This window comes from Hemiscyllium ocellatum, chromosome 26, assembly GCF_020745735.1.
Source record: "Hemiscyllium ocellatum isolate sHemOce1 chromosome 26, sHemOce1.pat.X.cur, whole genome shotgun sequence".
NCBI lineage: Eukaryota > Metazoa > Chordata > Chondrichthyes > Orectolobiformes > Hemiscylliidae > Hemiscyllium > Hemiscyllium ocellatum.
In genome coordinates this window covers 12,321,772-12,393,860 of record NC_083426.1, presented here as the reverse complement: position 1 = coordinate 12,393,860, position 72,089 = coordinate 12,321,772, and the positions used below count along the sequence as shown (strand labels likewise).

The window sequence follows — 72,089 nt, the reverse complement described above, 5'->3', positions numbered from 1 at the left end:
TGGGCCTGGAGGTAATGAGGGGAGGGTTTCAATCAAGCTAGAATTGGCCAGATCCTGTCCATTCTTTCTACTCCTCCCACATTTTCCGTCTATTCCAATTATGATGTGATTTTGATTCACATTCCAGAACACCACATGACACAACACCGTGCAGGGTGTGGAACTGTACATGACACAACACTGTGCAGGGACTCGAATTGTACATGACACAACAGAGTGCAGGGTGTGGGACTGTACATGATCCAACACTGTGCAGGGTGTGGGACTGTACATGATCCAACACTCTGCAGGGACTGGAACTGTACATGATCCAACACTGTGCAGGGTGTGGAACTGTACATAACACAACACCGTGCAGGGTATGGAACTGTACATAACACAACACTGTGCAGGGACTGGAACTGTACATGACACAACACCGTGCAGGGTGTGGAACTGGACATAACACAACATTGTGCAGGGTGTGGAACTGGACATAACACAACATTGTGCAGGGTGTGGAACTGTACATGACACAACACCGGGCAGGGACTGGAAATGTACATGACACAACACTGTGCAGGGTCTCGAATTGTACATGATACAACACTGTGCAGAGTGTGGAACTGTACATGACACAACAACGTGGAGGGTCTGGTACTATGTGCATGCACCTTCCTGAGTGAGTGTGCACTCACATTGTCCTGCATTCCCACTGTTAGCAGACACTGCCTTGATTTGTTCATAATTTATTTTTTCAGCAGTATTATTCACTTATGTTTTCAAGAATTGACAGGATATAAAACACCGCAGGGTGACCATCACATTGCATGATGTCAGTAACTACTTCTGCAAACCATGCAACACCCTCCTGGTAGCAATGATCTCCAAGGAAACACACAGGCAGATAGCAAGCTGTGCTTTCTGTTGCAAGAATATCTGCAGCTAACAAGGAGAATGGGGAGTCTAATTCTATTCATTTATTCACTGCCCAGTGAGTGACAGCCAGAACTGGAGTGTTGGATTGTCAGTGTAGAGACACATCTCGTTTATGTCTTGTTCAGCAGTGATGGTTCAATACTCAGAGACACATATAGGCATAGAATACTCCGGAGAAATTTTTGGATGAAGTCTTATACCTACTTTGTGTATCCTATTCAATCTCAAAAATACTTACCAAAATATACTAATGCACATTATTCATGTTGAACATCAAATGTAGGCTCCTGCTTCATTTTTTACAAGAGTTGTGAGCAACATAAAAGAAATGCAGGAATAACATATTTAATCTGTTAAAATTTGGAGAAAGGCCAATTTTGATGGTATTAAGCAAGAACTTTCAAAAGCTGATTGGGGGCAGATGTTCGCAGGTAAAAGGACGACTAGAAAATTGGAGGCCTTCAGAAATGAGATAATGAGAATCCAGAGAAAGTATATTCCTGTTCGGGTGAAAGTAAAGGCTGGTAGGTACAGGGAATGATGGATGGCTAGAGACACTGAGGGTTTGGTTAAGAAAAAGAAGAAAGCATATGTAAGGTGTAGACAGGATAGATCGAGTGGATCCTGAGAAGAGTATAAAAGAGGTAGGAGTATACTTAAGAGGGAAATCAGGAGGGCAAAAAGGGGACATGAGATAGCTTTGTCAAGTAGAATTATGGAGAATCCAAAGGGTTTTTACAAATATATTAAGGACAAAAGGGTAACTCGGGAGAGAATAGAGCTCCTCAAAACTCAGCAAGGTGGCCTTTGTGTGGAGCTGCAGAAAATGGGGGAGATACTAAATGAATATTTTGCAGCAGGAATACGGAAGATATAGTCTGCAGGGAAATAGATGGTGACATCTTGCAAAATGTCCAGATTACAGAGGAGGAGGTGCTGGATGTCTTGAAATGGGTAAAGGTGGATAAATCCCCAGGACCTGATCAGGTGTACCTGAGAACTCTGTGGGTAGCTAGAGAAGTGATTACTGGGCCTTTTGCTGAGATATTTATATCATCGAGAGTCACAGGTGAAGTGCTGGAACACTGGAGGTTGGCGAACATGATGCCTCTGTTTAAGAAGTGTGGTGAGGACAAGCCTGGGAAATATAGACCATTGAGCCTGACTTCGGTGGTGGGCAAGTTGTTGGAGGGAATCCTGAGGGACAGGATGTACATGTATTTGGAAAGGGAAGGACTGATTTGGGATAATCAACATGGCTTTGTGCATGGGAAATCATGTCTCACAAACTTGATTCAGTTTTTTTGAAGAAGTAACAAAGAGGATTGATGAGGGCAGAGTGGTAGATATGATCTATATGAACTTCAGTAAGGCGCTTGACAAGGTTCCCTTTGGGAGACTGATTAGCAAGGTTAGATCTCATGGAATACAGGGATAACTAGCTATTTAGATACAGAACTGGCTGAAAGGTAGAAGGTGGTGGTGGAGGGTCATTTTTCAGAGTGGAGGCCTGTGACCAGTGGAGTGCCACAAGGATCAGTGCTGGGTCCTCTACTTTTTATCATTTACATAAATGGTTTGGATGCGAGAATAACAGGTACAGTTAGTAAGTTTGAAGATGACACCAAAATTGGAGGTGTAATGGACAGCGAAGAGGGTTACCTCAGATTATAACAGGATCTAGACCAGATGGGCCAATGAGCTGAGAAGTGGCAGATGGAGTTTAATTCAGATAAATGCGAGGTGCTGCATTTTGGGAAAGCAAATCTTAGCAGGTCTTATACACATAATGGTAAGGTCCTAGGGATTGTTGCTGAACAAAGAGACTTTGGAGTACAGGTCGTAGCTTCTTGAAAATGGAGTCACAGGTAGATAGGATAGTGAAGAAGGCGTTTGGTATGCTTTCCTTTATTGGTCAGAGTATTGAGTACAGGAGTTGGGAGATCGTGTTGCGGCTGTACAGGACATTGGTTAGGCTACTGTTGGAATATTACGTGCAATTCTTGCCTCCTTCCTATCAGAAAGATGTTGTGAAATTTGAAAGGGTTCAGAAAAGATTTGTAAGGATGTTGCCAGGGTTGGAGCATTTGAGCTATAGGGAGAGTCTGAACAGGCTGGAGTTGTTTTCCCTGTAACATTGGTGGCTAGAGATGATCTTATGGAGGTTTGCAAAATTATGAGGGTCATGGATAGGGTAAATAGGCAAAGTCTTTTCCCTGGGCTCAGGGAGTCCAGAACTAGAGGGCATAGGTTAAGGGTAAGAGAGGAAACATATAAAAGAGACTTATAGGGCAACCTTTTTTCACACAGAGGGTGGTATGTGTATGAATGAGCTGCCAGAGGATGTGGTAGATGCTGGTACAATTGCAACATTTGTGTGGAAAAGTTCCTTCTTAGTTCCTTTTTAAATTTCTCCCCCTCTCAGTTTAAACTTATGCTCTGCAGTTCTGGAATCCACCGCCCCAGGGAAATGACCATATTTACCCTATCCATGCCCCTCATGATTTTATAAACCTTTATAAGGTCACCCCTCAGCCTCTGCCACTTGACGGAAAACATCCCTCATCCCATTGACCCATCCGAGCAAGATTCCATTGTTCTCGGAGGTAACCTTTGCTGTCCACTAAACTACAACAAAAAGCAACTGTGTGGACCTGAAAGCTGATCGAGCTGAAGGGAACTGGAGATAGGTCAGTACGGAAGCAGCTGCAGACAGTCAAAGTGATATTCCAGAATACTCAGAACACATGCATTCCTCCTGGAAAGGAAAATTTTAAGGGGATAGCCCTGAAGGAGTTTATTAAATGTTAATCCCAAAACACACAAACAATTCACAAAATCCATCGCCAAGACAGATACTTTTGCAGAAAAGCCATTGGCGGAAAACATTGGCAAAGAGACCCCAATTGTTCTGATCAAAAATCCAAGTCACAACTCTGGGGTTCAGTGATTTCCCTCAAATATTTTGTTTTCTGGCAATCCTGTTAATTTAGTTAAATGTGGTGATCCTTAAATTTGGAGCCGGCCAATGTATTTTGTTGTTGCATCTTTCTTGATTACACGAAAGAACAAAAAAGATAAAAATAAAGTAAGTTTAGCTACCTGCTGTGAAACAGCACTCTGAATAGACCACCCAAAGTTATACACCTCAAATACTGTAAGTTTGCTGTATTGTCGCTGCTGTGTTATGGTCTGATTTCTTAGTGTGTGTGTTTACATTGATTATATAGACCTCATGATCACCTGGAAAATTTGGTCAGCCAGTATACTCTGCTCTGATAGGTACTAGATAAAACAAAGTTTGATGTAATTCAGGCCTGGAAATTTTTCAAATTAAGCCTTGAGATTGAGGGAATTGTACTTTGCAATTTAGTTGAGAAAATATATTTGCCTTTGACACCATTACAGTCCCCTTCAAATCCTGCCCCAAAAGATTTGACTGACTGCATTTTTCTGAGCTAAAGTAAATCAATAATTATTTGAATCAAAAGCAAGCAAGAGCCTTTCAATATTTATCCACCCTGTCGTAAACTCCACAGCGTCAACAATAATCAATTAAGACTCCAGAAGGTATGCAGACTCCTCTCTGCTCTTTGACATGTGTGGATTGGATCATTATTCTGGAAAGATCACTCTGACGTTGTCTTTTATAACCCTGTCAATAACTATGTCACAAGAGTGAACAACACCCAAATGCCAACCATTTGAAATCCAATCACTAAAAATGATTCGTATACATTATGTTTACACACATATATGTACAGATGCCTTTCATCGGCACGGTGGCACAGTGGTTAGCGCTGCTGCCTCACAGCACCAGAGACCCGGGTTCAATTCCCGCCTCAAGCGACTCTCTGTGTGGAGTTTGCACATTCTCTCCATGTCTGCGTGGGTTTCCTCCGGGTGCTCCGGTTTCCTCCCACAATCCAAAAATGTGCAGGTTAGGTGAATTGGCCATGCTAAATTGCCCATAATGTTGGGTGTCGGGGAATGGGTCTGGGTGGGTTGCACTTCAGCGGGTCAGTGTGAACTTGTTGGGCCGAGAGGCCTGTTTCCACACGGTAAGTAATCTAATCATAGTTCCCCACAAAGAAGATTGAAAATATATCATTCAGAGCCATTACCATTTTGCATCAAAAATTACTTTGAAAGTCGTTATGTTTGCATTTTGTTTATGGTAATAATGTAATGACATTAAAACATACAATGAGTTTAATGACAACCCGTTTTTTAAAATATAATTCCACTTGCATTACAGAAATTGTGTTTTTTGTATGTGTTTTGATAAACTATCCACTATAATAATGTTTATGCAGACATATAAATAATTTTTAAATTGCATGACCATAAAATTAAACGCCACAGAAATAACCATAATTTTTTGTCCAAATCTTTTGTCCCAATCCAAGTAATCAAAAGGTTTAGGGTCCATATAGTTGCAGGGTTCAAATGCAATCAGGGATGAATGGGAAAGTGAAATTCAGAACACAGCCAGATCAGCCATGACCTTCTCAATGGGCTGAAGATCCCACTTCTGCCTTATCATTCCAGATTGTACTCCCCAACACAGAACATCGAACATTCCAGCCCAGTACAGGCCCTTCAACCCTCGATGTTGTGCCAACTGAATATCTAACATATATGGTCATATATTTGTCACAGATATAGTGCAGTTTCCCCTCTTTACAGGGGCACAACATACTGAGTTATATTTATTTATATTAAGAATTTCATTCTTGTTCAATTTCTGAAACATTATTTCCCCAGTTTCATCATTTCTGTGGACAAACACGAAAGTAACAGGAATTGTGGGAAGATCAATCACAATAAATTGTCGATACAACTCACGGTTCAAGCCCAACATGAAATTCTGGTGTCATGGTTGGACTAGACATTGCTCATATTTAGTGAGAACAACTGATCCAGGCGGACAGCGAGGAAGAATATCAATCAAGGATTACAAGGCACAAAGAGTATTTGTTGTGACCATGGAGGATCTTCGCAGGGAAGATGCAGGATGGTACAGCTGTGGTATTGATAAACAAGATAGTGATGAATTACGTACTGTAAAGCTTGAAGTATCTGATGGTACATTTCTCATTGATTTCCTTGATTAATCTCTACTGAAATGTCTGATCAATGTTTTATCTGGGAGGAACCATGAACGCTCCAATATCCCAAGGTGCCCCAGCAATGTTGATACTTGTTGGTAGGAACATAGGAACAGGAGGATGCCAACAGTCTATTGAGCCTGCCTCACACTTTACTTTGATTATGGCTGATTGAACACTTCAATACATTCAGCCACACTTAACTCCTCCTCCTATTAATGATCAAAAATGTATCACCATCTATTTTATGTATACAACAAAAGATTTGGTGAACCTATGATGCACTCCTTCTATGGCAGTTTTATCTTTTCTGAGATTGAGTGATCAAAAGTGCAAAAAATACTTCAGGTGTGGTCTAACCAAGATCCTACACAACATCTGAAGCATCAATTCTCAATTCTTGCCCTCAAATCCTCTTGTATTAAATGTTGATAGTCTATTAGCCTTCCAAATAACTTGCTGCACTAGCATGTTAACCTTCAATTTCTGATAGACAAGAGCATCCAAGTGTCTTTGCACAGCCGTACTTTCCAACATCTCACCATTTGAAGAAGACACTGCACATCAGTTCTTGCGACCACAGTGGATAACTTCTCATTTCTCCAAGCTGGGCATTGATTAAGTCCTGCCCAATCGTTAAGTGTATCCAAATCCTCCTCAAGATGTTTTATATCTTTCTCACAACCCATAATCCTGCCTTTGAATATACTTCTGTAATCCAGCGCAGACTCGAAACGTGTGGTGCTGGAAAAGCACAGCCAGTCAGGCAGCATTCAAGAAGCAAGAGAATCGATGTTTCAGGCCTAAGCCTTTCATCAGGATTAATGCCTGAAACGTCAATCCTCCTGCTCCGTGGATGCTGCCTGACTGGCTGTGCTTTTCCAGCACCACACTCTTCCACTCTGATCTCCAATATCTACATTCCTCACTTTTTTCTAATCCAACTCAGCCAATTTGTGTCTCTCTCTTTCATAATTTTCCTAATTTTACCTTGTTTCGGCTTGAAATACCTCACTTCCTGACATAACATATAATTCTCTCATATTCTGATCATTTATCCCAAAAGTTCTTTTACATCAAGGGCTTTAATTAGTTCTTTCTCATGGCTTTGATGTACATCCAAAATAACCCACCCTCTAGTCATCCTGCTCCAAAAAACTAAAGTTGGTCATGGTCGGTTGCAGTATCACAAAGTTTGGGAGCAATACAGCAGTTCTCAGAATTTCTGGAAGCCAGCCAATCCTGTCAATATCCATTTTAGAGACATAGAGTACAACAGCACGCTGAGAGAACCTCTGTCCCATCATGTCCGTGCTGGTTAACAAGCATCTATCTACCGTGATCCCATGCTCCAGTACTTTGCCTATAGCCTTGTATGGTCTTACACTTCAAGTGATCACTTAAATATATCCTAAAGTGTTCTGGAGGATCAATTACAGTCTGTTAATTTCTCAATTAATGCAATATTAAGTTGATATCGGCATGGCTCTGTGGAGAATCCAACATGAAAATACTTGGATGAAAAGATAGAAATGTTGAAATTTACAGATTATTTGATTTTTGGATCCTCAGTGAGTATCTGATCATTTGTTTCTTTCCCACAGAACCTGTGTCTGTCCCTGTAATTCGATTTTTAACACCAAATATCTGGTGTTTTGAGAATCTAGTTTCTGTCTCCTGTGAGTCTGTCCAGGGATCCTTTCCCATTCGGTACACATGGTACGAAAAGACCCAGTCTGTAGGTTCAAAGATTTCTGAGAACAATACACTGGATCTACATTGTCAATTATTCAAACAGCAAGATCATCAATATTACTGCATAGCCTCAAACACTCAGGGAGAAAAATCCAGTGAAATGGTTAAAGTGACAATCGTCCACAGATCAGAGAGGAACTGCATTTTCCTGGCACAGATTGGGAACCGAGGTAAATAATACTTTCTGTTCAAGAATTGCAGTTTGTTTGTTTTGATTTCATCTGTGCATTAATAGAATACAATGTATTCTCTATTTTGTGGTTACCTTTCTCCCAAACCATATGTGTTTATGTTCTAAGAGGACTCAATTAACTGGGCTTTCTTGAGTTAACAGTGAGTGAGTTTGTTATTTACTTAACAAACGAAGTATTAATAATATAACATACATATACAGATTTTGAGAGTATGAAGTGAGTCTAAAGAAAATAATGAAAGTTATTTAAAGAGGTTGAGACTCTGAGTTGTTTATAAAGAGTGGATAATAGAACATTACAGCCATGAGAGTGGATGTTACTTGGAGCACTGAGCAGTTGATTGAGATTCTTGGCGTTGAGCAGGTTAATTGAAATTCATTTGTTTGACAAACACTGGCCTGCAGCACTCGGAATAAGAAAAGGTGTAACCTGATTCTTTTCCCAATCTGCAGGGATATTTAATGGCTGTTCACCAAACTGTGACCTTCACACCACGCTGTCTACAGATCACCTGGGGCCTAGGGTTCAAGTCACACAGCAGATGACCCCACTGCACGAAACTCTCGCTTTCTCTCTCAAACACACACACACACACACACACACACAAACACACACACACACACACGCACACACACACAAACTGACATGCGCACCTCCTCACAGATAACCATAATATTCACACATACACTGAGCCAAGCTTACTCACACACATATATACACACACACACACACACTCTGTCATGTGGGTTCACATCCACACTCACACATGCAACTCAATCTGTCTCCCCTCCATATGCACATACATCAGCATCTGGGGTGAATTTGTTTTTCCAGAATTACATTATATTTTGCTGCATGAATCCATGTAAAACTCTGTAAAGCTATACAGAGGGATTGTCAGTTTGACATAGCATTGGGACACAGACTTCACGGCTATTGTTTAAAAAGCAGTGCTATCTTGAGAATGTGATTTCAAATAAATTCTGGGATTTACCTAACAAAGAACAGAAACCAGCACATTCCATTATCAAAGATGAAAATGCTAATCTAAGCTTGTTGACTATATCACATCTCCATGATACTGGGCTCCTTTGGCTATAAATTCTATGAGCATGATCTTAACCTCCACAATCACCTGATGAAGGGGCAGTGCTTTGAAAGCTAGTGCTTCCAGATAAACCTGTTGGATTATAACCTGGTGTTGTGTGATTTTTGACTCTGTCCACAGATAAATTAATTTTACCATTACATACATTCAATGAATACAGGGAAAAGGTTTATGTCACCACTTACAGTGACATCTTAAGTACAAAGGTAGCTAGGTGCAGTTTATTTAGTTACAAAATGTTAGAAAATAAAGAAGTAAAATGTCCAGCCTTGCTGAAATAAAAGTCCAGAACAATGGTCTTCCAACCCATCCCGTGCTGGGTGAATACATTTTTTTTTCTGTATATTTCTCCATTTAAGTCAATCCTTTTGAAGTTTCCGTGACACACTGTTTTGTACAAATTTCCAAGGTCTCCCTCCACATCTCCACTGAATTCACATCTGAACTCACTTTGGCTTGATCAGTTCTCTTTAAAACCAAATATCGAAAGTAAAGTTCTATATATAAGCGATTAAATGAAATATAGTTACACTTGAAAATACTTGAAACATAAGATGTCAGAGGCACGGTTGCTCAGTGGTTAGCACTGCTGCCTCACAGCACCAGGGAGCTGGGTTCAATTCGAGACACGGGTGACTGTCTGTGTGGAGTTTGCACATTCTCCCTGTGTCTTTGTGGGTTTCCTCTGGGTGCTCTGCTTTCTTCCTATAATCCAATGATATGCAGGTTAGGTGAATTGACTATGTTAAATCATCCGTAGTGTGTCGGGTAGGTGCATTAGTCTGGGGGAATGTGAAGTGGTAGGGTGGATATAGATTTTTTGGGCCAAATGGGCCCATTTCCACACTGCAGGATTTTATGATTCATTCTATGATATCCATAGGTGACATGAGGTGATGATCCATGATCATGGCACCCTGCCACCCGAGCTTACTGTCTTATCACAGAACTAGCAAATTCCCCTTGGAGAGTATTGGTCTTGATCCTGCTGGTTCATGACCTGTCCAACTTGGACACATCCCATCTTCTCCAGAATTGGACCCAAGGCCTCAAGAGTCTAAATCCCTCTCTCCCCAGAATCAGGCAGCTGAACCACTCCTGGTACCATGGATGTGACTTTCGCTGCATTCACCTGAGAACACATTTCCCCCAGTTGCATTCAAAAGGGAAAATCTACGAGAAAGGAAGACAGCCTCAGTGTATTCCTGCACTCCCTGCCTCATGTTTTCACTCTGTCTGGGTGGTCTCCCATTCCCTTTCTGACAGTTACCCCCTCTACCTGCGGTGTGGTGACACCACTGCATGTGTTACCCTCAAAGATCTCAGCCTAATGGGTCCTTCAGAGTTACTCCAGATCACTGATGGCCATATCCAACACAGCCTAGCCATATACAACTGCCTTTGAGCTTCACTCATAGTCCCCTCTGTAGAAGCCAAGCAATTCTGTTGCCTTATCCACAAGACTACATTATTAGGAACAATGCTTTGAAGAAGTCTCCTCTCTGCCTTTTCCAAAATTCAGTGACCTTCAGTCGCTGTCTGTAATTTTTTGAACTCCTCTTAGTGACCCTGAAACTGTGCTGAGTGACCAACTGAAATCCTTCAAAATACCCCATTTTGAGGCTATTTGATACAAACCCTGTTGCTGGGCAGAATTGAATGTTGCTGTATAAAGCTTTGCAAATGAGTGCACACTGGTTGTTACATTTCTCAGACAATGCTGGTCTCCCTAACACAATTATATGGATTTCACCACAAACTGCCTGAGTAATGCAGTGGTACCTCTGTACTTAGTGGTAACTCATATTAAAAGTATCTGAATGTGTTGAGAAGCTATTTTCTGTTTGATGAATTCATTGTCTTTTCAGGTTCAGGTGTAGTGCCGGTGAAAAGGAAAGTAACAGGAGTTTTGGGAAGAGCGATCACAATAGACTGTCACTATGACCAATGGTCACGATGGTCTGTGAAACTTTGGATGCGCCAGTGCTCTGTTTTAGTAAAATCAAGTGACCATCATGGACAGCGAGGAAGGATGTCGATCACAGATAACATGACACAAAATAAATTTTCTGTTACTATGGAGGATCTTCGTTTTGAAGATGCAGGATGGTACAGCTGTGGTATTGACCAATCTAGCCTCATTTCAGTGTCTGCTGTAGAGCTGCAAATATCTGATGGTACATCTTTCAGTGATATCATTGATTATTCCCCATTAAGATGTAAGATCAATGTTTTATCTGTGAGAGAACATGACAGTTCCAGTATCCTGATGCCCCGTGACAGTGAAAGGGTTTTGCATTTGGGGGGCAGGTAGCTCAATACTTTGTAAAAAGAATTAGAACTTTGAGGCCAAGACGACTGATCGAAAAACATCAAATTTTATGAAATGGAGTGCTGTTGTTCTTATCCTCCTTGGTCCCCCACCAGCTAAAACATTGTAAGAGTTTACATCTACATTCCCAATGGCCGCCTGCACTGAGTACAGAGGGAAGTGAATGGGGATGTGACCTTTGGTCCCTCAGCAGCAGTGGGCACCACTTGGACCTGAGCAAGTTCCCTGAAGGGGAAGAGCCAGGTTCCAGTCTGGGACATGCTGTCAGTGCAGAGAGAGGGATGGGGCTCTGGGATGTGCTGTAATAGGTCATTCAGAGACATTTTATGGAGCTTTTCTGCTACCAACCACTTTGCTGATATTGTTCAAGCCCATTGATATCACTCGGGAAGAATAGCCTCATACTGTCTTAAGGAGAATATCAGTTTGATTCAATCAAACAGCAGATTGGGTTATTGCACATCAAGGAATAGCTCGTTGTGTTGTATCTAAGATACACAATTGCGTCTTGTGAGTCCATCAGGATCAACCTAGATTAAGTATGCATTACTGCTTCAGCTAACATGAAGGACAATCACTGAAACACTACACACTCTCTGGTGAACACATGCAGAACTTGTAGCCAAAAGGAGAATCCAGTGAGTTCCTCTCAGGAATTGTCCTAAGGATGTGTCTGGTCACCAGTGTGTCTCGATACTCTCTTGATGCAGAGATAAAGGGGAAAATGTTACTCCACACCCATTACTCCAAATTGGCTGATGAATGTTGGATCGGATTCTAGTCAGTGTAAACATTAAATTCACCCAAATTATATCTTAAAGACATTGGTTCTGGGGACACTGAACTAGACAGTAAATCTGGCACAACGTCCATTTACCCAGCATTTCTGGATTTCAGAATCCCTGAAACACAAATTGCCACCTCCCCCTGGATGTTTGAGTTAAAATATCCTTTTCAGTCACAGTGAAGTCGGACAAAGCATATTTAAACTCTGTGTTTAAGGCCAGAAAGCTTGCAACAAATATCAGCCAATTTATTGTCTTATTTTATTCCATTTTTATGTAAATTTCTGTCCGACAGCTTTCCATTTGTGAATCAAACACTGAACCAGTTACAGTCTTTGATCTGCTACTGAGAGAAAATATTGGCTCTGATTTCCATGTTGGCTCATGATCATCATCATTGCATTTGTCCTGATTTAGAGTTCTCCTAAGTTCTGATATACAGTTAGTTCTGGGATAACGTACTCTTCGGCTGCGCGATTTGACTAGAACGTTGTTGAAGAATTAGGGAATGGTATTTTCAAGAACGTCTACCTCCTTTGTTACTTGCACATTTCCAGCAGGGATGGGTTTGCATGTTTCGTTCTGCACATACAGCGATGTCCGCGCCAAAGTCTCCGCACTGTCCTGCACATGTGCTGATATCAGCTGCTGACAGAGCAGCTTTCTGTGAGAGGGACTGCACAGAGAGCAGCTTTCAGACATTTTTAAATGCACTGTGTTAAATTTACCTTTGTCTCATTAATAAATATGATTTCCACCTTCATTCAGGCTGTGCTATACTTCGCGTTAGACTTTTGGGTGATATTTGAGCACTCTTGAGTGATATTTTTTGCCTGTCTGCCCTAACCCCACTTTTCCCGTAGGCCCCATTATTTATATTCAGCGAGGTTTCACTGGAACACAACTATAGCATTATAGGAGAACCACCTGTAATAGTAGACATGGGAAATCACTTTACTTGGAGTCCGGAGTGGTATGGAGAGGGAGGTGTGTTGAGGATATTCCAACATATAAGCCCTGTATGAGATGTAGAAGTGTAGAAATGTTCGCAAAAAGAATGTATTTGAATGCTGTTCATGTGGTATCTGAATATCTGCTTCTTTTCCCCAGATCCTGTGTCTCTTCCTGAACTTAGATTTTTATCATCTCCATCAAATGCCTCATGTTTTGGGAGCTCAGTGTCAATCTTCTGTGAACGTGTCCAGGGATCCCTCCCCATTCACTACACATGGTATGAAAGGACCCCATCTCAAGATTCAAAGATCTCTAACACCAGTAAACTGGATCTACATTGTCAATCCTTCACACAGCAACATCATCAATATTACTGCACAGCCTCAAATACTCAGGGAACAAAACCCAGTGAAATGGTTAATGTGTCAGTCACACACAGACCAGGGGAGAACTGCAGTTATGTGGCACAAATCAGCACCAGTGGTAAGTTACACTGTAAACAAACAATGTAATTGTCAAAATATAAATGTCTCACAAATTAGTTGCTGATTATATTCGTGCAGTCAGTCTGAAAAATTGGAACTGGCCAAATTTACTTCATCTGGTTTTTCAATAGATCGGAACAAGACAATTTAGTTGAATAAGGATAAGATTATAAAATCAACATTGCAAATGTGAGGACTGCAGATGCTGGAAATCAGTGTCTAGATTAGAGTGGTGCTGGAAAAGCACAGCAGATCAGGCACCATCCAAGGAGCAGGAAAAGTGACATTTTGGGCAAAAGTCCTTCATTCCTGATGAAGACTAAGATTATAAAATATCTTAAAAACATGGATAAATTTTGCAGAAATTCCAGTAAATTGATGAGTCTTCAACAGCTAAAATAGCTATTGTGACTTCCAGCTCCTGCATTCTCATTTCGGATGGATGTCAGGAGAGAATGTTAAAGAGTTTATCTAAAATGGAAGTGACTGAGCACAATCTCTGAACATCTAAAGCATTTACAGCCATTGCTTGTTGAAGTCTCCTCACTCCTGCAATACAGGAAGTGCAGCAATCAATCTGTCCAGAGACAACTATCACAAATGACAATGTGAAAATCACGAGATGACATCTTTAATTGGGGGATAAATTTTATCCAGATACTGGAGTAACTGCACTAGTCTTCTTCAAGATAGTGCCCTGGATCATTGGCATTGATCAGAGTTGGCAGATGGAGTTTCAGTTTAACATCTTACCGAAAAGGTAGCACTGCCAACCCTGCAGCATTCCTTCACCAACACACTGGAGTGAGAGCATTCAATTTTATACTCAAACCCTGGCCCAGATGTAAATATCCTTTGCAACATGGATTGCAGGCTGGAATATGTGTTAGAAACCGAGTTAATAATAATGTTTAAAAGGGAAGTGAAAGGATATTAATAAAATCAAAGAACTGTAGATTCTGAAAATCTGAAACAAAAACTGAAATTGCTGGAGAAACTCAGCAGTTCTGGCAGCTTCTGTGGAGAGAAAGTAGATTTAAACTTTCAGATCCAGTCACCCTTCTTCTGTTATAAACTTCCTTCTTCTTTGCTGTAACATTGCATCATCTCAAATTACAAATAGAAATCTCAGATTTACATTGACCAGAAACTGACTGTATCAGAATCAAAATGGGGCAAAGACTTGGTTCTGAGTTAAGGGTGCCTTTACCATCTTTGAATGTAACAGTTTAAACAGCAGGAACTGTTTCATCAATGTTGCTTTCAGTGAGAAACATTAGAATAGTCAGCTGGTATAATTCAAGGAAGAACAGGAAAATTCACTCAGTATTTCATCAACTTCACCCCTCAGTTCAGATGATGGAGAGCAGATTATCTGGTGATAACATTTGTGGGAATTTCTCATGTATGCAAATTAGCTTCTGTTTCCCCATGTCATAACCAGGATTACAATAAAGGGAAGAGCTTTGTGGGTTGTGTAGTATTTAAAGATGTGCTGAGGTTGTGAAAGATGCAGGATCAGCACAATTTATTGTGAGATTTTGAATTAAATGAATGATCTGAATCACATCTGAGGCACTTACCTGCAGGTTTAATGGATGTGGGGAGCCTTGGAGACAAGCAATAAGATCTGATCAGGGGAATATCGAATGAATATTGGTTATTTGTTCACTGACACTGAAGGCAGTAATTCCTGCTCTAATATTTCCCTCCACATACAGTGTGCAGCTGAAGCTCCTTTTCCATCATGGCCAGAATCAAAGTTATTAGGTCTCCAGAAAAACATTTTCTGGTGAATATTTTATTCATTCACTGAATGTAGGTGTCACTGACTAAGCCAACATTTATTTCCCAGTCTGAATTGTTCAGAGTCAGCCACATTGCTGTAGGTCTGGAGTCACATGTAGGTTAGATCAGGTAAGGATGGCTGTTCCTTTCCCTCAAGGACATCAGAACCCGATGGTTGTTTCCTGACAATCGACAACAGATTTGTGATCTCTATCAGACTTTTAATTCCAGTTTCTTTTGTTTGGTGACACTGGAATTCCACTATCTGCATGGCAGGGTTTAAAACCAGCTCCCCAGAGCATTGCTGGGTCTCTGAATTAATAGTCAAGATTAGAGTGGTGTACTGGAAAAGTACAGCAGGTCAGGCAGCATCTGAGGAGCAGGAAAATTGATGTTTTGAGCAAAAGCCTACCATCAAGGATGCTGCCTAACGTCCTGTGCTTTTCCAGCACCACTCTAATCCTGACTCTCATCTCCAGCATCTGCACTACTCACTTTCGCCTCTCTGGATTAATAGTCTAGCAATAACACCGCTTGGTCATCATCTCCTCGAGTGATGAGGAGTGACAGTTCTCTGGCTGGAATTATGCGTTTGCAGAGGACACAAAGGGGATGTTGGGATTGGATTCCTTTAACAGGCTCAGTAGGTAATGCTGTGCTCCCATCTGTGAGACATGGGAAACAATTAGAAGCGATCGTGAAAGATGGGTCACTGACAGGTCACAGTGGGAACACCCGGCTGGTGAGGGGGTGGACATTACACTGAGATTATACTTTCCAAATCCATTGTATCAGACAGGCGTTTCTTCCAATCTTACAATGTTGCTCTTTTGGTTAACTATAGTAAAAAAAGGTTAATCTGAATGTTATTCTTTGTTTCAATAGGAGCTGATGACTGTTATAAAATTTCAACAGTATCATCGACAACTACAAATTCAAACATCACATCTCAACTTGATATAAGGTACGACTATCTCAACGTTAGTGTTTGATGACTTCCATGTGATAGATTAAATCCTCTAGAAAACTGTTTTGTTATTCGGGATCGAAATCATTTACTATTTCACGACATAACTCTCAGAATGGAAATGGGGCTGGATTGACATCAGGCTGTGGCATTAGCTTCTCAACAAATTGTGATATTTGTGTTGGAAACAAGAACAAGAGGAAAACAGCTACAGGTAGCTGGCCCTCAGATCCATTATTCATCACAATTACTTCACTACTACCTTGATTGGATTTCATGAAATGGGTGGCACAGTGGTTAGCACTGCTGTCTCACAGCGCCTGAGACCCGGGTTCAATTCCCGACTCAGGCGACTGACTGTGTGGAGTTTGCACATTCTCCCCGTATCTGCGTGGGTTTCCTCCGGGTGCTCCGGTTTCTTCCCACAGTCCAAAGATGTGCAGACTAGGTGAATTGGCCATGCTAAATTGCCCGTAGTGTTAGGTAAGGGGTAACTGTAGGGGTATGGGTGGGTTGCGCTTCGGCGGGTCGGTGTGGACTTGTTGTGCCGAAGGGCCTGTTTCCACACTGTAAGTAATCTAATCTAATGAAGACTGTGAATGTCACATTGACCTTGCCCTTTTCCACCTCGGTGTGGTACTGAGGGAAATGTTGTTTCACTGTGTGTTAATAAATCTGCTCAACCTTGGTGTCACTTGGGAGGAACACCTGGTCAACTTTGGTCAAATTTGCAGTGAGAAGGCCTTCTTCTTGGTGGTATTCTCAAAATGGTGTAGGAAATATACCATGTACCTTACAGTGCAGAGTCATAGATAAAGTCATAGACTCATACAGCTCACAGACAGATCCTTTAGTCCAACTCGTCTGTGCTGATCAGACATCCCAATCTGATCTAGTCCTATTTACCAGCATTGGTCCCATCTCCCTCTAAACCCTTCCTATTCATATACTCATCAGATGCCTTTCAATGTCGCAATTGTACACAGTTTCATCAAAGAAGCAAAAATATATAATCAAGGCAGAATGGAAGATTGTTTTGAGGAGGTCTGTTCACATGATGGTATTTGATGTATCCTTTTGGCTGGTACAAGACATTAGGTGATTGTGAGTAATGGTGACAAGATATTTGAAATAGATCCTCCGGATGTTGACGTTGTCATCGTATGTTTACAGGAAGGATTTGTTAAACTTGAGAGAATGCAGAAAAGACTCACCAGGATGTTGCTGATGTTGGAGGGTTTGAGTTAGAGGGGGAGTTGAAAACGCTGGGGCTTTCTTCCTTGAAGCTTTGGAGGCTGAGGGATGATATTACAGAGGATTATAAAGTCATGAGGGGCATGAGTACATGAATAGCCACAGACTATTTCCAAGGGTGGGGGAGTCCAAAACTGGAGGACGTAGGTTTATGGTGAAAGAGGAAACATTTAACAAGGATCTAAGGGGCAACATTTTCATGCAGAGACAGTGCAGGTACAGAACATTCTGTCAGAGGAAGTAGTGGAGGTGAGTACAATGATCACTTTAAAAGACATCTGGATGGATATATGAATAGGAAGGGTTTAGAGCGATATGGGACAAATGCTGGCAAATGCAACTCGGGATGTCTGGTCAGTGTGCATGAGTTGGACTGAAGGTCTGTTTCCATGCTTTATGATTCTATGGCTCTATCTATGACTCTGTCAAAGATGAACACAGAACAAAGAAAATTACAGTACAAGAACAGGCCCTTCGGCCCTACAGGCCTGTGTTGATCTAGCTCCTTTATCTACACCTGCCACCTATTTTCTAAGGCTCTGTCTCCCTCTGCTCCCTGCCCATTCATGTATCTGTCTAGGTACATCTTAAATGACACTATCATGCCCACCTCTACCACCTCTGCTGGCAATGCTTTCCAGCACGCACCACCCTCTGCGTGAAGGACTTTCCATGCATATATCTCCCTTAAACTTTCCCCCTCTCACGTTGAACTCATGTCCCCCTCGTAATTGAGTCCCCCACACTGGGAAAAACCTTCTTGCTATCCACCCAGTCTATACCTCTCATGATTTTATAGACCTCAATCAGGTCCCCCAGCAACCTCCATCTTTCTAATGAAAATAATCTTCATCTACTTAACTTCCCTTCATAGGTTGCACCCTTCATTCCAGGCAAAATCCTGGTAAACCTCCTCTGCACCCTCTCCAAAGCATTGACATCCTTTTGGGAATGTGTCAACCACAACCAAATGCAATATTCCAAATGTGGTTGAACCAAAGTCTTATACAACTGTAACATGACCTGCCAACTCTTGTACTCAACACCCCATCCAATGAAGGAAAGCATGCTGTATGCCTTCTTGCCCACTCTATTGACCTGCGCTGTCATCTTCAGAGTACAATGGACTTGAGCATCCAGATCTCTCTGTACATCAATTTTCCCCAGGACTTTTCCATTTATCGTATAGTTCGCTCTTGAATTGGATCTTCAAAAACGCATCACCTCACATTTGCCCAGATTGAACTTCATCTGGCATTTCCCTGCCCAACTTTCCAATCTATCTATATTCTGCTGTATTCACTGGCAGTCCCCTTCACTATCTGCTACTCCATCAATCTTAGTGTCATCTGCAAGCTTGCTAATCAGACCACCAATACCTTCCTCCAGATCATTTATGTATATCACAAACAACAGTGGTCCCAGCACGGATCCCTGTGGAACACCACTGGTTACAGGTCTCCACTTTGAGAAATTCCCTTCCACTACTACTCTCAGTCACCTGTTGCCGAGCAAGTTCTTTATCCATGTAGCTAGTACTCCCTGGACCCCACGCGACTTCACTTACTCCATCAGCCTACCATGTGGAACTTTATCAAATGTCTTACTGAAGTCCGTGAAGATGGTGAGTCCTATTTTCACAGTAAGCCAATGGTGGAACAACTGGATGTTCATCTGGTGGCAGCTGGACCTTGTGTCATGTTAAGTCAATGCTTGATGGAGATCTTTCCATTTTCATTTGTGATGTACATATTCATTCTGCAGAATTCACTTCACATTTACAAAATTATTTGCCCAAGCTGCTGACAGTAAGTATCAGAAATGTTGTCTGTTATAAACACTGAGGAATTGAGTGTTTGAATTTACGATGGTGGTAACAGAGTAAAAAGAAACAAAATATTAAACACACTGGAAATGAGAAGTGAAATATCAGACAGAAGAGACATGATTGAATATGCACAAAGCCATGTTTACGATCCCTGATCAATCCTTGCCTTTCCAAATACTTGTACATTCTGTCCTTCAGGATTTCCTCCAACAACTTGCCCACTACCAATGTCAGGCTCTCTGGTCTGTAGTTCCCTGGCTTGTCCTTTACCACTTTTCTTAAACAGTGGCACCACATTCGCCAACCTCCAGTCTGCCAGCACTTCACCTGTGATCGTTGATGATACAAGTATCTCAGCAAGTCCACCAGTTTCCTCATTTCCCCTCCCCCCACCTTACCCCAGTTCCAACCCTCCAGCTCAGCACCATCTGCAATACGTGCCCCACCTGCCAACCTCCCTTCCCACCTGTCCGCTCCACCCTCTTCTCTGACCTATCACCTCCATCCCCATCCCCATTCACCTATTGTAATATTTGCTACCTTCTCCCCAGTCCCACCCCCCCCCATTTATCTTTCCACCCTGGAGGAATCCTGCCTCTATTCCTGATGAAGGGCTTTTGCCTGAACGTCGATTTTCCTGCTCCTCGGATGCTGCCTGACCAGCTGTGCTTTTCCTGCACTACTCTAACCAAAATTACAGATCTGAGTCTGACATCAGTGGTGGGTAAGTTGTTGAAGGCGATTTTGAGAGATCTGATTTACAGGCATTTAGAGAGGCAAGAACTGATTCGGGATAGCATGTGGGAAATTGTGCGTTCTAAACTTGATTGAGGGTTTTGAGAATGGAGCCAAAAATGTTGCGAGAGTAGAGCAGTAGATGTTGTCCATATGGACTTTAGGAACAAGGTTCCACATGGGAGACTGAGTCATAAAGTTAGATCACATGGGATTCAGGGTGAGCTTGCCAACTAAATCAAAATTAGCTTGATGGCAGGAGACAGAGGGTGGTGGAGGGTCATTTGTTTGGATTGGAGGCCTGTGATCAGTGGTGTTCTGCAGGGATCAGTGTAATTTATACAAATAATTTGAATGAGAAATTAGAAGACATGGTTAGTAAGTTCGTGGATGGCACCAAAATTGGTGGTATTGTTGTCAGTGACAAAAGTTATCTATGATTGCAAAGGGATCTTGATCAATTGATCCTATGGACTGGGGATTGGCAGATGGATTTTAATTTGGATCAATGTGAGGTATAGCCTTTTGGTAAAACAAACAAGGACAGGACTAATACAATTAAAAGTAGGGCCTGGGTAATGCTATCGAACAGAGAGACCCAGGGGATCTTTAAAAATTTGCACCAGAGATAGACAGGGTGGTTCAGAAGGTACTGAGCATGTTTACAATCATTTCTCAGACCACTGAGTGTCGGAGTTGGAACCTCACGCTGCACCTGTACAGAATGATGGTGAGGCCACTTTTGGATTACTGTGCACAGTTTGAATCAACCTGCTTCAGGAAGATTATTATTAAATTGAAGATTTACTAAGATTCACCGAAGATTTCCTAAGATGTTGCTGTGACTGGAGGGTTTGAGTGATAGGGATAGGCTGGGACGTTTTCCCCTGGAGCGGAGGAGGTTGGGAGGTGACTTTATCGGGGATTATAAAATCATGAGAGATCTAGATAAGGTGTTTAGCAAAGGTTGTTTTCACGAAGCTGGGAGAGTTCAAGGTGAGGGGTCATGTTTTCATGGTGAGAGGAGAAAAATGTGAAATGAACCTGAGAGGCAACATTCTCACTGAGAGAGTGGCTCATATGTGGAATGAGCTGCCAGAGGACATGGGAGATGAAGGGGCAGTTGCAAGATTAAAAAGACATTTGGATCAGTACATAAATAGGAAAGACTTGGAGGGAACGCGCCAAATGCAAACAAGTGGGACTGGTTTTTTTGAGAAACTTGTTCATCGCGGATGTATTAAACTGCAGGGACTATTTCTGTGTCATATGAGTCTATGACAGTGAATGGGATAATGAAGGGAAAAGTGTTAGTGGTTTCTGGCTTTTCCAATATAGTCAGTTTTCTAATAAATGTTTATTTCCCAAAAAGGAAAGTTTCCTGAACTTCAATTTTAATCACAACCAAATGTCTCATGCTCTGGGGGTTTAGTCACAATCTCCTGTGAGTCTGCCCGAGGATTCCTCCTCATTCACATCACATGGTCTGAGAAGACCCCAACACAAGATTCAATGATCTCTGACACCAACAAACTGGAGCTACATTGTCAATCCTTCACACAACAACATCATCAATATTACTGCACAGCCTCAAATACTCAGGGAACAAAACCCAGTGAAATGGTTCATGCCTCAGTTCCCAGTTATCTGTTGTTCAAGTCAGTAATAAATTAAACTGAAATTTAATTTTCCCACATAACTCACTGAGCTGTGCTGCTTTACTTTGCTACAATATACCAATGTCCTGTACAACCGCAACATGACATCTCAACTCCTCTACACAATACTCTGACCAATAAAGGAAAGCATACCAAATGCCTTCTTCACTATCCTATCTACCTGTGACTCCACTTTCAAGGGGCTTTGAACCTGCACTCCAAGGTCTCTTCGTTCAGCAACATTCCCAAGGACCTTACCATTAAGTGGATAAGTCCTGCTAAGATTTGCTTTCCCAAAATGCAGCACCTCACATTTATCTGAATTAAACTCCATCTGCCACTTCTCAGCCCATTGGCCCATCTGGTCTAGATCCTGTTGTAATTTCTGGAAGCCTCTTCACTGTCCTCCACACCTCCAATTCCACTGTCGGAGTATTGCGTGCAATTCTGGTCTCCTTTCTATCGGAAAGATGTTGTGAAACTTGAAAGGATTCAGAAAGGATTTACGAGGATGTTGCCAGGGTTGGAGGATTTGAGTTATAGGGAGAGGTTGAACAGGCTGTGGCTGTACTCCCTGGAGCGTTGGAGGCTGAGTGGTGACCTTATAGAGGTTTACAAAATTATGAAGGGCATGGATAGGATAAATAGACAAAGTCTTTTCCCGGGGATAGGGGAGTCCAGAACTAGAGGACATAGGTTTAGGGTGAGAGGGGAAAGATATTAAAGAGACCTCAGGGGCAATCTTTCCACACAGAGGGTGGTAAGTGTATGGAATGAGCTGCCAGAGGAAGTGGTGGAGACTGGTACAATTGCAGCATTTAAGAGGCATTAGGATGGGGATATGAATATGAAGGGTTTGGAGGGATATGGGCCGGATGCTGGCAGGTGGGACTAGATAGGGTTGGGATATCTGGTCGGCAAGGACAGGTTGGACAGAAGGATCTGTTTCCATGCTGTACATCTCTATGACTCTATACTGCAGTGTAAACAGAGGATAAATGTTTGAAACATCAAGCAGTCTTGTTTCCTTCAAATGATTTTGTATTTCTTCTGTTTTACACAGTTACGTTGTCTGGGATGTGATACGCTGGGTATTCTTCACTCTCCTGGTGATTTGTTCTGTTTCAGTCACAATGTTTCCACAAAAACATTAGGTGAGCATCATGGCCTTTACAAGGATGATTTTGAGCACTCTAAGTTCCCCATCAATGAGGTGGCCCTGCGTGGAGGGAGTTCGAAGCAGGATACACAGATTGAGAAGAATGGGTTGACCATTTGGGACTGAGATGAGCAGGAATTTCTTCACTCAGAGGGTGATTGTTTGTTGGAATTCTCTGCCCCAGAGAGCTCTGGAAGCTCCAGCCTTGATTATATTCAAAACAGTGATCAGTAATAAAGTTAGGGAGGGACATGGGGTAAGTGCAAGAAAAGTGGTACTCAGGCAGAAGATCTGCTTTGATCCATGTGAATGCTGACGGAGCCTAGAGGGGCAGAATGGCCTACTCTGGTCCTGCCTCATCTCTCTCCATGGTGACCTCATGCTGTTAAACGCTGTCATTGTACCAGCCTCCACCACTTCCTCTGGCAGATCATTTCATAAATGCACATCCTCTGCATGAAAATGTTACTCCTCAGGTAATTTTGAAATAATTTCCTTCTCACCTTCAACCTCTGCCCTCTAGGTCTGGACACTCCCAGAAATGAAAAAGACCTTGGCTCTTCGCCCTGTCCATGCCCTCATTTAAATCTCACTGGATAACATAGTCATGTGTTCTAATCTGGAACAAAAACAATGTAAATGTTGTTGGGTAGAGAGACAAGAGAGCTAGTGTGTAAATGTTTGATTGGACGAAACCTTGTTATCTGTTAAAATATTAAGATACATTTGTTGCTATTCGAATGAATTGATCTGGTCAGCATTTGTTGGTATGTACAGCTCCCATGCAGACATTAATAATCATTTAAACACAGAAACCTGAGTCTTGTCTGATATAAAGAGGAAACACAGCATTGAATCCCCCTTTCTGGGGCTCTCATAGAACATAGAAGGCGTCAGAGAACAACAGGAGGTGGGGTTATCCCAGGTCACTGTCACTTTGTCATTCACATAGGGAGGGTTAGGGCCAATAAGGGCTTTGTAATTCTCAAAGACATGAGCTCTGATGGGAAATTAGGGACATAATGTCAATAGAGCGAGAATTAACAGAAACAGTGAGATGACAAAAGATCATTGGATCCACAGGGACAGCAACAATAAAGAGAGGAAGAAGGATCATTCTGCACCACAGATAGAGTCTGTTGTTAATTCACAGGAAAGACACACTCTGTATCTGCAGGATATGGAACGCTTTATTGAAACTACTAATAGTTCTGAAGGATAATCAATGGACCCAAAACAGTAATTCTGCTTTCTCTCCACAGACATTGCCAGACCTGCTGTGTTTCTCCAGCAATTTCTGTTTTTGTTACAAAAACACTCAGTTGACACTTCACCAATCCTGACCCAGTCACTGTACAATAAGTGTGTAAAATGACAGACACCCAATTACAGTGTGGGGGTGGAGACAGTAATTCATATTTTGGGAGGGGAAGGGGAGCTGCATTAAAATTCAATGAATTTGAAACCTATTCAGGGCAATTGCATCCACCGTGCATCCACTGATTCAGTCCTACCACTGCCATCAACTTACACTTCAACAACAGGTCACTCATTCTCCAAAAATAAACATTAGAGGAGATGGCCTCAAGCAATTATTGCCAACAACGTTGTTCACCCTCAGGGTCTTATTAACGAGGCGAATGTAATCAGACAAGTACATTTTAAAGGGCCACTTGGGTTTGGTATTTCTGTACTGCACTGCATGGCAAACAGTGGAAGACAGCAATCCTCAGTTACAATGGCCATACACTGAATTGTCAGTCTGTGAGGAGATAATCTGCAATGTCTAAGGCTCCTAAATTCCTACCCGCACAATAAAACCAGTCTGACTCCAGGTTGGGACACACTCTAACCTCATCCCTATAATACATTGTCTGAGCTGAGATATCATTTCTTTATTTACTGATAAGTCCTTAAGATATATCAGGGCGGTGACGAGAGAAATTCTGGGATTTACATATTAATCAATTGAAATCTGCATCCCATTCTACATGACCACAGACTTCACAGCAATCTCGGTTTCTTTAATACATTGCATCCACTGTGTGACACTTTGATCTTTTACTGAAAAATCCCGTGCCCTATGTATCCTGCCCCACTGGCTCCCTGACAAAGGAGTAGTGCTTTGAAACTTTCAAATAAACCTGTTGGACTATAACCTGGTGTTGTGTGATTTTCAGCTTTGTCCATCCCAGTCCAACAGCAGCCCCTCCACATCCTGAATCTTCTTGCCAGTGGCTCATATCCAGCAGACAGTGAGTGCTGAGCCTGAGTCTGAATGACAGTTGTTCACCTCTCCAAGGAGACAGCTAGACATACGGCTCAGGATTGATAGTGATGGTTGATGCCTCCATCCCCATTGATCCAGTTTAAGGGCTGTCTCTGACATACTGACCTGCTGTGATTGTGTTTGTTTCTGCATTTTCACAACTTCAATAAAATTATACCTGACAATTCTGGAGATTGAATCCATTATCTTTATCCCACTGCAATCACCTTTCCTTAGCCACTGACTCCTCCATCTCCCTGTCCAACAGAGCTCTCATCCACGATATTGTTAGCTCCACACTGAACGAGTCCAACATCATTACAGCTGGCCTTAAATCTTCCACCATACATCAACTTACACTCATCTATATCTCTGCTCCAGCTTTATATCTTTGAAGGTGTTATATAAATGCAACTTGCCATATTCACAAACACACAAACAAGGCAAGGCTTTGAAAGAAATGAATGTGCTTCTCACCTCACTGCTTTAAGAAAGCTGCAAATCCACCTATCATTCTAAAACAATTTGAACTTTTATCCCAAACATCGCAATTCAAATAAATTTCAATAGAATTGAATCATTTTAAAATTTTATCCAATGAAAATTTAAATCTGGTAAAATAGTTTTCCTCCTAAAATTACTTCATTTCTATAAATGTATCTGTCTGCAGCATGCTGCAAATAAATAGCTCATTGTAACTGAAAACAAATTCAGTTTGGGCCAATTCCATCAAACCCTCAAACAGGTTCCTGGTCAATGAGGAATGTAACTGAGAATTATAGAATCCCTACAGTGCAGAAAGAGGCCATTTGGCCCATCTGGTCTGCACCATCCATCTGAAGAACATCCCACCAGACCCAGAACCCACTCTGTTCCCATAGCCACACATTTCCCATGGCTAACCCACTGAGCCTGTACATCTCTGAACACAATGGGCAATTTAGCATAACCACTCAACCGAACCTGCACATATTTAAAGTTAAAAATCACACAACATCAGGTTACAGCCCAACAGTTTAATCTGGAAGTGCACGCTTTCGGAGTGCTGCTCCTTTGTCAGGTAGATGGAGGAGTAGGATCATAGGGTACAGAATTTACAGCAAAAGATATTTACACAGGGAGACAAAACTGTAGCACCTGGAGGAAACACACACAGACACAGGGACAACATGCAAACTGCACACAGTCACCCAAGGTTTGAACTGAACCCAGGTCACGGGTACTGTGAGGCAGCAGTGCTAACCACTGAGACACTGTGCTGTCATTTTTGAGAAGTTGAGGTGTGAAAAAACAAGTTTCCACACTTGTTGCATGGTTTGATGTTCATTGTTGTTTGACACAAGAAGAAAAAAAGTGTAAATATTATCAAGGGGGATGTGTGATAGATACCCATGGATGTACAATGAGACTCAGTGTTAGTTACTTTTGGCTGCACATTGGAGAGAGAGCTGCCCTGGAACAGCACTTACTGGAGGCTAATATTGTGGGCCCTGGTACATTTGAAGAACATTATTGGATGTGGATGGAACAAACAGTGAACAGATGTCCTGAGCAGGATATCATATGTCATCTGAATATGTCTGCAGCTATGTTTGCACAGCCACTGACAGAAATGTTCAGTGGAGAGGCTTTCTGGAAAGGCATTTCTTAGAGCCTACATCAGTGTTAATAAACAGGATATTGTGGGTGGTGCACTCTGGGTCATTCAAGGCTGTACTGAGAGTTTTCAGACCTACCCTTTGATCACAATCTCTGGGAAGGAAACCTCCTGGGACAGGCTCATGTCCATGTTGTGGGTGGATCACTGCACCATTCCAGAGCAAATGGGACATCCATCCGAATGAGGGAGGGGCTTTGTGGCAGCTCCAGGTCCTGTAATTGTTTGTCTCAGAAGAACGGCCTTTTAAAAACTGCTGAGTGCCCATCTACCAGGATATGGATTTTGAAATGAGTTTGAAGGTGTGTACTGTACCTTTAAGAGGGAGTGAAAGCTAGCAAACACCTGCCATGTCACAAAGTCTGCTGGAAAATTTAAAGTTGAAATGTTTTGGCTGTAACCTAGATACCTGACTGTTTTGTTCAGCAGTTCGAATTTCACCAGTCTGTTTAAATTATGCCCCAGGATACCAAAACCCAATCAAATTTGAATTTTCATGTTTGACAACATTGAACCAATGAGACAATCTGATGTTTTGGGGTATCAAAAGCATGCATTTTAGACAGGTAGCCAGAAAAAGTGCACCTTCTGCCATCAGCACACTGCTTTTCAAAACACTTTCTGAAAGGGGCCTTATTTTTCGTATGAAAAATCTGTGCAGTGGAAGACCAAAGAAGATCTACAGACAGAGGAGGATCGACACTGCTCTCTGGATTTGAAAATTGTTTTGCTGTAAATTTAATAGGGGCTTTATTGGATCAATATATTGCTATCGATTGGGCGGTTTATAACAAACCTCTAAGAGAAAGCATGCTTAGAGTTGTAAATAATTGTCGTTTAATGTTCATTTTGGAGCTAAATAATAAAATTGTAATTGTTTTCTTTAAATAGTAGAGTTTGGGTCATTCACCAGAGGGATCCTCACCTTGGAACTGAAGCTCACTCCCAGTTACTCCATCACAGCTCACTTCACCCTGAATTTTCTCTCCGTTGTTGAGTTTGTTTTTCTGCCTAAAATCGGCCCCAGGGCTTGTTTACTTGGATCTTGTGGAAATGGAGCAGAGGGTGTCCTTCTCCTGTACACCTCAGAGTTCAGATCCTGACACAATAATTATTCAACATCAACAGGAGGCAGATTCTGCAAACAAACAAAATATTCTAAAAAATTCTATTTTAGCTCCATGATTATTTTTTGCAAAACAAATCTATATTTGTCAAACACTGTTGAAATGTTCTAACATGAGAGAACGAGCCACTTGTCATTCAGTTGAGATTTCACTATAACTACTGACCTTGGGTCAACCTGATCTTCATCACCGAATCCTTTAACTGTCTTGATTTCAGAATTTTCTATTCTTTCAATGAAAAATAATTTAGTTCTTCTGTTAAACATAACTGATAGGAGAAAAAAATCTCCAGAATAAAATTTCAACCTCTGGCTCACTGTGGTTTCAGTCGCTGGCTTCCTTTATCCTCTTCCGCGTGTAACTTCTTGTAGACATTGCATTACACACTTATCACAATGTGAGAAACAAGAGCTGAGAGACTGACATCAATACTTGAACTGGTCTTTGTGAATAAAATGATGTGGACTTTGATTCTCCTCATCTGTTCCATTCCCGGTGAATGACCGTCTGAGTTATATATTCAGATAATCAATGTTAGATAAAGTTTATGGTCTGGTGTTTACAGTCAAGTTGTTTAAATATCTGGATGTATGTAAAGGACCAAAGGAAGATTGTGTGACACAGTGGGTAACATTGTTATTGTTGTGACAAATGCTCAGAGTTCAATTCACACTCCAACACATTTTGCAAAGGAATGTGTATTCTGACAAAGGCAAACAGTTTCAAAGTTAGAGATCACACACCAGGTTATAATCCAGCATGTCTATTTGGAAGGGCTAGCTTTCGGAGCACTGTTCCTTTGTTAGATAGCAACCTTATGAAGGAACAGTGTTCCAAAAGCTAGTAATTCTAATGAAACCTTTTGGACTATAATCTGCTGTTGCATTATTTTTAACATTATCCAACCCAGTCCAACACTGGCACCTCCTCAAATAAGGTTCATGATCAATCTGCAAATCCTTCCAAAATGTCCGTGGTAGGGAGCAGGACTGGGTAAGGTTCCAGGTCAGCCTTGCACAATGCAGAGTAACACCCCTCACATTACAGCAACTGGTTTCAGGCGAGTGACAACCTGTAGAAAACAGACACAGCAAGGACTTTGGCTGCTCCATGTGTCTTTGAGGTTTAAAGGAACAAATATAAAAATACCCGAATAACATCACAAAATGCCATATCTTCTCCTGAACATATTATAGTCCCATGTGACATAGTTCTTGATTACTTTAGAGTGGCATTATTAATTATGAGTGAATTAAAAAAAGGACCAAGAAATATTTCTTTAAAGTGAAAAAAACAGCATAATCATTTTAATTTGCCCAACGTTTTACATGTTCAGTACATCCTGAAAACTGGAGTGATAACAAGCCCTCAAAAAACACCATCTTAAATTTGCTTTTATTTCTTTTATTGTGCCACCCACAATATCCTGTTTATTAACACGTACACTCATTGTACATCCATGGGCATCAAACACACATTCCTCTTGAAAATATTCACATTTTTCTTATAGTGCCAAATGACAACGAACATCAAAACATGCAACAAGTGTGGAAACTTGTTTTTACACCTCAACCTCTCAAAAATGGACAGCGCAGTGTCTCAGTGGTTGGCACTGCTGCCTCACAGCCCCCGTGACCTGGGTTCAGTTCAGACCTTGGGGTGATTGTCTGTGTATATTTTGCACATTTTTCATCTGTCTCTGTGGGTTTCCTCAAGTTGCTCAAGTTTTTTTTCCCACTGTCTACCAATACGCAGGTTAGGTGGAATGGTCATGCTAAATTGCCTATAGTGTCCAGGGATGTGCAGTGTCATTGGGTTAACCATGGGAAATGTGTGGCTATGGGAATAGAGTGGAGTTCTGGGTCTGGTGGGATGTTCTTCAGATACCTGGAGCAGACCAGATGGGCCAAATGGCCTCGTTCTGCACTGTAGGGATTCTATATTTCTCAGTTACATTTCTCATTGACCAGGAACCTGTTTGAGGGTTGACTGGAATGGGCCCAAACTGAATGTGTGTTCATTTACAATGAGCCATTCACACACAGCATACTGCAGACTGAAACACTTTTAGAAATAAAATAATTTTTGGAGGAAAACTATTTTACCAGATTTAAATTTTAATTTGATAAAATTTTAGCATTATTCAATTCCATTGAAGTTAACTTGAATTGTAGGATGTGGGATAAAAGTTCAAATTATTTCAGAATGATAGGTGGATTTTCAGCTTTCTAAATACAGTGAGCTGAGAGGCACATTCATTTCTTTCAAAACCTTGTCATTAGTGAGTTATTGAATATGGCAAGTTGCATTCATATAGCACCTTCAAAAATGTAAAACTGGAGGAGAGAAATAGATGAGTGTAAGTTGGAAGATTCAATGTCAGCTGGAATGATATTGGAATGATTGAGCGTGAAGTTAACGACATCATAGATGAGGAGATATGTGTATGTGTGTGAGGGAGAGACAGTGTACATATATAGAACACAGAATATAGGATGTTACAGCACACTAAAAGACCTTTGGCCCTCCATTTTGTGCTGACTTGCGAAACTAATCTGATTCCCATCTAATCTACACCCCGTTCCATTATTATCAGTGTGTTTGTCCAATGCCCATTTAAATGCCCTCAATATGGACGAGTCTACTACTGTTATAGGCAGGCCGTTCCACATCACTTCTACTCTCTGAGTGAGGAAACTACCCCTACATTAGTCCTAAATCTATCACCCCTCAATTTAAAGCTCTGTCCCCTTGTGTTAGCCATCACCATCCAAGGAAAAAGGCTCTCACTGTTCACCCTATCTAAAGCTCTGATTATAGTATATGACTTAATAAAGTCACCTCTCAACCTTCTTTCTTCCAACAAAAACCGCCTCAGTTCCCTCAGCCTTACCTCATAAGATCTTCCTTCCATATACCAGGCAGCATCCTCATAAATCTCCTTTGAACCATTTCCAATGCTTCCACGTCCCTCCTATTATGCGGTGACCAGATCTGCACACAATACTCCAGGTGTGGCCTTACCAGTGTCTTGTACAGCTGAAGCATAACCGAAACTCAAGCCCCCTGTTGATAAATGCCGACACACCGTATGGGACAGTGTGTTTGTTTATGTATGTGTGTGAGTGAGAGAGAGTATGTATGAAAATTCATGGGAACTATTGTCCATGTCATAACGCCATTAGGATGTCCAGGATGTGTACCCTCATCCACACGTCATTGGCAGAACCAAAGGGTTGGAGCACTAGTTGGGGTGTAGAACTCTGGCGGTGAGTCACTGTGATATACATCTCCCTCCCAATGACAAAGTCCATAAGGCTTTGAAGGCTTTTGGAATAGTTTGTTAATGTCCCACATTATAACACTTGGTGATATATTCCTTGACTCCTGAGTTATTTGTCACATAGTTCCGGGACTCTCTGGAATGTTCTGTGCTGTAGGAACGTTAGCTCCAGTTTACAGTTTAAGCGAGAGCTCTTTTTCTGGTCCTTTGGAATGTGCCCTGTAGATGAATTGACAAAGCTTCTCTCAGTTTTTGCCTGTCCTAGGGAGAGGTATATACCACAGGGTAAGAGTTAGATCAGGGGGCAAGGCAATTACAACTTGATTAGTCAAGATTGAAGATGCATAGGATGGGGAAGGAAACTGCAAGGGATGGGCACAATTGAAATGCGGAGCTTATTCAAGGAGCAGCTATTGCGGGGATCTATGAGGCAGGGAAGAAGTTGTTGAGTGCAGGAGCCGTGGTTTATTCAGGAAGGTAAATGTCTTGTCATGACGAAGAAGTAGGTATATGTTCGGATGAGATGTGATGGCCCAGTAAGGGCACTTGAGAGTTACAGGTTAGTCAGGAAAGACCTAAAGAGAGAGTTAAGAAGAGCCAGGAGGGGACATGAGAAGTTGTTGGACATAGCATCAAGGAAAACCCTAAGGCTTTCTACAGCTATGTCATGAATAAAAGAACAACTAGAGCAAGATGAGGGCGAATCAAGGATAGTAGGGTAGTTTGTGCGTGGAGTCAGATGAGATAGGAAAAGCACACAATGATTACTTTTCATCAGTATTCACATTAGAAAAAGACAATGTTGTTGAGGAGAATACTGAGCTACAGGATGGGATTGAGGTTCACAAGAGTGGGGTGTTAGCAATTCTGGAAAGTATAAAAATAGATAAGTCTTCTGGGCCAGATGGAATTTATCCATGGATTCTCTGGGAAGCTGGGAAGGAGATTGTGAGCCTTTGGCTATGATCTTTATGTCATTATTGTCTCCAAGAATAGTACCAGAAGACTGGAGGGTGGCAAATGTTGTTCCGTTGTTGAAAAAGGGAGTAGAGACAACCCCGGTAATTATAGACCAGTGAGTCTTACTTCAGTTGTTGGTATAGCGTTGGAAGGGGTTATAAGAGATAGGATCATTAATCATCTAGAAATGAAAAAGGTGATGAGGTATAGTCAACACCAACGTAGTTTGTGAAGGATAGGTCATGTCTCACAAACTTTATTGAGTTCTTTCAGAAGGTTACAAATCAGGTGGATGAGGGTAAAACAGTTGACGTGGTGGATATGGATTTCAGGAAGGTGTTTGAGAAGGCTCCCCACGGTAGGCTTTTGCATAAAATGCAGAGTCATGAGATTGATGGAGAGTTAATGGTCTGGATTAGAAATTGGCAAACTGAAAGAAGACAGAGGGTTGTGGTTGAAATATATCCATCCTGAATGTCAGTTACCAGTGGAGTACCTCAAGAATCTGTTTTGGGTCCACTGGTGTTTGTCATTTTTATAAATGACTTGGATGAGTGCATAGAAGGATGGGTTAGTAAATTTACGTATGATACTGAATTTGGTGGAGTTGCGGGTAGTGATGAAGGATGTTGTATGTTATAGAGGGAAGTAGATAAGCTGCTGAGCAGGGCTGAGAGGTAGCAAATAGAGTTTAATGCAGATAAGTGTGAGGTGATTTGCTTTGGAAGGAGTAACAGGAATGCAGAGTACTGGGCTAATTGTAAGATTCTTGGTAGTGTAAATGAGCAGAGAGATCTTGGTGTCCATGTACATAGCTCCTTGAAAGTTGCCACCCAGGTTGATAGGGTTGTTATGAAGGCACAAGGTGCGTTAGCTTTTATTGGTAGAGGGATTGAGTTTCAGAGCCATGAGGTCATTCTGCAGCTGTAGAAAACTCTCGTGCAGCCGCACTTGTTGTATTGTGTACAGTTCTGGTCACCACATTATGGGAAGGATGTGGAAGGGTTCAGAGGAGATTTACTAGGACCATGACTGGTATAGAGGGAAGGTGTTATGAGGAAATGCTGATGGTTTTGAGGGTGCTTTTGTTCTAGAAAAGAAGATTGAGAGGTGAGTTGATTGGGACATATAAGACAATCAGAGGGTGAGACAGAGTGGATAGTGAGTGCCTTTTTCCTCGGATGGTGATTGCCAGCATGAGGGGATATAATCCTCACATATAACGTTGAGCTGACCATTACAGGACGTGTTACTGCAACTTGTTTCATTTAACCTTTATCTACTGTTCATTACTGTGTATGTAAGGCACAATCAGACCGGAAACTGTTCTGAACATCTGCTGATTTGTCAGTGCTAGCCCCGCCTTGTCTGCATCTGACAGGAGCTAACACAAAGACTACCTCATCAGGTATAAATACTTTTACAGGACATACCACAGAGGATTCTTTCATTTGACCTTTATATGTTGTTTATGATTTTAGTAAAATAAATTATAATTTAATTTTCCCACGTTACTGCATCAGCTTTGCTGCTTTACTTTGCTACATTATGCTGCAGTGTAACAGGTTCACAGGGGCGGCATGGTGGCTCAGTGGTTAGCACTGCTGCCTCACACAGCCAGGGGCCTGGGTTTGATTCCCAAATCGGGTGACTGCCTGTGTGGGGTTTGCACATTCTCCCCATATCTGCGTGGGTTTCCTCTGGGTACTCTGCTTTCCTCCCACTATCCAAAGACATGCACGTTAAGTGAACTAGCCATCTTGAATTGCCCATATTCAGGGTAAATGTAGGGGAATGGGTCGAGGTGGGTTACACTGCAGAGGGTCAGTGCAGACTTGTTGCACCGAAGGGCCTGTTTCCATACTGTAGGGAATCTAATCTTTCAAAGGAATATATGCTTGAAGTATGAAGCGGCGTTGTTTCCTTTAAATGATTTTGTATTTCTTCTGTTTTACACAGTTACATTGCCTGGGATGTGATGCGCTGGGTACTCTTCACTCTCCTGGTGATTTGTTCTGTTTCAGTCACAATACTTACACGAAAACATGAGGTGAGCATCATAGCCTTTACAAGAATGATTTTGAGCACTCTAAGTTCCCCATCAATGAGGTGGCCCTGGGTGGAGGGGTTTCGAAGCAGGAGACACAGTTTGAGAAGAATGGGTTGACCATTTGGGACTGAGATGAGCAGGAATTTCTTCACTCAGAGGGTGATGGTTTGTTGGAATTCTCTGCCCCAGAGAGCTCTGGGGGGTCCAGCCTTGAGTATATTCAAAACAGAGATCAATAATGTTTTGGCTAATAAAAATATACTATAGAGGGTATGAGGCATAGTGCAAGAAAGCATGGTATTCAGGTGTAAGATCTGCTCTGATCCAGGTGAATGCTGAAGGAGCCTCGAGGGACTGAATGGCCTACTCTGGTCCTGCCTCATCTCTCTCCATGGTGATCTCATGCGTGAAATGCTGTCATTGTACCAGCATCCACCACTTCCTCTGGCAGCTCATTTCATGCACTCACCCACCCTCTGTGTGAAAAGGTTACTCCTCAGGTCATTTTGAAATCTTTTCCCTCTCACCTTCAACCTATGACCTTTAGATCTGGACACTGCCAGAGAGGAAAAAGACCTTGGCTGTTCGCCCTGTCCATGCCCTCGTTTAAATCTCATTGGATAAGATAGTCATATGTCCTAATCTAGAATGAAGACAATGACAATGTTGTTGGGTAGAGAGACAAGTGAGTTAGTGTCTCATTAATGAGGTGAATGTAATCAGACGAGTACATTTTAAAGGGCCACTTGGGTTTGGTATTTCTGTAATGCACTGCATGGCAAACAGTGGAAGGCAGCAATCCTCAGTTACAATGGCCATACACTGAATTGTCAGTCTGTGAGGAGATAGTCTGCAATGTGTAAGGCTCCTTGGTTGTGCCAATGACAGTTGGATGAGGATACACACATTGGACATCCTAATGGAGTTATAATAACATTTCCCCTGAATTTTCACAAACACACACACATACACATATAAATCGATTGGGTGAAATGCATTTGCAAATTTGTATTTGCAGATGGTTTTTATTTTGTTCAAAAAGCACACAATCTATTGACAGTCAGACAATGTGACAATTTGTAAAGTCCTATTTTCAAAATAAAATGAGTCTGACACCAGGTTGGGACACAGACTCTAACCTCATACCTTTAATGCATTGCCTGAGCTGAGATGTCACAGTTTATTGATGGATAAAACCTAAAGATACATGGGGTGGGAATTTCAGAGAAATTCTGGGATTTACATATTAACCAATCAAAACCTGCAACCCCATTCTACGTGATTACAGACTCTACAGCAATCTCGGTTTCTCTAACACATTGCATCTGTTGTGTGACACTTTGATCTTTTACTGAAAAATCCTGTGTCCTATGTATCCTGCCCCACTGACTCCTTGAAAAAAGAGTAGTGCTCTGAAAGCTTGCATTTTCAAATAAACCTGTTGGTCTATAACCTGGTGTTGTGTGATTTTCAGCTTTGTCCATCCCAGTCCAACAGCAGCCCCTCCACATCCTGAATCTTCTTGCCAGTGGCTCATATCCAGCAGACAGTGAGTGCTGAGCCTGAGTCTGAATGACAGTTGTTCACCTCTCCAAGGAGACAGCTAGACATACGGCTCGGGATTGATAGTGATGGTTGATGCCTCCATCTCCATTGATCCAGTTTAAGGACTCTCTCTGACATACCGACCTGCTGTGATTGTGCTTGTCTGTGCATTTTCACAACTTCAATAAAATTAAATCTGACAATTCTGAAGCTAGAAGCCATTGTCTTTATCCCGCTGCAATCACCTTTCCTTAGCCACTGATTCCATCCCCCTCTCTGTCCAACAGAGCTCTCATTCACGATGTTGTTAGCTCCACACTCAATCATTCCAATATCTTTCTGTCCAGCCTTGAATATTCCAACTTCCACTCATCTATATCTTTCCTTCAGCTTTACTTCTTTGAAGGTGCTATATAAATGCAACTTGCCATATTCGTGAACACTGAAAGACAAGGCTTTGAAAATGAATGTGCTTTTCAGTTCACTGTATTTAGAAAGCTGCAAATTCACCCATCATTCTGAAACAATTTGAGCTTTTATCCCAAATGTTACAAACCAAATTAATTTCAATAGAATTGAATAATTTTAAATTTTTGTCAAATTAAATTTTAAATCTGGTAAAATAGTTTTCCTCCCAAAATTATTCTGTTTATAAAATATGTTTCTGTCTGCAGCATGCTGTGTGTGAATGGCTCATTGTAAATGAACACACATTCAGTTTGGGACCATTCCATTAAAACCTCAAACAGGTTCATGATCAATGAGGATTGTAACTGAGAATTATAGAAACCCAACAGTGCAGAAAGAGGCCATTTGGCCCCTCTGGTCTGCACCAGCCATCTGAAGAGCATTCCACCAGACCCAGAACTCCACTCTGTTCCCATAGCCACACATTTCCCATGGCTAACCCACATTACCTGTACATCCTTGGTATTGTGGCAATTTAGCATGACCTAACCTGCACATTGCGAGACGTTCAGAGAAAACTGTAGCACCTGGAGGAGAGCCACACAGACAGAGGAAAAATGTGCAAACTGCACAGACAGTCACCCAAGGTTTGAACTGAGCTCAGTTCATGGGAGCTGTGAGGCAGCAGTGCTAACCACTGAGACACTGTGCTGTCCATTTTTGAGAGAGTGGGGTGTAAAAAAAAAGTGTCTACGTTTGTTGCATATTTTGATGGTCATTGTCTTTTGACACTATCAGAAAAAAGTGTGAATATTATCAAGGGGGATGTGTGATAGATAGTCATAGATGTACAATGAGAGTAAGTGAGAGTTACTTTTGTCTGCAAATTGGAGAGAGAGCTGCCCTGGTACAGCACTCGCTGGAGGCTAATGTTGTAAGTCCTGGTCCATTTGAAGGACATTGTTGGATGTGGATAGAACAAACAGTGGACAGATGTATCAGGGTCCGGCCTGTGTGAGATGTAGGTTATGAATCACAAAGAGGACAGCTGAAAGGGGAGAGAAGCTTTATCGATTAATCTACAGGGGAGATTCCAAAGGACCAGAAGAAGAGTTATCAATTAAACTGTGCTGTAAACTGTTCCTAAAGTTCCTTCAGCACTGAGCATTTTATATTGTCCAGGAACTGTGTGACAAATAGCTCAGGAGTTCAGGAATATGTCACTAACTGCGACAGCAGGGACATTACACAACTCTTCCACAGGCTTTCAAAAAGCTGAGTAGACACTTGGGATTGGCCTCCTCTGTCACTAGTAAAACCCCAGAGTCTGTGGGAAAGCCCATTGTGAAACCACAACCCATACCTGCAGGCACTGTAACACCCTCCTGGCACCCATTGTCTACAGCTCAGGAAAGACGGAGAACTGTGTCACCTGGAGCAATATGTCTGCAGCCACGTTTGCACAGCCACTGACAGAAATGTTCAGTGGAGAGGCTTTCTGGAAAGGCAGGGTGGGGACAGTTTTCTTAGAGCCCAGTCAGTGTTAATCAACAGGATATTGTGGGTGGCACACTCTGGGTCATTCAAGGCTGCACTGAGAGTTTTCAGACCCAGCCCATTGATCACAATCACTGGGAAGGAAACCTCCTGGGACAGGCTCATGTCCATGTTGTGGGTGGATCACTGCACCATTCCAGAGCAAATGGGACATCCATCCGAATGGGGGAGGGGCTTTGTGGCAGCTCCAGGTCCTGCAATTGTTTGTCTCAGAAGAACGGTCTTTTAAAAACTGCTGAGTGACCGTCTACTAGGATATGGCTTTGACACTGAGCAAGTTACTTTACAGGTTCAGTCTCTGGGTAATGACTCCAGTGACTCTCCTCCCATATTAAGGGTTAAGGTGGGGGCACTGCCTTCAGCATTGTGGCTGGGGATGAGCACGGTTGGTGAAGGGTGTCAGTCCCTTTGATCTTCTCAAAGGTGAAACCCAGCATGGTTCACCAGACTCACTCATCATCAACCATGTCCTGGTGAATACAAAGCCCCATGTCCGTCGGTTCACCAAAGGGATCCTCACCTTGGAACTGAAGCTCACTCCCAGTTACTCAATCACAGTTCATGTTTGAAAGAATTTTCTCTCTGTTGTTGAATTCCTTTCTCTGCCTAAAATCAACCCCAAGACTTGTTTACTTGGATCTTGTGGAAATGGAACAGAGTATGCCCTACTCCTGCACATCTAGGAGATTAGATCCTGACACAATAATTATTCAGCACCTACATCAGAATCATTTGGCCTAAAAGCAAAATATTAATAAAAATCCTGCATTGAATTGCAGTAGTAATTTTCACAAAAGAAATTTCTATTTGTTAAAAACTGTTTGTTGAAAGTTTCTGACACTGGAGAATGAGTCAGTTGGTGTTCATCTGAGAATGGGAAAATGGTGGCAATGGAGTTGGCAGATTCTAGGCCCAGTGTCGAGATTAGAGTGGGGCTGGAAAAGCCCAGCCGGTCAGGCAGCGTCCGAGGAGCAGGAAAATCGACGTTTCAGACAAAAGCCCCTCATCAGGATTGACGCTAGGCTTTGGCCCGAAACATCGATTTTCCTGCTCCTCTGATGCTGCCCGACTGGCTGTGCTTTTCCAGCCCCACTCTAATCTAGACTTTGTTTTCCAGCATCTGCAGTCCTCACTTTTGTCGAGATTCTAGACTCAGCCCTGGGCTCGCCCTGTTCAGCCGCTTCTCACCTTTTTTCCCGTTTCTCGATCTTCTCTTCTTAATTATTTACAGGTTTTCTAACTCACCTTGTGGAGTTAGTGGTGGTGACAACATCAGAGTGTGGCAGCAGCCAAGGCCCTGAAGTGGATTGGGCCTGGAGTAGAGGGGAGTGAGCCTGGAATAGAGGGGAGTAGGCAGTGGGTGGTTGGGGCGGGAGTGGAGTGGGCCTGGAATAGACGGGAGTGGGCAGTGGGTGGTTGGGGGTGGAGTGGAGTGGGCCTGGAGAAGAGTGCAGTGGGCAGTAGGTGGGGGGCCCAAAGTGGAGTGAGCCTGGAGTAGAGGGAAGTGGGCCTGGAGTAGAATGGAGTGGGCCAGGCGTAGAGTGCAGTGGACAGTGGGTGGGGAGCGCACAGTGGAGTGAGCCTGGAGTAGAGGGGAGTGGGCCTGGAGTAGAGTGCAGTGGGCAGTGGGTGGCAGCAGGATGAGAGTGGATTGGGCGGTGGGTGGGGGTGCCGGAGCAGGGAGTGTGTCACAGATGATGGTCAGCATCTTTCTTGTCTGATTGGAATCAGCTCAGTCTGAGGAGAGAGAGATAGCTTGAGAGAGAACACGTGTGGAAATCCCCCAGCATGGAGCGACTGCAGGCTATAGAAGGACTGTAATAGCTATCTTTTAACTTTATCTCTCTATTTCCCTAACATATACAATGAAGAACTGTCGTGTAGAGCTTTTAGCTTTTTTCTTTACTTCCCTCTTTTTGGAACTAATCTATTTTAGTCCCTGAGTTTTGTAATGATACACTTTGTCCCTAAGATGACACTATGCATGGCAACATCATACACTTTTCAGTGGACCCCTGTACTTTTGTACTTGAGCACACATGACAATAAAACTGAATTCTAATTCTAATTCAGGATAAATAATGAGCTTGGGTCACCATTGCCGATAGCATCTGATTCCTTCATCATTTTGATTTCAGGATTCTCTATTCATTTAATGAAAGTTAATTTAGTTCTTCTTTTAAATATAACTGAGAGGAAACTGCTCCTTCAGGGTCAGTTCACCCCCTCTAGCTTCCTGTAGTTTCAGAATCTGGCTTCCTATATCTTCTTCCTCATTTAACTTCTTGTAGAAATTGCTGTTCACACTTACCACAATGTGAGAAACAAGAGCTGAGAGACTGACATCAAGAACTGAGCTGATCTTTTGAATAAAATGATGTGGATTTTAATTCTCCTCATTTGTTCCATTCCTGGTGAGTGACCATCCCAGTTGTACATTAAGACAATCAATGTTTGTTGAAGTGCACTGTCTGGTTTGAACAGGAGAGATGCTTCAATGTTTATCAACCTGTAAAAGCAGAAAGGGAGATCTTGTCACACGTTGACAAAATCTTGAATTTGTGATTATTCCTTTTTTTACAGGACAATGATGTTTTGTGAGGGTCAGTTGCAAAAGTAGACGATTGATACAGATTTCTCTTTGCTTAAGAAACCTTTTTCCTTTCAGTCTTGTGCTTTAACCAAGTTGCTTACACTCTTTCATTTCCATCAAATTTAACATTGTAATGTAGCACTGCAACAAAATTATTGTTCAATATTTCAATCTCACATTCATTTATAAACAACCTGTTTTAAAACAATCAACATTAAAGTTCCCAACTTGTTATTCACTCACTGTAACTGTCTAAATCTCTTTGCAGATTCTTTGTTTCTTCCTCACAACTTGCACTCACATCCAACTTACTCCAATCAGTAAACTTAACATTGTGTTGTGATGTAAAACCTAAAGCTCAGAATATTCATTTACAAAATTTTTTGAGCATCCTTCAGTAAATGATATCCCTCTCTGTACCCTATACAATGTAATTCTTCTTGTCCAGCTCAGATAATTACATTTCCCAATCGATTACCACATAGTTCTTTCAACGGTGTGAAAGAGAGTATACGTTACAGAAGAGGAGGTTCCTGACATCTTAAAACACATTAAGGTAGATAAATCCCCAGGGTCTTATGAAGTCTATCCCAAGGCCACTTGGTAGGCCTGGGAGGAAATTGTGGGGCCCCTAGCACAGATATTTGTGTCAGCGATAGCCGTGGGTGGAGTGCCGAGGGGTTGGAGTGTGGCTAATCTTGGACAATTATTTAAGAAAGGCCGTACGGAAATACCTGGGAACTTTGGATTGAAGATCCAAACATCTCTTGTGGGTACGGTGTTAAAGGGGATTCAGACAGACATCTTGAAGATGGTACACATTGGTGTCACTGTATGTTGAGGATAGACTGTTTAAGATTGTGGAAATGGTGCCAAACAAGTGGGCAACTTTGTCCTGGAATGTATCAAATGGCTTCAGTATTGTTGGAGCTGCACCCATCCAGGGAAGCGGAGAGCTTCCCATCATAGTCCTGACTTGTGCAACTCAAATTGTGGAGTGTCAGGAGGAGAGTTATCTCCTGGGACCAATCAGTGTGTAGGAAGTATCTCCCACAGCATATCCTGGCTGTCTGGATTTCAGAGCAGGAGTGATGCCAGTAGACAATGTGAAGCAGCCAGGAGATGGTGAGTATTGTGGATAGCAGATATATAGAGATGGTCACTCTTCAGCCTGAGACTCCATAGGTAGAGAGGAAATAAATATCCTCAGGGAGAGAAAGAGCATTGATCTGGGGAGTTGGGGTATGGGATTGGGCCTGGAGGTAATGAGGGAGGGTTTCAGTCAGACTAGGGTTGGCCAGACCCTGTCCATTCTTTCTACTTCTCCCACATTTGCCGTCTATTCCGATTTTGATGTGACACCTGGTCTGTGCACTTTCACATTCCAGAACATTACATGATACAACACCGTGCAGGGTGTGGAACTGTATATGACACAACACCATGCAGGGTGTGGAACTGTACATGACAACACCATGCAAGATGTGGAACTGGACATGACACAACACTGTGCAGGGACTGGAACTGTACACGACACAACACTGTGCAGGGATTGGAACTGTACATGACACAACAGTGTTCAAGGTCTGGAACTGTACATGATATTACATCGTGCATGGTGTGGAACTGTACATGATACAACATCGTGCATGGTGTGGAACTGTACATGATCCAACAGTGTGCAGAGTCTGGAACTGTACATAACACAACACCATGCAGGGTGTGGAACTGGACATGACACAACACCGTGCAGGGTCTGGTACTATGTGCATGCACCTTCCTGAGTGAGTGTGCACTCACATTGTCCTGCATTCCCACTGTTAGCAGACACTGCCTTTATTCATTCATAATTTATTTTTTCAGCAGTATTATTCAATTATGTTTTCAAGAATTGACAGGATATAAAGCATCGCAGGCTGACCATCACATTGCATGGTGTCAGTAACTACTTCTGCAAACCATGCAACACCCTCCTGGTAACAATGATCTCCAAGGAAACACACAGGCAGATAGCGAGCTGTGCTTTCTGTTGCAAGAATATCTGCAGCTAACAAGGAGAATGGGGAGTCTAATTCTATTCATTTATTCACTGCCCAGTGAGTGACAGCCAGAACTGGAGTGTTGGATTGTCAGTGTAGAGACACATCTCGTTTATGTCTTGTTCAGCAGTGATGGTTCAATACTCAGAGACACATATAGGCATAGAATACTCCGGAGAAATTTTTTGAATGAAGTCTTATACCTACTTTGTGTATCCTATTCAATCTCAAAAATACTTACCAAAATATACTAATGCACATTATTCATGTTGAACATCAAATGTAGGCTCCTGCTTCATTTTTTACAAGAGTTGTGAGCAACATAAAAGAAATGCAGGAATAATATATTTAATCTGTTAAAATTTGGAGAAAGGCCAATTTTGATGGTATTAAGCAAGAACTTTCGAAAGCTGATTGGGGGCAGATGTTCGCAGGTAAAAGGACGGCTGGAAAATAGGAGGCCTTCAGAAATGAGATAATGAGAATCCAGAGAATGTATATTCCTGTCAGGGTGAAAGGTAAGGCTGGTAGGTACAGGGAATGCTGGATGGCTAGTGAAATTGAGGGTTTGGTGAAGAAAAATAAGAAAGCATATGTAAGATGTAGACAGCATAGATCGAGTGGATCCTTAGAAGAGTATAAAAGAGGTAAGAGTATACTTAAGAGGGAAATTAGGAGGGCAAAAAGGGGTCATGAGATAGCTTTGGCAAATAGGGTTAAGGAGAATCCAAAGAGTTTTTACAAAAACATTAAGGACAAAAGGGTAACTGGGGAGAGAATAGGGCCCATCAAAGCTCAGCAAGGCGGCCTTTGTGTGGAGCCACGGAAAATGGGGGAGATACTAAATGAATATTTTGCAAGGGATATGGAAGATATAGTCTGCAGGGAAATAGATGGTGACATCTTGCAAAATGTCCAGATTACAGAGGGAGAGGTGCTGGATGTCTTGAAATGGATAAAGGTGGATAAATCCCCAGGACCTGATCAGGTGTACCCGAGAACTCTGTGGGTAGCTAGAGAAGTGATTGCTGGGCCTCTTGCTGAGATACTTGTATCATCGATAGTCACAGGTGAAGTGCTGGAACACTGGAGGTTGGCTAACATGGTGCCACAGTTTAAGAAGGGTGGTGAGGACAAGCCAGGGAAATATAGACCAGTGAGCCTGACTTCGATGGTGGGCACATTGTTGGAGGGAATCCTGAGGGACAGGATGTACATGTATTTGGAAAGGGAAGGACTGATTTGGGATCATCAACATGGCTTTGTGCATGGGAAATCATGTCTCACAAACTTGATTCAGTTTTTTGAAGAAGTAACAAAGAGGATTGATGAGGGCAGAGTGGTAGATATGATCGATATGGACTTCAGTAAGGCGTTTGACAAGGTTCCCCATGGGAGACTGATTAGCAAGGTTAGATCCCATGGAATACAGGGATAACTAGCTATCTGGATACAGAACTGGCTGAAAGGTAGAAGGTGGTGGTGGAGGGTCTTTTTTCAGATTGGAGGACTGTTACCAGTGGAGTGCCACAAGGATCAGTGCTGGGTCCTTTATTTTTTATCATTCACATATGGTTTGGATGCGAGAATAAGAGGTACAGTTAGTAAGTTTGCCGATGACACCAAAATTGGAGGTGTAATGGATAGCGAAGAGGGTTACCTCAGATTATAACAGGATCTTGACCAGATGGCCAATGGGCTGAGAAGTGGCAGATGGAGTTTAATTCAGATAAATGCGAGGTGCTGCATTTTGGGAAAGCAAATCTTAGCAGGGCTTACGCACTTCATGGTAAGGTCCTCGGGATTGTTGCTGAACAAAGAGACTTTGGAGTACAGGTCGTAGCTCCTTGAAAATGGAGTCACAGGTAGATAGGATAGTGAAGAAGGCGTTTGGTATGCTTTCCTTTATTGGTCAGAGTATTGAGTACAGGAGTTGGGAGATCGTGTTGCGGCTATACAGGACATTGGTTAGGCTACTGTTGGAATATTACGTGCAATTCTTGCCTCCTTCCTATCAGAAAGATGTTGTGAAATTTGAAAGGGTTCAGAAAAGATTTGTAAGGATGTTGCCAGGGTTGGAGCATTTGAGCTATAGGGAGAGTCTGAACAGGCTGGAGTTGTTTTCTCTGTAACATTGTTGGCTAGAGATGATCTTATGGATGTTTACAAAATTATGAGGGTCATGGATAGGGTAAATAGGGAAAGTCTTTTCCCTGGGCTCGGGGAGTCCAGAACTAGAGGGCATAGGTTTAGGGTAAGAGAGGAAAGATATAAAAGAGACTTACAGGGCAACCTTTTCATACAGAGGGTGATATTTGTATGGAATGAGCTGCCAGAGGCTGTGGTAGATGCTGGTACAATTGCAACATTTAAGATGCATTTGGATGGGTATATGAATAGGAAGGGTATGGAGGGATATGGGCTGGGTGCTGGCAGGTGGGACGAGATTGGGTTGGGATATCCGGTTGGTATGGACGGGTTGGACTGAAAGGTCTGTTTCCGTGCTGTACATCTCTATGACTCTATGACTCTAAAAGTGAACTTTTGCATGCAATTTGCTATCCAATAGAAACTGAAGGCTGCAGTGGTAATGAAGCCTCTAAGGGAACAGTCCCTGAGTTTGTAATTGTTTCTGTTCTGCTGCTGAAATATTGAGGCTCTGTCAATGTCACTGCTCCTCAATCGCACACATTTTATACACAGTGCTCTATCAGTAAGGTATTGTTTTCCTTTCATTCTTTAGCTCAAACATGTAAATTTATTGCATTTACATCCACTCCAAATTAATGTAATGATTTTAGCTTCAGTGAAATTTGTGTTGGAGGCTCTTCATGGCAGTTCCATCTCTGAACAACATTGTGGCTGATCTCTCTCGACTCCTCTTTCCTGTGCAAGCCCCATAGAGAGTCACAGAGTCACAAAGATGTACAGCACGGAAGCAGACACTTTAGACCAACTTGCCCATGCTGACTAGATATCCTAACCTAATCTCATCCCATTTGCCAGCACTTGGCCCATATCCCTCTAAACCCTACATATTCATATACTCAGTCTGATGTCTTTTAAATGCCGTAATTGTACCAGTGTCCATCACTTCCCTGGCAGCTTATTCCATGCACGCACTTCTGTATGGAAAAGTTCCCTCTTAGTTCCTTTCTAAATTTTTCCCCTCTCAACCTAAACCTATGCTCTGCAGTTCTGGAATCCACCGCCCCAGGGAAATGACCATGTCTATTTACCCTATCCATAGCCCTCATGATTTCATAAACCTTTATAAGGTCACCCCTCAGCCTTTGCCACTTGAGGGAAAACATTCCTCATCCCATTGACCCATCCAAACAAGATTCCATTGTTCTCTGAGGTAACCTTTGCTGTCCCCTAAACCTCCAACAAAAGGCAACTGTGTGGACCTGAAAGCTGATCGAGCTGAAGGGAACTGGAGATAGGTCAGTACGGAAGCAGCTGCAGACAGTCAAAGTGATATTCCAGAATCCTCAGAACACATGCATTCCTCCTGGAAAGGAAAATTTTAAGGGGATAGCCCTGAAGGAGTTTATTAAATGTTAATCCCAAAACACACAAACATTAATTCACAAAATCCATCACCAAGACAGATAATTCTGCAGAAATGTCATGGGTGGAAAACATAGGCAAAGAGACCCGAATTGTTCTGATCAAGAATCCAAGTCACAATTCTGGAGTTCAGTGATTTCCCTCAAATATTTTGTTTTCTGGCAATATTGTTAATTTAGTTAAATGTGGTGATCCTTAAATTTGGAGCCGGCCAATGTATTTTGTTGTTGCATCTTTCTTTATTACACGGAAGAACAAAAAAGATAAAAATAAAGTAAGTTTAGCTATCTGCTGTGAAACAGCACTCTGAATAGACCACCCAAAGTTATATACCTCAAATACTGTAAGTTTACTGTATTGTCACTCCTGTGTTATGGTCTGATTTCTTAGTGTGTGTGTTTACATTGATTATATAGACCTCATGATCACCTGGAAAATTTGGTCAGCCAGTATACTCTGCTCTAATAGGTGCCAGATAAAACAAAGTTTGATGTAATTCAGGCCTGGAAATTTTTCAAATTAAGACTTGACATTGAGGTAACTGTACTTTGCAATTTAGTTGAGAAAATATATTTGCCTTTGACACCATGACGGTCCTCACCAAATCCTGCCCCAAAAGATTTGACTGACTGCATTTTTCTGAGCTAAAGTAAATCAATAATTATTTGAATCAAAAGCAAGCAAGAGCCTTTCAATATTTATCCACCCTGTCGTAAACTCCACAGCATCAACAATAATCTATTAACACTCCAGAAGGTATGCAGACTCCTCTCTGCTCTTTGACATGTGTGGATTGGATCATTATTCTGGAAAGATCACTCTGACGTTGTCTTTTATAACCCTGTCAATAACTATGTCACAAGAGTGACCAACACCCAAATGCCAACCATTTGAAATCCAATCACTAAAAATGATTCGTATACATTATGTTTACACACATATATGTACAGATGCCTTTCATCGGCACGGTGGCACAGTGGTTAGCACTGCTGCCTCACAGCGCCAGAGACCCGGGTTCAATTCCCGCCTCAAGCGACTCTCTGTTTGGAGTTTGCACATTCTCTCCATGTCTGCGTGGGTTTCCTCCGGGTGCTCTGGTTTCCTCCCACAATCCAAAGATGTGCAGGTTAGATGAATTGACCATACTAAATTGCCCATAATGTTGGATGTAGGGGAATGGGTCTGGGTGGGTTGCACTTCAGTGGGTCAGTGTGGACTTGTTGGGCCGAGAGGCCTGTTTCCACACGGTAAGTAATCTAATCATAGTTCCCCACAAAGAAGATTGAAAATATATCATTCAGAGCCATTACCATTTTACATCAAAAATTACTTTGAAAATCCTTATGTTTGCATTTTGTTTATGGTAATCATGTAATGACATTAAAACATACAATGAGTTTAATGACAACCTTTTTTTTAAATATAATTCCACTTGCATTACAGAAATTGGGTTTTTTGACTGTGTTTTGATAAACTATCCACTATGTTTATGCAGACACATAAATAATTTTTAAATTGCATGACCATAAAATTAAACGCTGCAGAAATAACCATAACTTTTTGTCCAAATTTTCTGTCCCAATCCAAGTAATCAAAAGGTTTAGGGTCCATATAGTTGCAGGATTCAAATGCAATCAGGGATGAATGGGAAAGTGAAATTCAGAACACAGCCAGATCAGCCATGACCTTCTCAATGGGCTGAAGATCCCACTTCTGCCTTATCATTCCAGATTGTACTCCCCAACACAGAACATCGAACATTCCAGCCCAGTACAGGCCCTTTAACCCTCGATGTTGTGCCAACTGAATATCTAACATATATCGTCATATATTTGTCACAGATATAGTGAAGTTTCCCCTCTTTACAGGGGCACAACATACTGAGTTATATTTATTTGTATTAAGAATTTCATTCTTGTTCAATTTCTGAAACATTATTTCCCCAGTTTCATCATTTCTGTGGACAAACACGAAAGTAACAGGAATTGTGGGAAGATCAATCACAATAAATTGTCGATACAACTCACCGTTCAAGCCCAACATGAAATACTGGTGTCTTGGATGGACTATACAATGCTCATATTTAGTGAGAACAACTGATCCAGGCGGACAGCGAGGAAGAATATCAATCAAGGATTACGAGGCACAAGGAGTATTTGTTGTGACCATGGAGGATCTTCGCAGGGAAGATGCAGGATGGTACAGCTGTGGTATTGATAAACAAGATAGTGATCAATTATGTGCCGTAAAGCTTGAAGTATCTGATGGTACATTTCTCATTGATTTCCTTGATTAATCTCTACTGAAATGTCTGATCAATGTTTTATCTGGGACGAACCATGAACGCTCCAATATCCCAAGGTGCCCCAGCAATGCTGATACTTGTTGGTAGGAACATAGGAACAGGAGGAGGCCAACAGGCTGTTGAGCCTGCCTCACACTTTACTATGATTATGGCTGATTGAACACTTCAATACATTCAGCCACACTTAACTCCTCCTCCTATTAATGATCAAAAATGTATCACCATCTACTTTAAGTATACAACAAAAGATCTGGTGAAGCTATGATGCACTCCTTCTATGGCAGTTTTATCTTTTCTGAGATCAAGTGATCAAAACTGCAAAAAATACTTCAGGTGTGGTCTAACCAAGACCCTACACAACATCTGAAGCATCAATTCTCAAATCTTGCCCTCAAATCCTCTTGTATTAAATGTTGATAATCTATTAGCCTTCCTCATAACTTGCTGCACTAGCATGTTAACCTTCAGTATCTGATAGACAAGAGCATCCAAGTGTCTTTGCACAGCCGTACTTTCCAACATCTCACCATTTGAAGAAGACACTGCACATCAGTTTTTGCGACCAAAGTGGACAACTTCTCATTTCTCCACACCATATTGCATTGACCAAAGTCCTGCCCAATCGTTAAGTGTATCCAAATCCTCCTCAAGATGTTTTATATCTTTCTCACAACCCATAATCCTGCCTTTGAATATACTTCTGTAATCCAGCGCAGACTCGAAGCGTGTGGTGCTGGAAAAGCACAGCCAGTCAGGCAGCATTCAAGAAGCAAGAGAATCGATGTTTCGGGCCTAAGCCTTTCATCAGGATTAATGCCTGAAACGTCAATCCTCCTGTTCCGTGGATGCTGCCTGACTGGCTGTGCTTTTCCAGCACCACACTCTTCCACTCTGATCTCCAATATCTACATTCTTCACTTTTTTCTAATCCAACTCAGCCAATTTGTGTTTCTCTCTTTCATAATTTTCCTAATTTTACCTTGTTTCGGCTTGAAATACCTCACTTCCTGACATAACATATAATTCTCTCATATTCTGATCATTTATCCCAAAAGTTCTTTTACATCAAGGGCTTTAATTAGTTCTTTCTCATGGCTTTGATGTACATCCAAAATAAACCATCCTCTAGTCATCCTGCTCCAAAAAACTAAAGTTGGTCATGGTTGGTTGCAGTATCACAAAGTTTGGGAGCAATACAGCAGTTCTCAGAATTTCTGGAAGCCAGCCAATCCTGTCGACATCCATTTTAGAGACATAGAGTACAACAGCACGCTGAGAGAACCTCTGTCCCATCATGTCTGTGCTGGTTAACAAGCATCTATCTACCGTGATCCCATGTTCCAGTACTTTGCCTAGAGCCTTGTATGGTCTGGCACTTTAAGTGATCACTTAAATATATCCTAAAGTGTTCTGGAGGATCAATTACAGTCTGTTAATTTCTCAATTAATGCAATATTAAGTTGATATCGGCATGGCTCTGTGGACATTCCAACATGAAAATACTTGGATGAAAAGATAGAAATGTTGAAATTTACAGATTATTTGATTTTTGGATCCTCAGTGAGTATCTGATCATTTGTTTCTTTCCCACAGAACCTGTGTCTGTCCCTGAAATTAGATTTTTAACACCAAATATCTGGTGCTTTGAGAATCTAGTTTCTGTCTCCTGTGAGTCTGTCCAGGGATCCTTTCCCATTCGGTACACATGGTATGAAAGGATCCGATCTGTAGGTTCAAAGATTTCTGAGAACAATATACTGGATCTACATTGTCAATTATTCAAACAGCAAGATCATCAATATTACTGCATAGCCTCAAACACTCAGGGAGAACAATACAGTGAAATGGTTAAAGTGACAATCGTCCACAGATCAGAGAGGAACTGCATTTTCCTGGCACAGATTGGGAGCCGAGGTAAATAATACTTTCTGCTTCAAGAATTGCAGTTTGTTTGTTTTGATTTCTTCTGTGCATTAATAGAATACAATGTATTCTCTATTTTGTGGTTACCTTTCTCCCAAACCATATGTGTTTATGTTCTAAGAGGAGTCAATTAACTGGGCTTTCTTGCGTTAACAGTGAGGGAGTTTGTTCTTTACTTAACAAACGAAGTATTAATAATATAACACACATATACAGACATTGAGAGTATGAAGTGAGTCTAAAGAAAATAATAAAAGTTTTTTAAAGATGTTGAGACTCTGAGTTGTTTATAAGAGTGGATTGCAGAACATTACAGCCATGAGAGTGGATGTTACTTGGAGCACTGAGCAGTTGATTGAGATTCTTGGCGTTGAGCAGGTTAATTGAAATTCATTTGTTTGACAAACACTGGCCTGCAGCACTCGGAATAAGAAAAGGTGTAACCTCATTCTTTTCCCAATCTGCAGGGATATTTAATGGCTGTTCACCAAACTGTGATCTTCAGAACAGGCTGTCTACAGATCAACTGGGGCCTAGGGTTCAAGTATCACAGCAAATGACCCCACTGCACAAAACTCTCGGTTACACACACACACACACACACACACACACTCTGTCATATGGGTTCACATCCACACTCACACATGCAACTCAATCGGTCACGCGTCCATATGCACATATATCAGCTTCTGGGGTGAATTTGTTTTTCCAGAATTACATTATATTTTGCTGCATGAATCCATGTAAAACTCTGTAAAACTATGCAGAGGGTTTGTCTGGGACACAGACTTCACGGCTATTGTTTAAAAAGCTGTGCTATCTTGAGAATGTGATTTCAAATAAATTCTGGGATTTACCTAACAAAGAACAGAAACCAGCACATTCCATTATCAAAGATGAAAATGCTAATCTAAGATTGTTTACTGTATCACATCTCCATGATACTGGGCTCCTTTGGCTATAAATTCTATGAGCATGATCTTAACCTCACAATCACCTGATGAAGGGGCAATGCTTTGAAAGCTAGTGCTTCCAGATAAACCTGTTGGATTATAACCTGGCGTTGTGTGATTTTTGACTCTGTCCACAGATAAATTAGTTTTACCGTCACATACTTTCAATGAATACAGGGAAAAGGTTTATGTCGCAGTTACAGTGACATCTTAAGTACAAAGGTAGCTGGGTGCAGTTTATTTAGTTACAAAATGTTAGAAAATAAAGAAGTAAAATGTCCAGCCTTGCTGAAATAAAAGTCCAGAACAATGGTCTTCCAACCCATCCCGTGCTGGTGAATACATTTTTTTTTCTGTATATTTCTCCATTTAAGTCAATCCTTTTGAAGTTTCCGTGACACACTGTTTTGTACAAATTTCCAAGGTCTCCCTCCACATCTCCACTGAATTCACATCTGCAGTCATTTTGGCTTGATCAGTTCTCTTTAAAAACAAATATCGAAAGTAAAGTTCTATATATAAGCGATTAAATGAAATATAGTTACACTTGAAAATACTTGAAACATAAGATGTCAGAGGCACGGTGGCTCAATGGTTAGCACTGCTGCCTCACAGCACCAGGGACCTGGGTTCATTTCGAGACACGGGTGACTGTCTGTGTGGAGTTTGCACATTCTCCCTGTGTCTTTGTGGGTTTCCTCAGGGTGCTCTGCTTTCTTCCTACAATCCAATGATATGCAGGTCAGGTGAATTGACTATGTTAAATCACCCGTAGTTTGTCGGGTAGGTGCATTAGGCTGGGTGAATGTGGAGTGGTAGGGTGGCACATCACAGAACTAGCAAATGCCCCTTGGAGAGTATTGGTCTTAATCCTGCTGATTCATGACCCGTCCAACTTGGACAGATTCTATCTTCTCCAGAATTGGACCCAATACCTCAAAAGTCCAAATCCCTCTCTCCTTACAATCAGGCAGCTGAACCATTCCTGGTGCCATGGATGTGACTTTCGCTGCATTCACCTGAGAACACATTTCCCCCAGTTGCATTCAAAAGGGAAAATCTATGAGAAAGGAAGGCAGCCGCAGTGTATTCCTGCACTCCCTGCCTCATGTTTTCACTCTGTCTGGGTGGTCTCCCATTCCCTTTCTGTCAGTTCCCCCTCTACCTGCGGTGTGGTGACACCATTGCATGTGTTACCCTCAAAGATCTCAGCCTAATGGGTCCTTCAGAGTTACTCCAGATCACTGATGGCCATATCCAACACAGCCTAGCCATATACAACTGCCTTTGAGCTTCACTCATAGTCCCCTCTGTAGAAGCCAAGCAATTCTGTTGCCTTGTCCACAAGACTACAATGCTAGTAACAATGCTTTGAAGAAGAAGTCTACTCTCTGCCTTTTCCAAAATTCAGTGACCCTCAGTCGCTGTGTGTAATCTTTTAAACTCCTCTTAGTGACACTCAAACTGTGCTGAGTGACCAACCCAATTTTGAGGCTATTTGATACAAACCCTGTTGCTGGGCAGAATTGAATGCTGCTGTAATAAGCTTTGCAAATGAGTGCACACTGGTTGTTACATTTCTGAGGCAATGCTGGTCTCCCTAATACAATTAGATGGATTTCACCACAAACTGCCTGAGTAGATGCAGTGGAAGGATTCCTCTGTACTCAGTGGTAACTCATATTAAAAGTATCTGACTGTGTTGAGAAGCTATTTTCTGTTTGATGAATTCATTGTCTTTTCAGGTTCAGGTGTAGTGCCGGTGAAAAGTAAAGTAACAGGAGTTTTGGGAAGAGCGATCACAATAGACTGTCACTATGACCAATGGTTACGATGGTCTGTGAAACTTTGGATGCGCCAATGCTCTGTTTTAGTAAAATCAAGTGAACATCATGGACAACGAGGAAGGATGTCGATCACAGATAACATGACACAAAATAAATTTTCTGTTACTATGGAGGATCTTCGTTATGAAGATGCAGGATGGTACAGCTGTGGTTTTGACCAATCCAGCCTCATTTCAGTGTCTGCTGTAGAGCTGCAAATATCTGATGGTAAATCTCTCAGTGATATCATTGATTATTCCCCATTGAGATGTAAGATCGATGTTTTATCTGTGAGAGAACATGACAGTTCCAGTACCCTGATGCCCCGTGACAGTGAAAGGGTTTTGCATTTGGGGGGCAGGTAGCTCAATGCTTCGTAAAAAGAATTGGAACCTCCTGGCCAAGATGACTGATCTAAAAACATCAAATTTGATTAAGTGGAATGCTGTCGTTCTTATTCTCCTTGTCCCCACCACCAGCTAAAACATTGTGAGAGTTTACACCTCCATTCTCAATGGCTGCCTAGAGTCATTTAACACTGAGTACAGAGGGAAGTGAATGGGGATGTGACTTTTGGTCCCTCAGCAGCAGTGGGCACCACTCGGAGCTGAGCAAGTTCCCTGAAGGGGAAGAGCCAGGTTCCAGTCTGGGACATGCTGTCAGTGCAGAGAGAGAGGGATGGGGCTCTGGGATGTGCTGTAATAGGTCATTCAGAGCCATTTTAAGGAAATTTTCTGCTACCAACCACTTTGCTGATATTATTCAAGCCCATTGATATCACTCGGGAAGAATAGCCTCATACTGTCTTAAGGAGAATATCAGTTTGATTTGATCAAACAGCAGATTGGATTATTACACATCAAGGAATAGCTCATTGCGTTGCATCTAAGATACACAATTGCCTCTTGTGAGTCAATCAGGATCAACCCAGATTAAGTATGCATTACTGCTTCAGCTAACATGAAGGACAATCACTAAAACACTACACACTCTCTGGTGAACACATGCAGAACTTGTAACCAAAAGGAGAATCCAGTGAGTTCCTCTCAGGAACCGTCCTAAGGATGTGTCTGGTCACCAGTGTGTCTCGATACTCTCTTGATGCAGAGATAAAGGGGAAAATGTTACTCCACACCCATTACTCCAATTTGGCTGATGAATGTTGGATCGGATTCTAGTCAGTGTAAACAATAAATTCACCCAAATTATATCTTAAAGACATTGGCTCTGGGGACACTGAAGTAGACAGTAAATCTGGCACAATATCCATTTACCCAGCATTTCTGGATTTCAGAATCCCTGAAACACAATTTGCCACCTCCCTCTGGATGTTTGAGTTAAAATGTCCTTTTCAGTCACAGTGAAGTCGGACAAAGCATATTTAAACTCTGTGTTTAAGGCCAGAAATCTTGTAACAAATATCAGCCAATTTATTGTCTTATTTTATTCCATTTTTATGTAAGTTTCTGTCCGACAGCTTTCCATTTGTAAATCAGACACTGAACCAGTTACAGTCTTTGATCTGCTCCTGAGAGAAAATATTGGCTCTGATTTCCATGTTGACACATGACCATCATCATTGCATTTGTCCTGATTTAGAGTTCTCCTAAGTTCCGATATACAGTTAGTTCTGGGATAATGTGCTCTTCGGCTGCGCGATTTGACTAGAACGTTGTTGAAGAATTAGGGAATGGTATTTTCAAGAATGTCTACCTCCTTTGTGACTCGCACATTTCCAGCAGGGATGGGTTTGCATGCTTCGTTCAGCACATACAGCAATGTCCGCGCCAAAGTCTCCGCACTGTCCTGCACATGAACTGATATCAGCTGCTGACAGAGCAGCTTTCTGTGAGAGGGACTGCACAGAGAGCAGCTTTCAGACATTTTTAAATGCACTGTGTTAAATTTACTTTTGTCTCATTAATAAATATGATTTCCACCTTCATTCAGGCTGTGCTATACTTTGCGTTAGACTTTTGGGTGATTTTTGAGCAATCTTGAGTGATATTTTTTGCCTGTCTGCCCTAACCCCACTTTTCCCGTAGGCCCCATTATTTATATTCAGCGAGTTTTCACTGGAACACAACTATAGCAATATAGGAGAACCACCTGTAATAGTAGACATGGGAAATCACTTTACTTGGAGTCCGGAGAGGTATGGAGAGGGAGGTGTGTTGAGGATATTCCACCATACAAGCCCTGGATGAGATGGAGAAGTTTAGAAATGTTAGAAAGAAGAAAGTATTTGAACGCTGTTCAGGTGGTATCTGAATATCTGATTCTTTTCCCCAGAACCAGTGTCTCTTCCTGAACTTAGATTTTTATCATCTCCACCAAATGCCTCATGTTTTGGGAGCTCGGTGTCAATCTCCTGTGAATCTGTCCAGGGATCCCTCCCCATTCACTACACATGGTATGAAAGAACCCCATCTGAAGCTTCAAAGATCTCTAACACCAGTAAACTGGATCTACATTGTCAATCCTTCACACAGAAACATCATCAATATTACTGCACAGCCTCAAATACTCAAGGAGAAAAATCCAGTGAAATGGTTAATGTGTCAGTCACACACAGACCAGGGGAGAACTGCAGTTATGTGGCACAAATCAGCACCAGTGGTAAGTTACACTGTAAACAAACAATATAATTGTCAAAATATAAATGTCTCACAAATTAGTTGCTGATTATATTCATGCAGTCAGTCTGAAAAATTGGAACTGGCCAAATTTACTTCATCTGGTTTTTCAATAGATCGAACAAGACAATTTAGTTGAATAAGGATAAGGTTATAAAATCAACATTGCAAATGTGAAGACTGCAGATGCTGGAAATCAGAGTCTAAATTAAAGTAGTGCTGGAAAAGCTCAGCAGGTCAGGCAGCATCCAAGGAGCAGGAAAAGCAACGTTTTGGGCAAAAGTCCTTCATTCCTGATGAAGGGCTTTTGCCTGAAACGTCAATTTTCCTGCTCATCGGATGCTGCCTGATCTGCTGTACTTTTTCAGCACCACTCTAATCTAGACTAAGATTATAAAATGTCTTAAAAACATGGATAAATTTTGCAGAAATTCCAGTAAATTGATGAGTCTTCAACAGCTGAAATAGCTATCGTGACTTCCAGCTCCTGCATTCTCATTTAGGATGGATGTCAGGAGAGTGTGTTAAAGAGTTTATCTAAAATGGAAGTGGCTGAGCACAATCTCTGGACATCTAAAGCATTTATAGACATTGCTTGTTGAAGTCTCCTCACTCCTGCAATACAGGAAGTGCAGCAATCAATCTGTCCAGAGACAACTCCCACAAACAGTAATGTGAAAATCACGAGATGACATATTTATTTGGGGGATCAATATTATCCAGATACTGGAGTAACTGCAGTATTCTTCTTCAAGATAGTGCCCTGGATCATTGACATTGATCAGAGTTGGCAGATGGAGTTTCAGTTTAACATCTTACCGAAAAGGTAGCACTGCCAACCCTGCAGCACTCCTTCACCAACGCACTGGAGTGAGAAGATTCAATTTTATGCTCAAACCCTGGCCCTGATGTAAATATTCTTTGCAACATGGATTGCTGGCTGGAATATGTGTTAGAAACCGAGTTAATAATAATGTTTAAAAGGGAAGTGAAAGGATATTAATAAAATCAAAGAACTGTAGATACTGAAAATCTGAAACAAAAACTGAAATTGCTGGAGAAACTCAGCAGTTCTGGCAGCTTCTGTGGAGAGAAAATAGATTTAAACTTTCAGATCCAGTCACCCTTCTTCTGTTCTAAACTTCCTTCTTCTTTGCTGTAACATTGCATCATCTCAAATTACAAATAGAAATCTCAGATTTACATTGACTAGAAACTGACTGGATCAGAATCAAAATGGAGCAAAGACATGGTTCTGAGTTAAGGATGCCCTTACCATCTTTGAATGTAACAATTTAAACAGCAGGAACTGTTTCATCACTGTTACTTTCAGTGAAAAACATTAGAATAGTCAGAATAAAAGAGAAGTGCATTTTTCCTGAGCAGCCGTATATATATCCTTACTTACTCCAGTTATTGACAATGGACACATGCTTTAGCTTCAGAGAAGAACAGTGTCAGCAGCAAGTAAACTACATTTGTACAACCTGATTTCTGATATCAGTGGGTTGTGAATTCAAATTACCCTTCACAGATTAAATTCCATGTTGTCTGACCCTGGAACAGTGCTCTATTGCTGGAGGGACTTTTGGGATGTTATGCTACAGACCATGACATCCTTCAGCTGGTATAATTCAAGGAAGAACAGGAAAATTCACTCAGTATTTCATCAACTTCACCCCTCAGTTAAGATGACGGAGAGCAGATTATCTGGTGATAACATTTCTGGGAATTTCTCATGTATGCAAATTAGCTTCTGTTTCCCCATGTCACAACCAGGATTACAATAAAGGGAAGAGCTTTGTGGGTTGTGTAGTATTTAAAGATGTGCTGAGGTTGTGAAAGGTGCAGGATCAGCACAATTTATTGTGAGATTTTGAATTAAATGAATGATCTGAATCACATCTGAGGGACTTACCTGCAGGTTCAATGGATGTGGGGAGCCTTGGAGACTAGCAATACAATCTGAACAGGGGAATATTGAATGAATATTGGTTATTTGTTCACTGACACTGATGGCAGTAATTCCTGGTCTAATATTTCCCTCCACATACAGTGTGCAGCTGAAGCTCCTTTTCTATCATGGCCAGAATCAAAGTTATTAGGTCTCCAGAAATACTTTTTCTGGTGAATATTTCATTCGTTCACTGGATGTAGGGATCACTGACTAGGCCAACATTTATTGCCCATTCTGAATTGTTCAGAGTCAGCCACATTGCTGTGGGTCTGGAGTCACATGTAGGTCAGATCAGGTAAGGATGGCAGTTCCTTTCCCTCAAGGCCATCAGAACCCGATGGTTGTTTCCTGACAATCGACAACAGATTTGTGGTCACGATCAGACTCTTAATTCCAGTTTCTTTTGTTTGATGAATTCAAATTCCACTATCTGCAAGGCAGGGATCAGCACAGCTCCCCAGAGCATTGCTGGGTCTCTGAATTAATAGTCAAGGTTAGATTGGTGTACTGGAAAAGTACAGCAGGTCAGGCAGCATCTGAGGAGCAAGAAAATTGATGTTTTGAGCAAAAGCCCACCATCAATGATGCTGCCTTACGTTCTGTGCTTTTCCAGCACCACTCTACTCCTGACTCTGATCTCCAGCATCTGCACTCCTCACTTTCGCCTCTCTGGATTAATAGTCTAGCAATAACACCACTTAGTCATCACCTCCTCAAGTGATGAGGAGGGACAGTTCTCTGGCTAGAATTATATGTTTGCACAGGACACAAAGGGGATGTTGGGATTGGATTCCTTTAACAGACTCAGTAGGTAATGCTGTGCTCCCTTCTGTGAGACATGGGAAACAATTAGAAGCGATCGTGAAAGATGGGTCACTGACAGATCACAGTGGGAACACCCGGCTGGTGAGGGGGTGGACGTCACACTGAGATTATGCTTTCTAAATCCATTATATCAGACAGGCGTTTCTTCCAATCTGACAATGTTGCTCTTTTGGTTAACTGTAGTTAAAAAAAGGTTAATCTGAATTTTATTCTTTATTTCAATAGGAGCTGATGACTGTTATGAAATTTCAACAGTATCATCGACAACTACAAATTCAATCATCATGTCTCAACTTGATATAAGGTACGACTATCTCAACGTTAGTGTTTGATGACTTCCATGTGATAGATTAAATCCTCTAGAAAATTGTTTTGTTATTCGGGATGGAAATCATTTACTATTTCACGACATAACTCTCAGGATGGAAATGGGGCTGGATTGACATCAGGCTGTGGCATTAGCTTCTCAACAAATTGTGATATTTGTGTTGGAAACAAGAACAAGAGGCAAACAGCTGCAGGCTGCTGGCCCTCAGATCCATTATTCATCACAATTACTTCACTACTACCTTGATTGGATTTCATGAAGACTGTGAATGTCACATTGACCTTGCCCTTTTCCACCCCGGTGTGGTACTGAGGGAAATGTTGTTTCTCTGTGTGTTAATAAATCTGCTCAACCTTGGTGTCACTTGGGAGGAACACCTGGTCAACTTTGGTCAAATTTGCAGTGAGGAGGCCTTCTTCTTGATGGTATTCTCAAAGTGGTGTAGGAGATACCAGGTACCTTACAGTGCAGAGTCATAGATAGAGTCATAGACTCATACAGCTCAGAGACAGATCCTTTGGTCCAACTCGTCTGTGCTGACCAGACATCCCAATCTGACCTAGTCCTATTTACCAGCATTGGGCCCATATCCCTCTAAACCCTTCCTATTCATATACTCATCAGATGCCTTTTAAATGTTGCAATTGTACACATTTCCATCAAAGAAACAAAAATATACAATCAAGGCAGAATGGAATATTGTTTTGAGGAGGTCTGTTCACATGATGGTATTTGATGCGTCCTTTTGGCTGGTACAAGACATTAGGTGATTGTGAGTAATGGTGACAAGATATTTGAAATAGATCCTCCAGATGTTGATGTTGCCCATAGTATGTCTACAGGAAGGATTTGTTAAACATGAGAGGATGCAGAAAAGATTCACAAGGATGTTGCTGATGTTGGAGGGTTTGAGTTAGAGGGGGAGTTGAAAACGCTGGGGCTTTCTTCCTTGAAGCTTTGGAGGCTGAGGGATGATATTACAGAGGATTATAAAGTCATGAGGGCATGGATACATGAATAGCCACAGACTATTTCCAAGGGTGGGGGAGTCCAAAACTGGAGGACGTAGGTTTATGGTGACAGAGGAAAGATTTAACAAGGATCTAAGGGGCAACATTTTCATGCAGAGGGCAGTGCAGGTACAGAACACTCTGTCAGAGGAAGTAGTGGAGGTGAGTACAATGATCACTTTAAAAGACATCTGGATGGATATATGAATAGGAAGGGTTTAGAGCGATATGGGCCAAATGCTGGCAAATACAACTCGGGATGTCTGGTCAGTGTGCATGAGTTGGACTGAAGGTCTGTTTCCATGCTGTATGATTCTATGGCTCTATCTATGACTCTGTCAAAGATGAACAAAGAACAAAGAAAATTACAGTACAAGAACAGGCCCTTCAGCCCTACAAGCCTGTGTTGATCCAGCTCCTTTACCTAAACCTGCCACCTATTTTCTAAGGCTCTGTCTCCCTCTGCTCCCTGCCCATTCATGTATCTGTCTAGGTACATCTTAAATGACACTGTCATGCCCACCTCTACCACCTCTGCTGGCAATGCGTACCAGCACGCACCACCTTCTGCGTGAAGGACTTTCCATGCATATCTCCCTTAAACTTTTCCCCTCTCACCTTGAACTCATGTCCCCCTCGTAATTGAGTCCCCCACGCTGGGAAAAACCTTCTTGCTATCCACCCAGTCGAGACCTCTCATGATTTTATAGACCTCAATCAGGTCCCCCATCAACCTCCATCTTTCTAATGAAAATAATCTTCATCTACTCAACTTCCCTTCATAGCTAGCACCCTTCATTCCAGGTAAAATCCTAGTAAACCTCCTCTGCACCCTCTCCAAAGCATTCAGATCCTTTTGGGAATGTGTCAAACACAACCAAATGCAGTATTCCAAATGAGGTTGAACCAAAGTCTTATACAACTGTAACATGACCTGCCAACTCTTGTACTCAACACCCCATCCAATGAAGGAAAGCATGCTGTATGCCTTCTTGGCCACTCTATTGACCTGCGTTGTCATCTTCAGAGTACAATGTATTTGAGCATCCAGATCTCTCTGTACATCAATTTTCCCCAGGACTTTTCCATTTATTGTATTGTTCGCTCTTGAATTGTATCTTCAAAAATGCATCACCTCACATTTGTTCAGATTGAGCTTCATCTGGCATTTCCCTGCCCAACTTTCCAATCTATCTATATTCTGCTGTATTCTCTGGCAGTCCCCTTCACTATCTGCTACTCCATCAATCTTAGTGTCATCTGCAAACTTGCTAATCAGACCACCAGTACCTTCCTCCAGATCATTTATGTATATCACAAACAACAGTGATCCCAGCACGGATCCCTGTGGAACACCACTGGTCACAGGTCTCCACTTTGAGAAATTCCCTTCCACTACTACTCTCAGTCACCTGTTGCCCAGCCAGTTCTTTATCCATGTAGCTAGTTCTCCCTGGACCCCACGCGACTTCACTTTCTCCATCAGCCTACCATGTGGAACTTTATCAAATGTCTTACTGAAGTCCGTGGAGATGGTGAGTCCTATTTTACAGTCAGCCAATGGTGGAACAACTGGGTGTTTATCTGGTGGCAGCTGGACCTTGTGTCATGTTAAGTCAATGCTTGATGGAGATCTTTCCATTTTCATTTGTGATGTACATACTCATTTTGCAGAATTCACTTCACATTTCCACATTATTTGCCCAAGCTGCTGACAGTAAGTATCGGAAATGTTGTCTGTTGTAAACACTGAGGAATTGAGCATTTGAATTTACGATGGCGGTAACAGAGTAAAAAGAAACAAAATATCAAACACAATGGAAATGAGAAGTGAAATATCAGACAGAAAAGACAATGGTGGATGCACGCAGCAAGTCAGGCCCAATTTTGGAGAAAACAGATAAGCAGTTCCCCAAAAGATCTGGCCAATATTTATTTGGTCATATCTCATTGTTACTTCTGAGATTTTTCTCCATAGATATTATGCACTTCATCTCCTGTTTCAGACACTATCAAACATTCAAAAGTACTTCCTTAACTGTAAAATGCTGAGGGCCATTCAAAGGTCATGAAAGGTGCTATATAAATGTTAAAGCCTCCTTTCTTTAAACAAGTGCCCAAGAACCAATTGTGAACACACACTGACCCTTTCCTGTTCTCTGTATCACAGTCTGGTTTACATTGGGGTCGGTGCACTGGGGGCCATGATCATTGTTTTTGCTGTTTCTCTGCTTTTGTACCTGAGGCAAGTTAAGAAGGGTAAGTGTCGCTTTCTCCTTAATCATTTCATGAAATGTCAATCGCCTGCTATATGAATTGTAATTCATTGTAAATAGCAAACATTAATTAATAAATTGGAATAACTTGTTCCAAATTCTGGTCCAGATGGATATAACCTAGAAGAATAATAATTAATGTTTCTCGCTAATAAGAGGTGGAGTCTGGAGGAAGGAGAAGTCTACATTGGTTTAGACTGACAGAAGTGAATGACAGGAAGTGATTTGGTCAATTGAAATTTAGATAGACCTTGATGTAACATATTGTTGAAATATGTACATTACAATTGCAAGTATTGAGGACTTCATAAGTGGAATTTCTCCCATTTGATCCAATAATAATCAGTTGCAGTCAATTTCAGGAGCAGTACTTCCTCTTTACGAGAATTAGATGGAGAGTCAGATGCCCCAATATTGACTGATTGCCCAGTTTGGTTCTGGATTCTCTGTAGGATTTTGTCAGGGTAAAATCTGATGGAAAACTCAGCAGGTGTGCCAGCATTTGTGGGAAGAAAGCAGAGTTAACATTTTGGGTCCAGTGTCTCTTCATCTTCATCTGCCAGACCTACTCAACTTCTCCAGCAACCTCAGGTTTTTTCCAGATCTCCAGCATCTGCAGCTCTGTATTTTATAAAATCTAATTAGGTGTAGTTTACTGTCAAGTAGATCTCTGTTAAGACCAAAATGATTCTTTCTCTACTATTTCTGTTTATTTAAGGGGAAATCTCTCAGTGAGTGGTCTTTTCCTATGAATGCCTGAACTCCACAAGTTCCCAACAATCTATTGGTTTCTGCTTTCAATATACCCAGTATCTGAGTGTTCACAACTGTCTGGGAGAGGCTTCTGAAGTTTCACTCATCTTTGTGTGAATACATTTCGCCCAATCTCGGTCCTAATTTGGCCAACCCTTTATTCTGAGACTATGATACTGTGATCCAGAATCCCCAGCCAAAAGGAACATTTTATCAACATTTTGCCTGTCAACTCTGGCGTGGTGGCTCAGTCGTTAGCACTGCTGCCTCACACAGCACGAGAGACCCAGGCTTGGTCCAGCCTTGGTAACAGATGGTGCGGAATTTCCACATTCTCCCTGTCTGTTTGGGTTTTCTCCGGGTGCTCCAGCTTCCTCCTCCAGTTCAAAGATGTGCAGGTTCAGTGAGTTGGTCATGTTAAGTTGTCCAGGGATGACCAGGCTGGATGGATTGCCCATGGGATTTTCAGAGATACAGTAATAAAGAAGGGTATATGGGTCTGGGTGGGATGATCTTTGGAGGGTTAGTATGGACTCAATGGGCCAAATGACCTGCTTCCCCACTGCAGAAATCATAGATTCTATGATTCTAAGTCCCTTAAGAATTTTAGACTGTTACTTTTCAATCATCAAAACGCCAAGGAATATAAGCTCATCCTACTCAAGGCCTCCTTGTAAAACAATTTCCATCCAGAATAGTGAACCCAAGGATAAGTGGGCCCTTCATGGAGCCCAACACTACAAACAGCACGGCACATGGATTCACTGCTTCCTCATATGTTACACTAATCCCTTTGCAACAAAATATAAAATTTTATTTGCCTTTGTATGGTGATGAATCGGAGGTCTTGTAAGGCAATAATAGCATCCCTGCCTCTTCACATGAAATCCTGGGTTGATGGAAAGGAAGGATGTTCATAACACAGCAGCCAAACAGGTTAGCTAACGCTAATGCCTTCACACACAGAATTTAAGAAGAAGAAGACGAGAGCAAATCAATGTCAGGCTGCAACATGTCATCAGTTTTGCCTTTTTACAAATATCCATCATCCCTATTCCAGATATTTCAATTATGGTGTAATTTTTCAGGTAAAGATGGTGTAGGTGCTGGAACAGATAATGCTTTTGAGAATCAGGTAAGGAGATCAAGTTTGAATTTTTTGATTCATAATCATAAATTAACATAATGAACTAGCAGCACAGAAACAGACCAATCAGAACACCTGGTCCCTGCTGGACACTCAACACCTACATCCCCCCCACCCATCTCCAACTAACCCGAACAACAGAAGCTTCTCACTCTTTTGTCTCTTGTCTTTCTTGAGATTCTGCTTCAAAGTGTCCATGCTACTGACTGAACTAGCTTCTAGCTTGGTGAAACTTTGAACATTCTAATTGATGGGCATAAAAAGAATTTGAGTCGTCTTTACAATTAAAATTAGACTTAGTTAAGCACTTAATCATGACTTTGTATTTGCTGACACTTTTCAATCTGCATTTGTATCTGTTTCTGTTGGGTTCAATGTAATCATAGAAAATCAGAAAAACATCAAGGAAAAGAAAATAATATCAATCCTCATGCTACTCTCCCCCAATATCTACTTCCACTAGTCACCATGACGACACATGACACATCCTCACTCCTCTATGTACGAGTTGCATGTTTTCATCCTTCACTTGGGCTTCTTCAATCAGAATTCCAAATACCCACCACCCTTTGTGTGTAGAAGTGATTTTGAATATCTCTCCCAAATGGTCAGGCCCTAATTCTCACATTAAGGGTGGCACAGTGACTCAGTGGTTAGCACTGCTGCCTCAAAGCACTAGGGACGCAGGTTCAATTCCAGCCTCAGACACCTACCTGTGTGGAGTTTGCACATTTTCCCCGTGTCTGCGCGTGTTTCCTCTGGGTGCTCTTGTTTCCTCCCACAGTCCAAAGATGTGCAGGCTAGGTGAATTGGCCATGCTAAATTGCACATAGTGTTAGATGCATTAGTCAGAGGGGAATGGGTCTGGGTGAGTTACTCTTCGGCGGGTCGGTGTGGACTTGTTGGGCCGAAGGGCCTATCCCTACATTGTAGGGAATCTAATCTAATCCCCACTAGTTCAAGAAACCAGTGGAAATAGTTAATCTTTATATACCCAGTTTTGTCCTTTTAATATCCTGAGATTTCAATCAGATCACCACCTACCCTTCTAAATTTGAAAGAAAACAGGCATAAATTTCTGCAAACCTCCTCATAACTTAACCCCGAAATTCTAGGTCATGTTCTTGTAAACCTGCGTTGTATTCCCTCCAACGCCAAAATAGCCTTCCGGAGGTAGAGTGGCAAGATCTGCTCAGAGTATTCCAAGTGGGAACTAATCAGGATTTTGTATAAGTGCTGCACAACTTATAGAGTCAGAGAGATGTAAAGCATGGAAACAGACCCTTCGGTCCAACCTGTCCATGCTGACCAGATATCCCAACCCAATGTAGTCCCACCTGCCAGCACCTGGCCCATATCCCTCCAAACCCTTCCTATTCTTCTGCATCCTTGTCCTCCAAATTAAGTTAGATTCCCTCTAGTGTGGAAACCGGCCCTTTGGTCCAGCAAGTCCACACAAACCCTCGAAGAGGAATCCACCCAGACCCATTTCCCTCTGACTAAAGCAGCTAACACTATGGGCAACTTAGAATGGCCAATTCACCTGGCCTGCACATCTTTAGACTTTGGAAGGAAACACACACGGTCATGGGGAGAAGGTGTCTAATTCCACACAGACAGTTGCCTGAGGTGGGAATCAAACCCATGTTCCTGGCACTGAGAGGCAACAATGCTAACTACTGAGCCACTGTGCCACCCTAGACAGAAAGGTCAGCATTCTGTTAGCTTCCCTGATGATTTACTTGATATTTTAAAGGTCTTTGAACTCCCAGCTTTCTTTTGTCATCCATTATATTTAACTTCATGTCAGCCAGAAAGTATCCTGATCGATCCTTTCTTATTCCAAAATGGACAAACTCACACTTGCTGACATTGAACTCCACCTGTCACAATGTTGCGCATTCACTTAGTCTGTCAGTGTATCCCTTCGTGAATATATATGCTGTCGTCTACATTGACTGCCACACTGTCTAACTGCCACTTCACATCAGCACACGAGCTGGAAAGGACTGAAAGCACATACCATTGTTTTAAATGAAGACTAATGTGAACAGGTTTGTGTCGATGAAATTACCAGACCGAATTGTTTGTTTTATCGCTGGATAATTTATAAAACTTGTAACAGTTTGTCAATTAATTTATGATAATCAAAAAATAGATTTCCCTTCATAGTAACACAAATCACCATTAATCAAAAATGAATTCAAACTTTGTGTTTTTGTTTTAGCAAATGGTAGAAGCAGAAGAGAACATTGTATATTCAAGTATTCACAATCAAATCAGGTCAAGACAGAGTGAAGGAACTGTCCATTTCAAGAATACTACAAATGGAGTCATATATGCAGATTTACACTTTCAAAAGAAGTCTTCAGCACGGAGTGGTGAGACATCAAGTTGTTCAGCTAACAGGGGCAATGCCCTGGTTCAGAGCCAGCTTCCAGAGGACAATGTGGTCTCTTCAACAACAGAGAATCCACCAGAATCTGAAATGGCAATTTATGCTAATGTTAAATGTTAAAAAATCTATTCATGTGGATTTGTGATGAACATTTCTTCTTCTTACTTTGCAATTTAATTTCATCTGTGAAGCACAACCCTATTTTGAGAAATTCTTCAACAATTTGTGTTGTTACCTCCAACTCAACTCCTAGTCCTCACACCGAATGATGCAGCAAGGACTGCCCTGACTATAACCTGGCAGTGGGTTGGTGTCACAGTGAATGCAATTTTCATTTTTCTTGAAGGCAATGAATGCCCTCCTCCAAGAGCAGACACTTCCAAGTTAAATGCTCCCATGGGCATTTTGTAAGGAAAATGAATTTATCTGCTTACATGTGAGGACAGATCCCAAATTTGTCTTCAGACCATTTGATGCTGACTTCCATATTTACACTGGCCCTGGAAAATGTTGAACTTACTGAGTAGGACACTCACCAACAGAAAGGTTCCCCTCTTGTGTAGAGAGCTGACTTCATGAGAAGCATCACAAGCAGAATGCTACCATCAAGTCAAAAAATGGTTTTCTGAAAATGTTCTTACACAAATAAATCATGTGGAATATGAATTACAATGTCGGTGTCATACTAAGTATGTAGTATTGAGTTTTTCAAGGAAGTAACAAAGAGGATTGATGAGGGCAGAATGGTGGACGTGATCTATACGTACTTCAATAAGGCATTCAACAAGGTTCCTCGTGGCAGACTGGTTAGCAAGGTTAGATCTCATGGAATGCAGGGGAAACTAGCCATTTGGATAGAAACTGGCTTGAAGGTAGAAGACAGAAGATAATGGTTGACGGTTTGTTTTTCAGACTGGAGGCTGCTGACCAGTGGAGTGCCACAAGGATTGGTGCTGGGTCCAATACCTTTCGTTTAGGCTGAGAGGAAAATTTAAAAGGGACCTAAGGGGTAACTTTTTCACACAGTGTGTGGTGTATGTATAGAATTAGCTACCAGAGGAAGTGATGGAGGCTGGTACAATTACAATATTTAAAAGGTATCTGGATGAGTATATGCATATGTGGGGTTTAAAAGGATATGGACCAAGTGCTGGCAAGTCGGACTAGATTAGTTTAGGATATCTGGTAGGCATGGATGAGTTGGACTGCAGGGTCTGTTTCCGTGCTATACATCTCTATGACTATGATATATGGTGGATCATACGAAATAGCAAATCCCTTCAGCTGTTTGCAACAGGCAATGTACTGACTGTCCAGACCAGGACAGGCTTGCAAACATCAAAAAACTGTATCTAACATTACATGTGATTCCACAACTGCACATTTGCCAAATAATTCTACATGTACAAAGAACATCTCTGACAACTAATTTTAAATTGTTCAGTTCCACATACAGTGTGGTGTAGAGGTCCACATGAGAATTAACATATATTGACATATATCAATAGACAATAGACAATAGTTGCAGGAGTAGGCCATTCTGCCCTTCAAGCTTGCACCACCATTCATTGTGATCATGGCTGATCATCCTCAATCAGTATCCTGTTCCTGCCTTATCTCCATACCCCTTGATTCCACTATCCTTAAGAGCTCTATCCAACTCTTTCTTAAACGAATCCAGAGACTGGGCCTCCACTGCCTTCTGGGGTAGAGCATTCCACACACCCACCACTCTAGTTGCTGATAGAAAGAAAATGCATCTGCACTGTGCATTCTTTTACTTTAAAGAAGAGGTGACAGCTATTACTTTATTCATTTTACAATGCAATATCCCGTCGAATCATTGTCAATTTGCTTGGGATAAATATAAACAAATCTTGGCAGTTAATAGTCAATCATCATTATCAGGTGCATTTTCACTGATAACAATTCCATGTGCCCACCAATCATCACACTCTTCTGAGACCGTAAAAAAAGATGTTATCCTTTTCTATTTCTTGTGCATGTCCTGATGAGTGAAAGGTAAAAAAACTTCCACAAGGATTGAGGAAACACCCAGGAGAGAGTTCAGGAACACTTTGCTCAGAGAACAAGCTGCTGTCTGCACAACGTTAAAGAGACTGACACACTCTGTACCAATGTCTAATTGTTCCTTGATGTGAGTGAATCATCCTCAATGGTCACATTTGTCTGCTCTTTTTTATCCAACTAGCTAATGTATCAGATTTTACTGCTGGTTCTTCATAAATATAACATAAACTATTTGAAAATTCCTCACAAGTGTCTGATTTTCTGTATTAAGGAACTGAAACAATTAAGCCCCTAAATGTAACAGATGGTATCAGACAATAGGGGAGGCAATGACCAAATGGTATTATTACTGGACTATTATTCCAGAAATTCAGTGAATGGATAGGGGACCTACATTTGATTACTGCCATGGAATTCAATAAAATATATCTGGAATTTTTAAAATTTGATTAAAAGTCTGGTACACAGTAGGGAGAGAGTTGTGCTGATTGCCCTGGGAATCCTCAACACTGTCTCTGGACCCCGTGAAGTCTCATGGCTCCAGGTTAATCTTCGTCCGGAGCCTCACTGATGATGTTACCTAGAATGGTGGTGGAACATCTGAAAATGAACCTTGCAGCTCAGCGAGCAAACCTCCATCCAGAACCTCAACATAAGCTACAAATTTTCTCAAGACTCACCTGGGAAAGGAATCCTCCTGCTGGTTGCCATATTGTCTCTCTCCTCAGCTGATGAATCAGTACTCCTCCATGTTGAACAACAACTGTGGGAAACACTGAGGTTGGCAAGGGTACAAACTATACTCTGGGTGGAGGTTGGGGGTTCCAGTGTCCATCACCAAAAGAGGGTCAGCAACAACATTGCTGATTGAGGTCCTAAAGGTCATGGCTACTGGACTGGATCTGTGGCAAGTGGTGAGGGAACCAACAAGAGGAAAAACACACGTGCCCTCACCCTTTCCAATCTATCAACTGCAGATGCATCTATCCATGACAGTGTTAGTAAGAGTGACCAAAGCACAGTCCTTGTGAAGATGTCCCATCTTCCCACCTTGAGAATAATCTCTACCATGGGGGTGGCACTATCAATGCACTAAATGGGATAGACTTTGAACAGATTGAGTAAAGTAAGACTGGTCATCCATGAGGCACTGTGAGCCAGCAACAACAGGAGAACTGAACTCCAGCACAAACTGCAACCTCAAGGTCCAGCATATCCCCCACTCAACTACAATCATCAAGCCCAGGGTCAACCCTGGCTCAATGCAGAGTGCAGGAGGGCATGACAGGAGCAGCATCAGGCATGCCTGAAAAAGAGGTGCATCTCGTGAAGCTACTGAGCAGGAATTCTTGCGAAACAGTATAAGCAACAAGTGATAGACAGATCTTCGCTATCTCACAACCAATGGATCCAATCTAAGCTCTGTCACATCCAGTCACAAATGGTGGTGGGCAATTATAAACTCAATGGAGGTGGATGCTCAACAAATATCTCCATCTTAATGATGGAAGAGCCCCAAACACCTGTGCAATAGATAAGGGTGAAACATTCTCACCAACCTTCAGCCACACATGCTGAGCAGATGATTCATCTCAGCCTCCCCAAAGGTCCCCAACATTATAGATACAAGTCTTCAGCCAATTCAATTCACACCACATGACATCACGAAGCATGTATTTTCCTAGATATTGAAGGCTACAGTAGTCAATGTGATGTAAGTAGTGGCACAATGTCCTTACAGAGGGACTTCCAGGATTTTGATCCATTGACACTGAAGGAACTACAAAATATCTCCAGGTCAGGATGATAAGTGGCTTGAAGGGAAATATGTTGCTGGTGGTATTCCTCTGTATCTGGTGCACTTATCCTTTGAGATGGAAGTGGTCATATGTTTGGAAGTTGCTGTCCAAGGATCTTAGGTGAATTTTAGCAGGTTATTTTGTATATATGACACACTGCTGTTACTGAGCATTGATGGTGGAGAGAATGGATGCTTGTGGATGTGATACCATTGAAGCATGCTTCTTTGTGCTGGATGGTGTCAAACCTTCTCTGTATTGTTGGAGCTGCACCCATTCAGGCAAGTGGGAGTATTCCATCACACACCTTATTTGTACCTTGTAGATAATGGATAGCCTTTGAGGAGGCTTCGTTGGCAGAGAAGAAGGTTCCCTCAGATTACAATGGGATCTTGACCAGATGGGCCAATGGGCTGAGAAGTGGCAGATGGAGTTTAATTTAGATAAATGTGAAGCGCTGCATTTTGGAAAAGCAAATCAGAGCAGGACTTATACGTTTCATGATAAAGTCCTCTGGAGTGTTGTGAACAAAGACACCTTGGAGTACAGGTTCATAGCTCCTTGAAAGTAGAGTCGCAAGTGGATAGCATAGTGAAGAAGGTGTTTGGTATGCTTTTCTTTATTGGTCAGGATTTGGAGATGCCGGTGTTGGACTGGGGGGGTACAAAGTTAAAAATCACACAACACCAGGTTATAGTCCAACAGGTTTAATTGGAAGCACACTAGCTTTTGGAGCAATGCTCCTTCATCAGATAAAGAGCGTCACTCCGAAAGCTAGTGCTTCCAATTAAACCTGTTGGACTATAACCTGGTGTTGTGTGATTTTTAACTTTATTGGTCAGAGTATTGAGTACAGGTGTTGGAAGGTCATGTTGCAGCTGTACAGGATATTGGTTCAGCCACTTCTAGAACATTGCATGCAATTCTGGTCTCCTTCCTATCAGAAGAATGTTTTGAAACTTGAAAGGGTTCAGAAAAGATTTACAATGACGTTACCAGGGTTGGAAGATTTGAGGTTTAGGTGAGGCTGAATAGGCTCAGGCTGTTTTCCCTGGTGTGTCGGAGGCTGAGGGGTGACCTTATAGAGGTTTACAAAATCATGAGGGGCATGGATATGGTAAATAGACCAAGTCTTTTCCATGGGGTAGGGGAGTCCAGAACTAGAGGGCTTAGTTTTAGGGTGAGAGGGGAAAGATATAAAAGGGACCTCAGGGGCAACTTTTTCATGCAGACAGTGATGCATGTGTGGAATGAGCTGCCAGAGAAGGTGGTAGAGGCTGGTACAATTGCAACATTTAAAAGGCATCTGGATAGGTATATGAGTAGAAAGGGTTTGGTGGGATATGGGCCAAGTGCTGGCAAGTGGGACTAGATTGGGCTGGGTATCTGGTCAGCATGAATGAGTTGGACCGAAGAGTCTGTTTCTGTGCTGTAGATCTCAATGATTTTATAGCTCCTGCAGAGATGTTCTGAGGTTGAGCTGCAGTAGTCTTCAACATCTGGGTAAATACATGTGGAATAGTCATAGAGCCATAGAGATGTACAGCATGGAAACAGACCCTTCAGTCCAACACGTCCATGCCGACCAGACATCCCAACCCAATCTAGTCCCACCTGCCAGCACCCAGGCCATATCCCTCCAATCCTTCCTATTCATATATCCATCCAAATGCCTCTTAAATGTTGCAATTGCACCAGCCTCCACCACATCCTCTGGCAGCTCATTCCATACACGTACCACCCTCTACGTGAAAAACTTGCCCCTTATGTCTGTTTTATATCTTTCCCCTCTCACCGTAAATCTATGCCCTCTAGTTCTGGACTCCCCAA

The 72,089-nt window shown here is 41.9% G+C and overlaps 2 protein-coding genes across 4 annotated transcripts in view; both read left to right on the top strand.

Moving 5' to 3' along the window:
• Nucleotides 1–28,238, top strand: part of LOC132828338 (Fc receptor-like protein 5) — a 31,484-nt gene extending 3,246 nt beyond the window's left edge. The window contains exons 2-8 of one of the 3 annotated variants that reach the window (XM_060845358.1): nucleotides 5,686–6,006; nucleotides 7,634–7,954; nucleotides 10,955–11,263; nucleotides 13,314–13,640; nucleotides 16,316–16,394; nucleotides 22,936–23,026; nucleotides 27,849–28,238. In XM_060845358.1, coding sequence (XP_060701341.1) covers nucleotides 5,686–6,006; nucleotides 7,634–7,954; nucleotides 10,955–11,263; nucleotides 13,314–13,640; nucleotides 16,316–16,394; nucleotides 22,936–23,026 — 1,448 coding nt within the window. In that variant the 3' untranslated portion in view covers nucleotides 27,849–28,238. Of the gene's footprint in view, nucleotides 1–5,685; nucleotides 6,007–7,633; nucleotides 7,955–10,954; nucleotides 11,264–13,313; nucleotides 13,641–16,315; nucleotides 16,395–22,935; nucleotides 24,961–27,848 lie in introns of those variants that run through there. The other 2 variants (XM_060845357.1, XM_060845359.1) reach the window with 2 other exon arrangements.
• Nucleotides 28,239–40,226: 11,988 nt separating this feature from the next.
• Nucleotides 40,227–67,095, top strand: LOC132828340 (polymeric immunoglobulin receptor-like). The gene is made up of 8 exons (XM_060845360.1): nucleotides 40,227–40,301; nucleotides 48,039–48,359; nucleotides 49,991–50,311; nucleotides 53,019–53,327; nucleotides 55,392–55,718; nucleotides 58,743–58,821; nucleotides 63,973–64,019; nucleotides 66,259–67,095. The coding sequence occupies exons 1-7, from the start codon at nucleotides 40,262–40,264 to the stop codon at nucleotides 63,974–63,976; spliced, it is 1,401 nt and encodes a 466-aa protein (XP_060701343.1). The 5' UTR covers nucleotides 40,227–40,261; the 3' UTR covers nucleotides 63,977–64,019; nucleotides 66,259–67,095.
• The last annotated feature ends 4,994 nt before the right edge of the window (nucleotides 67,096–72,089 follow it).

Coding starts and splice junctions, on each gene's coding strand:
- LOC132828340 (XM_060845360.1), top strand. CDS start 40,262: ATGATGTGGATTTTAATTCTCCTCATTTGTTCCATTCCTG. Junction 40,302..48,038: donor CCTCATTTGTTCCATTCCTG/GTGAGTGACCAT, acceptor TTATTTCCCCAG/TTTCATCATTTCTGTGGACA. Junction 55,719..58,742: donor GGCACAAATCAGCACCAGTG/GTAAGTTACACT, acceptor TTATTTCAATAG/GAGCTGATGACTGTTATGAA.